This window comes from Benincasa hispida, chromosome 3 (assembly GCF_009727055.1).
Source record: "Benincasa hispida cultivar B227 chromosome 3, ASM972705v1, whole genome shotgun sequence".
Classification (NCBI taxonomy): Eukaryota; Viridiplantae; Streptophyta; class Magnoliopsida; order Cucurbitales; family Cucurbitaceae; genus Benincasa; species Benincasa hispida.
This window is the reverse complement of record NC_052351.1, coordinates 31,706,704-31,767,200: the sequence shown is the minus strand read 5'-3', so window position 1 is coordinate 31,767,200 and position 60,497 is coordinate 31,706,704. Positions and strand designations below refer to the sequence as shown.

The following is a 60,497-nucleotide window of genomic DNA, read 5'->3' as shown; positions in this document are numbered from 1 at the left end:
TTCAACTCCACGAAACAAGTTTCTCCGGAAGCCTTGTGCGAGCACTAATCATCCTAGAAGATCAACAAGCCCAAAGACCGATCGTCCAACAAGATCATCAAGCCCGAAAGTCGATCATCTAAGAAGATCAACAAGTCCAAAGGCCGACCATCCAATAAGATCATCAAGCCCAAAGGCCGATCATCCAAGAAGATCAACAAGCCTAAAAGGTGGTCATTCAAGAAGCTCAACTAGCTTAAAAATTATAGTTTATTTGGAAAGCATCAAAATATTATGCATTAGAGATTGTACTCACTTTCCACAAAATTAATACAAATACAAAGTTCAAGTTCCACAAAACAAATTTCTCTTGACATCTCGTGCGAACAGTAGGGTATAAGTTGTTTTTTTGTTCTAAAATATTATAAAGGAGATATGAAACTAGGAAAATTGGGGGAAATGGCCTTTTGGAAGTTTTTCTTTGGAGAAAAGGACCCCTTTTTAAAAAGAATGTATTTTTTATCCCTTATAGGTAAGAAAAGACCATTATACCATTTTTTTAGGAAAAAGATTCAAAACCCCAATCCCTCCCTCTATGAACGTTTTCTTGCAACCCTTCAAATTCCTTTCAAAACTCCTCACATTCCTTTAATTTTTCTTCGATATTTCGGTTCATCATCTTCAAACTTCGATGTAATTAAATGGAATCATATGTAACCCTTCAGTCTATATGAACGACTAGCTTCTTCAAACTTCGATGAAATTAAATGTCCGAGAACCCAACTAGAAGCTTGTCTATGATCGTTAGTCAATATTTCATTTCTACATGTATGGACATTGTCATACTTGGAGATCTTAAATATTTCACAATTTTTCAATTTAACGGCTCGAAGTCTCCATTTGCATTCTTCAATTAAGCATATAACTTTGTATAATGTGTTGGGATTGGTGTCCTAATTCTCCTGGAGTCTCGTTGTTTGTAATGATACACATTGTTTTATGAATAAAACAATTATTATTTCATTCTAGCATTTACTCATTTCCAATAAACAAAGCTCCATGGTTATCTTATGTAAACTTAAGCATGTATATGTGATATACAAGTCGATCATGCCTTAAGTGATAACCTAAATAGGTCTGTAGTATAAAGATTAAGGGGGGGATACCTGATCCTGGTGATACTACGGATACGGCCTGCTTTGTAGAGGTTTGCAAGTATTGTAAACTACTACAGATGGTAGATCCTAACTATTCATGTGGAGACATGCGAGCGGAGGTGTCTTATACAAAGAGTTTGTATAAGAGTGGACAACAAGATGACTAGACTTTGTATATAACGTCATTGATACTGAAGACTTACATCCTATGAAGCACAGATTCTTCATGTGAGGCAAAGAATCCGTATCAGACACGTATCGGATACCGATACTTTCCAGATACATATCTAACACGCGATTTGATGTATCTATTTCTACGCGTACCTTTTTTTAAAAGAAAAAAAACAAGCAACTCATCTAATCTTTCCCAATCTAAAACTAGGCAACCTATTTAAAAAGCTCACTACTCGAGTCCAAAACTAAAAGGAAAAAAATAAATAAAAGATCAAATCTTAGAATCATCTAATCTTCATCTTGAAGGATCTCATACCGGGAGTTCTATGAGCGGGCTTAGATCGCTCCGATTTCACAGTGACCGAACAAAACGATATACATTCCATAAAACAGTTATGCATATTAAAATCAAATCGGCATGCTCAGAATACAATAAAATACAAGAAAGGGTTATACCAAATGAAGACACTCTGCGAACGACTGAACCAAAGCAGTGGAAAACCTCCCACCGATCTACCAGCACCCGGCGAGCTGTTGACTACAACAACATGATCCAAACGTACACGAATAATGCCCGGGGACGACACCACCACAAAGAGAAACCCGGGATCCTGCGGTGTCAAAATTCCCAAAGAGTGGGCTCGGGTGAATTTGGTAGAGGACGGGGGAAACGTCGTGGTAGACCGATAAGCAAGTGGGAGATGAACTCTGCTATCGTATAGCGGAAAATGCTTATCGTACAGTAGAGCAACACGATCGTTTGGGAAAACTGAACGATCATTTAGAAGATGTATACGATCGTTTAGAAAACGCGTGAACTAGACGATCGTTTAGACGAATGAGCTTCTATCGTATAGGCTCTCGCGATCGTTCTTTCACGGATTCTTTTTGGGCGCGGGTGATACGAATGCACGATTGAAATAATAAAATGAAAATGATTTTCATAATTTTAACCCGTCGGTTACTATACCTTCGCAGCCCCACTTCCCACGTCCGAACGTGGATTAATCGATTAATTATCAAATAATTAATCAATTAATTTAATTAATAAATATAATCATATTATATTTATATCCTATAATTTGATATCATATATCTACTATAGTATTTTCTCCTTTACTTGATATAAATCATATTTATATCTAATTTTCTCCAAAATAATGTATCTCATACATTTAGCCAATTATATCATATATAATTAATCAGTCTAATTATATCATATATAATTGAACTTCCTCTAGTCAATTTGAACATTTCAAATTAACCCAAATATTGGTTCTCGACTTTATCCAAGCTACCCAAGTGACCTAATGGACCTGTGGCTCGAAGCTCCAACGGTACGTGAATCGCTGACTAAACTTTTTAGCCACGAGATTCACCATCCGTTAACTATCAGGGATTCCAATAAAGACCAACAACTAAACTTTTCTTACTACAGATATATTTCTGTGTCTATCGGATATAACCAATCATGAGTATGATGACCCTTCACAGATGCTCGTAAGTATACTTGGGCCAATTTACCGTTTTGCCCCTATAGTTACATCTCACTTCTTAAGTATCACTGATTCCTCTAGTGAACAATACAAAATAGTCCAACTATGTGTGAACACCTCTCGGGCAAAGAGAAGGTGTGTGGCACCACATCGTTTAAGCCCTGGAATCAACCCTTAAGGGAGCCATCTATCTACTTACCCCTGCCTCGGGGAAGGAGTAAATTTCATCTTGTGTAACTGAGTTCCCAGCTCCCAAATCAGACAAATCCCCAAAATTATAGGTTTGAATTGGCGACTTGGCCACTTGCACCCATACAAATCAAAGGATCACCATCAATGGCAGGAGTTCCCAACTCACTCAAGATTGAGGTCATGTTACCTATGGTCATCTTAGTGAAGTGAAGTCTCTGTTATGAACGGTGTTATATAACGAGGCATTAACACTTCGTGGTCAAGTCTTATACAAACTCTTTGTATAGGACGCCCCCGCTCGCATATCCCCAACATGAATGATTAGGATCAGACCATCTGTGGCAAGTCACAACACTTGTGACCGTTCCACAAAACGGGTCGTATTCGTAGCATTACCAGGATAAGCTTTCCCTCCTATATCCATATACTACAAACCATTTTAGTTATCACTCAAGACATGATCCACTTGTATGTCACCACATACATGCTTGGATCACATACAGATAACCAAGGATTTTATGTTTATTGATTTGTGGTAAAGCAAATAAAACAAATAACCGAGCAAAACAACAAGATGTGAAGTTAATATCATATATTAACAATCACTGGTGTTCGTATATACTGTTTACAAACTACAGGACACGAGACTTTAGGGCATCAACCCCAACAATCTCCCACTTGTCCTAAAGCGAAGTGGGGTGTACAAAAAACTTAGTACAAAACAATAAACTAGGGCATAAAAGCCCAATACAATAAAATCTCCCACTTGCCCTAGTTCAGCCACAGGCGATCCTGTAGACTCATGCTCCATAGGTGACCCTCAAACACTGTAGCCGTGAGAGCCTTTGTAAACAGGTCAGTAACATTGTGCTCCGAAGCGATCTGCGTGACGATCACGTCCTCTCGATGCACTATCTCGCGGATCAGATGATACTTCCGCTCTATGTGTTTACCCTGCCGGTGACTCCTTGGCTCCTTGGAGTTCGCTACTACCCCACTATTATTACAATAAAGGGTAATGGGCCTAGACATATCTGGAACAACTTCCAGGTCTGTCAATAACTTCCTAAGCCAGACGACCTCCTTAGCAGCTTCGCAAGCCGCTACGTACTCCGCCTCCATAGTGGGGTCGACGATGCATCCCTACTTAGTGCTTCGCCACACTACAGCTCTTCCGTTAAGAGTAAAGACTGATCCTGATGTGGACTTGCGAGAGTCCTTATCAGTCTGAAAGTCAGAATCCGTGTATCCTGTAAGGATCAAATCCTTCGAACCATACACAAGCATGTAGTCCCTCGTTCTCCAAAGATACTAGAGGATATTCTTCACTGTGGTCCAGTGACCCTGGCCTGGGTTAGACTGATACCTACTGACTATGCCCACAGCGTAGCAGATGTCTGGACGAGTACAGAGCATCGCGTACATCAAATTGCCAACGACAGACGCATATGGGACCCTTCTTATCTCCTCAACCTTTTGAGGTGTCTTAGGACACATTTCCTTAGACAAAGTGACTCCATGCTTGAACGGCAGTAGGCCCCTCTTGAAGTCCTGCATCGAGTACTTGAGCAACAATCTTGTCAATATACGATGCCTGAGACAATGTTAGCACTTTATTCTTACGATCCCGAAAGATCTGGATACATATAAAAAAAACTGAGCCTCTCCCAAATCTTTCAATTGGAATTAGGTCGCTAGCCAGTTCTTAATTGTTGTCATTAGACCTACATAATTCCCAATGAGTAGGATATCGTCTACATACAACACTAAGAAAACTACTGAAGCATTGATGATCTTCTTGTAGACACAAGATCCATTAACGTTTTGGTCAAAGCCATACGACTTGATCGCAGCATCAAATCGTATGTTCCAAGATCGGGACGCCTGTTTTAATCCATAAAATAAATAAAATAAAAAGAAAAAAAATAAATAAAAATAAAATAAATAAAATAAAAAGAAAAAAATTGGCCCGTTCGTCCACCCGGCCGAGTACAACATAGGGCCAAAAAAAAATCCTTACTTTTTGTGCGCCCGATCGAGCTAAGGTTAACTCTACCGGGCCCTGGACCAGTCCCAGCCCGACTCCTATCCCGTACCCAGAAGGACTGAGTCACTCAATTTATTTCATACCCGGTGAAGCCCGACCGAGAATCAAACTTATTCCAACAATTATTTTTGTACTTGATGAAGCCCAACCGAGTAATTTCAACTCATTTACTTTCTACCCGGTGAAGTCCAGTCAGGTATCCAACTTATTTCATCAATTATTTTCATTTTTTAAAAAAATAAATGTATAAATATCAAATGCAGGACATTATTAAAAAAAAAAAGAAAAAAAACAATCAACAAAGCAAGCATAAATAAAACTCCAAAAATGTCATTTATTTTTGTCAATTTTTCCAGAAATTATCAAACTATTGAATACATACAAAATGAAATACATACCTTTTAAGAAGTGTACAAAATTACAATTTCGTGAATACAAGTTAATTTGGTTCTGGAAATAACAACTTTTTGTGGAGTTGTAAACAAATCAATTTTGGTGGAGAATTTTTTGTGTGAATATTTTTTTGTTAATGGTTTTTGGATAAATTAACTTTTTGTGAATTAATTTGGTAGGTTGGTTGTTGAAATTGAAAGTGAGAATTTAATAAAGGGCATAAGAGTAATGGAATTTTTTTGTGTGAATAATTTTTTGTTAATGGTTTTAGATAAATTAATTTTTTGTGAATATATTTAGGTAGAGAATGTGAATTAATTTGGTAGGTTGGTAGTTGAAATTGAGAGTGAGAATTTAATAAGGGGCATAAGTGTAATTGTACAACCAATATTTACTATGCTTACATCATTTTCATCATCAAGGGTAAAAAAACTTGTTTTTCAAAAATAGGTTAAAAATATAAAATCAAACTTCCAATGAGCCATTTTTATCAATTTTCCAAACAACTAAGTTAGGATAGAAGGATAGATTACTATGAGAATAGCATGATTGAGGAAATTCAAATAATTTTTTTTTTTTTTCCCTTTTGAGGGTTTGGATTCAAAGTTTTGAATATTGATGATGGTTTATGAATTTTGTGAGTGTATTTATAGGGATGGATGATAGGGGTGAACCCTAAATCTTAAATCAAATGGAATTTAGAAAATGTTAATTATAAACGAATTAAAATTGGGTTTTGTTTTAGTTTTAGGAATAATATAATATTGTATTATATATTAATTGAAATCCTAATGGGACTTAGAAAATGTTCGACTAAAAATAGATAACTGAAAAGGAATTACTTGGGTAGCGGAGTTAGGAATTAATTGGGCTGTCTTTAGGAATATATATATATATATAGTTGAAAACCTATATGTTCTTGAACCTTTCTTCCATTTTGTAAATTTGTTGGTATGTGGTAGGATAATGCGACAGATTCAAAAATGTTTTTCAAACATTCATTTTTAATAAAAACTCCTTAAAATAATATACACGTGTTTGACAACATCTTCTTAATAATATTTTTTATATACAAGTTTGTTTAGGTTGTTATAAGCTAAAAATGTTTCTATTAATGTCTTTTAAGGTTGGTTGGTAGCAGTTGGAGATTGACCGGTGACGATTGTCGGAGTTAGTGGTCAAAAGTTTGATGGTGGGGTTGACAGCCGTCACTAAAAGTGATGTCCGGAAGTTGGCCGATGAACTTCCTAGATTAAACTAGTGAAAAAAGAAGTAACCCATAGTTTTGAATACCGTTTACTATTCAAACTCATGATAAAAGGGATGGGCTAACAAAAGGAATGACAATTTTTAAAGTTTAATTTGAAGATATGGCAAAATAAATACTCTCATATTCCATAGATTAGGTTCTCTGATAATGCGAACAAAAAAAGATTAATTCCTCTAAATTAGGTTGCAACTAACTAACCAAATCTTAATTAAAGGGTAAAAAATAGACAACACACCACAAATCAAAAGCTGGAAGAAAGAAACCCATTAAAAGATAAATAAAAACTTAATATAGAAAATGGATCAAATCCCTCCCGTTTATTTTCACATAGTATACTGATTGGAACAAGTATTGTGACCATTAAACAATACTAGCTACTATACTACAATAACATATGTGAACATAAATACTGTGTATTTATAATTTAGAACTGAAGCTCTATATAAATACTTGCAAAAAAAATTGTGGAGAGACGATATTTAGTTCAAAATCGTAAATAACACAAATTCTCAATTAAATATAACAAATTCTCAACGAGTTCTACGATATGCAGAAAAATATAAAAATAAAAATAAAAATAAATAGGAAAAACAAAAGATTTAGGTAAAGTTATATTTGAAAAAAATAACATTGAAGAAGAAGAAAGGATAAATGGAAAATTGGAGTAGAGCGAAATTTCGGAAGAAAAGGGAAAAAGAAAAGAAAGAAGCAAATAACGATATTACACCTTATACAAATGGTATGATGCTATACAACCCAATTTTCCTCTTCCAGAATAAAGGTTTATTAAAATAGTATTATACCTTGTAAAAGAAAAAAAATATAAGCAGAGCCAATAATGAAAATTATAAAGTTATTATTCATTAGTTATTTACATTGTAATTTTAATAATGTCGTTGAAGAAAAATCGGTGAACAATAAAGGAAAGAAGTAAATAATGATTACTTACAAGAGAGTTGATAGTTTTGTGAAATAAGGGACTGAAATTATTGAGAATAAAAAAATAATTATCTATTAATTATTTCACTTCCCTTTCATCCTCTGATTTCGAATTCACGTCTGTAATTTCGCCAAGCCTCCATCGCACTTTGTCTTGCCAATAAGTTCGTTTAGAAAGGTTTGTTCCTCTATTTAACTCTCTCAAAGTCAAGACGATGAGTTCAAATTGTGATACGATATCTATACGTCGAAGAATCACAACAACAACAACAATCCTAATTTGTAGAAATCGATTAAGATAAAACAAATACTTTTCACTATCAAGATTTTCGTTGATGTTTAGAAAAAAAATTGGTGAAGATTTATCTGGAGCATGAAAATGTATCATGACTGCAATCCAAGAAAATCAACTCTCGCTTTCTCATTGTTTTCGCGCATTAAGCTCAGGAATACGTTTATTTGCTAATATGATGGCCGGTCATAGTTCAGTAAAGATGTCGCCACGTGAAGCTCATCGGATGACAAATAAAGAGCCTAGCTATCTTCACATCGAACTTCCCGGCTTCAATGTTCTCAATTGCAAGCATCTCCGGGGCATAATCTTTCTGCTTTCCCAGCTATTCTATTAGCGGTAGACGAAGAAGAAGACGAAACTCCTCATGATTGGCAAATGTTCTTCGACGGTTCTAAAAAAGAAATAAGTAAGAAGGGACTTGAAGCTTACAGTCCTTACTTAACTACAAGTACATAGAGAGCTGCTGCCACCTATTCGACGATGCATTGACGCTTCTGATGTTATCTTGCAGTTGGCATTAGGATCTCGAGAGCAAAAGGAATGAATCTAGTGTACTTAGTAAAGGCAATCACAAACAAGAAAGCGGTTAGTCCTTATGCAATTCAACTAAGAACACAGGAAGGAAATCTACATCTACAAAGAAAGAGATGTAGTCAATCAAGATTCGCCATCAAGAGAGGGGAGAGCCGTCGACTTTAGGTTAAGCCGGTCAGAAGGGACCGATGGAAAGGACTCCCACGGGGAGTTGTATTCCCTCGGCCTAGGATTAGAAGGGCGCTCCAATTCGATTCGAAGTTTTTCCTTATTGAAAAAGAAAACCAGTAAGCTTTGCAGTTAGAACCCAGTAGGTAGCTAGAGCGGGGCAAGCTTTCTTCAACCAACAAGCAAGAAAGATGAGAAAAGAAACTAATTGACTGATTGAATGGTATTACTTGCAGCGTATGGGCATCCCCTGTCTTCTTGAGCCAAAAAAGGATCTTTTGTGTATAATCCTGTATAATCTCGAATATTATCCGTTCTGGTACGTAGACCAAATGATACAATGCGAGCAAAAGTTCCGTCATTCATGGAGATATAGAACAGCATATAAGTTATCATGCTTGCATATCCACCATTTACTTACTTTAGAATTTCCTTTTTATTGAAAAGTTATTTAGGGGTTATTGTGAATCGAATCTAATTGCTTGAAACTCAGCTTCTTGCAGGTCCCAATAAGCGAGTAACTAAGGTCTAAAGCCTCACTTTTTCAGCGAAGACCAGAACCGATTCAATCAATTGAAATCAATGCGACTTCGTCCCACCAGGAAGGAATATTCTGAAGACGAGTAGGAAAGTGGTTTTTTTATTGGTTCGACGGGACGAGTAGGACCTTCCCTTGAACCTAATTCAACTGTTGGGAGTAGGGGCTTTCTTGTACCGCCATACGCACCCAGACATTACACCAATTGTGGCTGGCCCAACAGTTTCCAGAATGCCTTGTCATGATGTTGATTCGACTTCTGCGACTACGACATCCAATGCAATTAGAAGTCAGTCGATCTTCATTCTTCTCCGTCTTCAGTCCAAACCTTTTTTGTCGAGTGAAACTTCGCTTCTTAAGAGCTTCTTTGGACAAACTCACTCCGGGTTGGAAAAAGATTGAAAGATCAGTCTATTGCAACTCGAAGACTGACTTCCCTTGAAGGTGGGAATCCATTGGATGCTAAAAGGGAGGCTAGGGCACAAGAAGAGGACGCCCGCATCTATGCCGCGATTGAGGATATCACGAACGCCTGCGAGAATGAGGAGCCACTGAACTTGCTTATGCTCCCGAGTGCTCTTTCTATAAAAAAAGATTGAGTAGAAAAACGAACCAAACGTCGAATTGGCTTCAAATCGAGATTTCCGGTTCCCACGAAGATCTCTACGTACTTGTCCAGTCCAGGACAAACAGAGATCTTCCGGTCTGCGTGCGTGGGAGCAGCTCAAACAAAGAAGAGTCTGGTCTGAATTCTGGCCCGGCCTGCCCGTCTGCTGCTAGGTCCGGTAATGGCGCCAGTTACATGAAATTTGACCTAACTTCATAGGTTGTAATAGATGTATAGCATGAAATACATATGAACGTAGGAATAAAAGAGACTTTGATACTCAAATTGGAATTTGCAACAATCGAGATCATTCAAATTTCACAACTGAACTACTAGATATACGTCCCATTACTAATTCAAGGAAAGAGGATATATAATAAGATCAAACAAGGATCTCATCTCTCTTAGCGAGGGAATTAATCATTTTTTTAAGTTTAAGGGCAGAGGATTTTTCCGGAATTCAAGTATCTTCGTGCCTCTTTTTCTTGGTCTCGCTTCTTCTTCTGAAGTCTCTCTTATCGGCCATGCATCGAACGATGAGACCCATTCCGACTCCGACAAGGCAGATTTTCTAGCGGTCGCCCTCACTGAACCGACTTGAATCTGAACTACGATTCAGATCAAGTTCCAAACCAGCGCACCCCTAAACAAAAAGCTTTGAAGCCCCAGATTTTTTTTTTTAACTTAAGGAGGGCTTTCTAAGAAGGGCTTGGGACCTTCCGAGGGATTGACCCAACCTATAGCCTTTATTTATTATTAGAAACTAGATGAATTTGCCTCCTACCAGCAGCTTATCCTATTCTCTGCTCCTGTAGAGCACGATATCTATCTGTAAATAAATCGAGATCTTTTTCGTTATGAATTGTATTGTTTATCATAAAGGAACTAAAAGACTATATCTGGGCTAGCTCGACTCCACCCCTACCAAGGCTTACATTATTTCAAATATTTTTATATTTATATTTATTATGTTCTTTAGTTGAATATTGATAAAAATTTAATTATAAGAATTATTTTTAAAAAATCATGAGGAGGAAGACATGGAAGGACAGACTTGAAATTAGATGACATGAGCACAATTTTTTACACAAATCAATAAATGATCATTCAATGATTAAAGATACTCTCACAATAGCTTTGTACAAACGGTACCCTAAACAAGACCTCAAGTGTTTGTTTTTTTCCCTTAAAAATTAAACACGTACAAAGTCAATCCAACATTAAATATCTCATATTTGATTTCCCTGAAGTCATTTTGAATTCATCACCCTATGTCAACATAACTTCCCTAAAGGAAAATGAAATTGAAAGACTTTGTTTCATCACAAAGGAATAGATAAAAAAAAAAACATTATGATACAAAACATAGGAACATGTAAATCAAAACTACAAAAAAAAAAAATGTATAAGAAGTCTATGGAGTTTGGTTTATTAAAATCACTGTCAAACCAATAGATCTCATGATTATTATGCAGGGTGTATGATTAAAAAAAATGGCAATCACAGATCCTCATGTATAGGTCTCTAATTCGACGATAAATAGAAATGAAACAAACCAAAAATCATGACTTGGCCATTGGTTGAATTTAACTCGAATAAATTAAGATTTGCCATGAACACCATGGCTTCTAAATTTGGGAAAGTGAATAATGTTTTATGAGTCATTTTACATTTTCTCACTTATCAGATCTCCTCAATCTCCAAAACCATGTATATAATTCAATTATACCTCATGGTGGCGACAGCACCAGGAAAACGGTCACTTCAAAATTAGCGGAAAAAATTATCTGGAAAGGCTATTTCAGTCTTCAAGCTCAATAATCTTGACCACAGATGCATCCCCAACCTTCTGACAAACAACAACTCGGTCATGTGACTTAATCACTCCAGATGCTTTGCCATGATCCAAAGCAACCTTTAAAACTGACTCATTTGTTGCGCTAGTAGATTCCGCCTACAAAGCCATGAATACAATCGAAAAGCATAAGTCATATGGTTTAATAGTTGAGACTTTACTCTTTTTTTTAAAAAAATAATAATATATATATAAATTGAAGAACATAATGACAATTGTCTTTTTGCTTTCAATACAGCTAGCAGTGCCATTATTAATATATATGTACACGTGGGAAAATTTCCGCAATACAAATGGACATTCTCGGTTCTATATGATTGTTTTTATACAAATGGACATTCTCGGTTCTAAATGGAGCTGGCTCATTCATTCTCAACCAAAGGGCCTTTTTCTTGGTAATGTCAAGCTTTTTCTGGAGGTTTTGCTCCATTGTACATTGTACATCGTACATAGTACTTGTACATCCTCCTTTTCTGCTGACAAGTGAACAACCCAGGTAACCCATAGAAGCCACGTAACTAAATTCAGAGAACCAAATACAAGGTTTGTGTAGAACAAATAATCTTCTTCCCAAGCAAAAGAGGTATAGACCCAAAACCAAACCCTTAATAAATATTTTGAGGCTAAAGCATCTGGCGATCTTCGTCGCCAACGAGTTATGAAATCTAAAGAGTTGTGAACTCCCGAGGCCCATAGTGTAAAGGGTTGATAAGATATAAAATGAAGTTTTCTAGTAGTGGACCCACGATTGGGCCAAATAAGGAGTGGAATTCCCAACTCCTACTTCCCAAACTCCTTTGGACCAAACACACCCTAAAGAATCACTGAGACAGCGGATTCAGATATAAAACAAAAGCATAATTCACTTCATTAACCATATAGAATAAAATGGAAAATAGAACGTACAGGATGTCGTGGATCAGCAAGCATAGGGAAGAGGCCTCTTACTATCAATGACTGCCTAGCCTGAAATAGCCCAAGACCAAAGAACACATTACCAAAAATAGAAACTATCAATACAAGTGGATTAAAAAAAATCCAAAAAAAGATGCGGTTATGGAAAGAAAAAAGTTTTGACATCAGTGGCACAAACTGCATAGACTAAAGGATGATAGTTAATCTAGATCTATATGAATACACAACTTATTGCACTGTAATTCTTACCTTAAGAAAAAGAAAGAAAATTATATAATCCCTCATACACATGCCTAAAGTGTATCCAACAACTACATAGAACAATTGATCCACTAGCTAAAATCTAAGAAACGAGAGCAAAAGCTATATGCCCGTACAGTATATTAATTATTTTTAATTGGGTTTGAACATAAACTTTGCTGGGACAAATTTGAGACAGTACCAAGTATAATACATACTCAACAAGTTTTAAATTGTGTCTACTGATTCCTCTTTAGCAATAATATAATCATTTTTGAAAAAGCACAAGAAAAAGAGGGCACACTAACAAGACAGCATAGCATATTTCACTGACTCAGACTCGTAGCTAGAACTGAGGTAAAATGCATAAAAGGATCCCTTTAATAAATCACCCACCCCATGAGCAGGAAATTTTGATTTGTTAAAATATTTGTGTATGAAGCACTTAACGGGCAGAAGAAGAGAAAATTGCTCAAAATGAGTCCAGATGTACCTCAAATGCTCCAGTAAAGCTCCACCTTAACTGATTTGTCTTCAGCCTAGGAATGACGACAGATATAACTGGCATTGTGGGCCTATATTTAGCAATTAATCTGCATATTTGTACAACAAATTTAGAACTCTGAAAAAAATGGCTGCAAAAGTTTTAAGAAAACTTCAGCTTGTTTGGAGATCAAAAATAGAATTGTAAACTCTGATACCTTGCAGCTCTTCCAGATGAAGTGAAGCAAATAATAACTGAAGCCTTCACCTTGATGGCAGCCCTAACCTAAAAACAGAAAAAACCTATGAAAACCACAGTAGAACAATAACAATATAAAAAAGATTATTACTAAAGTCTAAACCCATTGAAAATAATATGTACAATAATAACCACAACCAGAATATGAAGTCAGTACCGCTGAGGAAGCAATGGATTCCAAGTGTGTCATAGGTTCCCCAACAAATTTGACAGTCTTCTTGAAATATAAATCTTGATTGAACACCTTCTCAGACTGCATTTATTGGAAACAAGAGCACCCAAGGGGAAAAGTATAAACACTTCAGCAGAAAAAAGTAGAAAAAGGAATCAAAATTATAGACTGATAAATCCATAAATCCTTCAAATTCATAACAATGGCCCTATTGTGCTCATTTACATTAACCATTAGGCCTAGCAGAAAGCGGTCAAATATGGCATGCATCTCTCTTCTAAAAATCTTAAATAATGACCAAATCATAAGGAATAAAAGATGTGAAGAGAACAAATACCATAAGTGTCGAGATCTCCAATGATGATGAAGTTTATAATAAAAAAATTATGATGATAAAAGATGATAGATTCAAATCTCATGATTGACAAAAAAAGTTATTTTAATTATAAAATAAAAGACTGAGACAATGAAAAATGTTCGGTTAAGTTGCAAATTTGGTCCCTGTGATTTAATAAAACTTTCATAAATCTTTACAAAGATTTTATCAAACCAAAAGGACTAAATTCTAACTTCCAAAAAATAATGATAAAAGAGGACAGTTTCAAATCTTATGATTGACAAAAAAAAAAAAGAAGCATTAATTATAAAATGAAAGACTGAGGCACAATGAACAAATTTGTAATCAAATTAGTCTTAGGAGCATAGGATATATTCGGAGTAATTTGAGTAAAGAACACAAAACCTTAACAGAAACAGATCTCAACACAAGGCCAACATGTAACTACAAATAATAATTGAATTATTACAAGGGTCAATTTTATCAAATAGGCCAAAACCAGCAAGATTGTGTCAGAAAATCCCTAAAAAGAACAGAGAATTTAAATATTGAAGAACGAATCTATTCCATCAAACGTACTAATCAAAGTTAGAATAAGTGTCACCAAATGATTCTAACTTAGTTAACACAAACAGCATTGGCAGTGAAAAAAATAACTGGTCACTAGAACCATAAAAGCAGTGTCTTAAAGATATAGGTTGTAGTAAATAAATGGATAAAGAAAAGCAAAAGGAAATGGGTGAGGAAACCACATCAAGACTAAAATGGCTCGATACCGAAGTTTGCAAAGACCTAAAATTTGGGTGCAAGATTGAGTTCACAAAATCAATTCCTCATTACACGCCAGCTATATTTGTGTGTGTGTGTGTGTGTGTGTATGCATGGATCAACAGAGGGCATTTACCTCGGCACAAATCCTACCAACAGTAGAAATAGTCTCAACTGGATACAGTCCACGCAAAGTCTCGGCCCCCAGAAGAATTGCATCACTTCCTGAATACGTGAGAATAGTTTTTATATCATGGAACTTAGATGAAATCGTTGATGTTAACAGATATTTCAAAAGAATCACAAAGATCACAAAAACTCTTTGAAGCAGTTTGAATTCATAAATAAAATTGGCGTCCCTTAAATAGGTTACAAATAAGCTATATTAGTATTTACATTCCTAGTCTAACATACTGTCCACATTTCTAATATGTATTGACATTTCATCTACATTTCCACATTATTCTGGAAAATAAAATTTGTCTTTCATATTGATATCAAAACCTTTGTTCTAAGAAAATGTTGACAAGCGAATAGAAATTTCACGTCAATGGAAATTGATATATCAAACAATAAAACAGAACAAGAAAAAAAAAAGGAATGAAAGAAAGGAAGAAAGAGAGTAATTGAGGACCAAACTTCCAAGAGTACACCCATATCTTAGGCTGTTAAGCATGTCATTGCAGTAAACCAACAACTTCAGGAAAAGGAAAAATATCATCAAAAAAATTTACGCAACATACTTTTCACTATTATTGTATGCTTACCATCAAGGACCGCATTTGCAACATCAGTAGCTTCTGCACGGGTAGGTCTTAAATTGTTGGTCATACTGTCCACAACACGAGTAACCACAGCAGGCTTTCCAGCCATGTTACACTTGTAAACAGCAGCTTTCTGAAATAAAAACACCTGCAATATATGGAGAAGTGATCAGAAAGAAGCATATCCTAAGCCTTAGAACCTTGAGGTCCCGGTGAGAAGTAAATTAAATTTGGACCAAGATCATCAATAAGTGAAAATGATTTATGAGGAGAACGTTGTTGAGTGTTTTGAGATTGTACAGAAAGAAACTAACCTTCTCGGGTGGGAGATCTATACCCAAATTCCCACGGGACAGAATAATACCATCTGCTGCTTGTAGAATCTCATCAAAATGGGTTAATCCCTAAAAGTAGGATCACAGAAATATGCAAATGTCCAAATCAGCATTACTATAGCACACCCCACCCCCACCAACACAAAATAAAAGAGAGAGAGAGAGAGAGTAACCTCCACAGTTTCAATCTTGGCAAAGATTTGGGTTTGGCTAAGATCACCTAACTTAGAAAGGAATTCACGAGCCTGTACAAAAAAATAAGGTTCAACCATTTAACTCAAATTATCTAGACAGAGAGCGACAGATTCAGAGATAAAGAGTTCAATGTCAAGGAATATTATACTTGTCGAACATCTTCGGCATGTCTAGTATATGATAGTGAAAGGAAATCAATTTTGTTTTGCACTCCCCAACTGGATATAACCTGAAATTAATAGTACAATACGCCAAGTTAAAGTACAAATAATTAGAAGACAATAAAGTCCTCAGGGATAATGAGGATACGCAAACCAGAAAGCTCACCCACCTCCTTATCCTCATCAGAAAGTGTAGGAAGGTTAATATGAATTTGAGAGCCATGCAAAGTGAACAGTGATCCAGCCAATGTGGCAGAGTTCTTGATTACACAAACAACATCATCACCTTTGACTTCAGAAACCTGATCAAGTTTCCAGCAAAAAACACAGTCAAGAAAAAGAAAATCATTTTTTGACACGATATTCAAAAGTCTGCAATAAACATTCCTATGAGTTTATGTGGTAAACTATGTTTTCCTGATTAGAAAAATCAAAAAGTGCACATTCAAATCACACACACAAACACACTTTGAAATAAAGACACCATCTGGAAGAATTGGTAACAGCTTAGAAGTTTCCCTTACCTCCAGCCATGCAGAAGTTGATTCACTCCCAGTGAAAAGGTATTGACCCACGAAAATGGTGTCTCCTTTCTTCACAGCCTATAAAAGACGATGTATTACTTTTGTATGCAAATCACTAATATCAATTGAAGTTGGATGGTCAAATTGGAGTGCTAAATCGTTCATAATACTGACTCAATTTCAGATGTGCTAGAAGCAATCGGTAAAATTAGAGAGATAAGAAAATTAATGTTAGATGAGATACATTTGAATACAGTAGATTAATTTCTTTGACAAATAGATCAACATATGGCGGTTCACTACAGGCTTCAAAGGCTAGGATCTAGCTTTTTTTTAGAAGTCTATACAATTCTAACATTGCTGCAGTCTACAGGATTGCATCAAAACAAAAAGACTTGTTAGTGAAAGGCTGTTTCAGTAAAGCCTCACAATGACATCAAGAGAACAAGTGCTAACTTTCATCAGCCAGTCGAACTAACATGGCCAGACAAAAACAAAATCAAACTCATTAATACTTTGCCAATGAGAAGTGATCATGAAAATAACAACAGTATGAAGTTTAATACCTTTGAAAGCCCTGTAAAGTTAATAGGCAAGAGCTCTGAAGTCGCCTCAAGATCTTGATTGGGTGTAAGGACAACTATTGCATCTTCCTGAAGTGAAATGGATTTCTCAGTTTTGTTTAATACTTGCAACTCAGGGCCCACAGTGTCAAGCATAACCTGAAAAGAGCACAAGTACCAAAGCATCGCATTAGTTCTTTTCCTTTATCACATATGAAAGTAACAATTGAAAGGTACACAACTCTGCATTCAAACAGGATAGACAAGAATATTATTTCATCAGTAGAATTAATTCTTGGATCTGAGTGCACAAGTAAACCAAGTACCACCACTAAACAATCTAAAAGAAAACACATCCAGTTCCAATAACAGAGAAGGAGATATAAAATAGCAACTCCATCTGAATGACCGTAGACGGGAACAACGGGAAAAACATTCACATATTTTCTCCACTTAACCAAACAAATAATCAAACAATAGTAATACAACACAGAATACTTTTCCAAAATTTTTTTTTTTTAAAAAAAAAAGGGGCAACGGCATTTCAAGGGAGTGTTTGCCCTTCAACCAGAGTCTACATATATTAAGAACTTCAATCGACGATGAAAACGTCTATAACAATAACATACAGCGCAAAGCTTCTTGGTGCTCTTCACGGCGGCCTTCAAATTCTCCAAAGTCTCCTGATGATATTCAGGGTTACCCCATGAAAAATCGAAACGAGCAACTATAACGATAAAAAGAAAACAAAAGCGGTATTAGGAAAAGAAAGTATGAAAAGAGACAGATTGAAAAGGAGTAAATAGGCAGAAAAAGAGTATACCGGACATTCCAGCCTTGAGACAACCAGAGATAATCTCAACAGATCGAGACTTAGGACCAAGAGTCCCGACGATCTTAGTCATAGCAGGAAAGAAACTCTGAGAAAAAATGAAGAAGAAAGAAATCGTAAAATGAAAAGAGAAAACAAGGGATGAGGAAAAAGAAAGGAGGTAAGATCGAAGATGAAAAGGGTGAGGGAACTTACAGATTTGGATGGCTCGAGGATGGAGGCCATGCGAATGGGTTCCTCGAGAAGCAAGTGATTGGAATGCATGTTTTTGGGTGGATGGGTGTGATTGAGAGAAGAAGATGGAACTGAAATCGGAGGAGGAGGAGGAGGAGGAAGAAGAAGAAGAAGAAGAAGAAGAAGAAGAAGAAGAAGAAGACGAAGAAGAGAAGGGATTGAATGGAAAATCGGGGGGATTGTTGGAATATTATTATTATGCTTTTCGGGTTGAGAAAGTTTGTATCTCTGACTCCCACAGCGGAATGAGAGAAAACCTTGTTCTGCTTCTGCGTCCGCCTGCCCTCTCCTTCCACGATTATAATTAAAAGGAATGCAACCAATTCTTCCTTATTATATTTTTCGCCTTCTCTCCACCTTTAACTCTTCTCCTCTTCCCCATCTCCCGATATTTTCGCTTTTTTTTACATTTGTTCTTTTCACTTTTGCTTCTATGCCACTCCCCTCCTCCTTTTTTCTATTTTGGAAAAATACCTTTTTTCCCTTTTCTTTTTTTTTTTTTTTTATGTCGCAAGTCTAATTTTCATTTTATACCTAACTCTTAAAATCTTGAATTTATAGGCCCTTTCGCAACCATTTTATTCTTTAAAATTAAGTCTATCACACTATTCTCACCTCCAAATTTTTAAAATTAAAAAAAAAATTAGCTTTCAAAAAGTTATTTTTGTTTTTAAATTTTTACTGATAATTAAATATATAAATTATTGTAAGAAATATGGATGAGATAACTTAACTTTAAAAAATAAAAAAAACCAAATGATTAACAAACGGAGCCTAAATGTGTAACATTTCGAAACATGGGATCAAATACAAACTAAACTCAAAACTTAGTGACCAAATATATTTTTCTTTTTAACTTCTATTCATTTTGGTCTCTTTAATTTTTTAAAATAATCATTTTGATCTTTACCTTTTGTTTTTAAAGTCAATAACTAAAACAAACTAAAGTTGTTATTATAGGACTAGAGTAGTGTTTAAACCGTTCACTCTCTCTATAACACTTACTCTTTTACCTGACTTGTGGTTGGAATTAAGATATGGGGTGGATATTGATCATTGCTTAGGGTTAAAAGGGTAAAAATGTAAAATCACGTCTTTATAGAGAAAAATGTTAAAGGACTTTAGTATTGGATAATCAAGTCAGTAGTTTGAATCATTAGTTTACAAATCTGGTTTTAAGAGAGTTGTTGGATGGAACAAGGGTGTATATGGTATGAAAATAAAAATTAAATAATTAATGAAAAAATGAATATAGTTCCACTAATATAAAACTCGTATTATTCACCCCAAATTCATGGACATTTTATAAAATTGTAATGGCCCATAGTTTAAGTTAAATTTCATTTTTTATGTGGCATGGTGATTAACAAAAATAAATAAACTAACCAACCCAGCTGGTTGTGCATGAGAATTATATATTTACGAATTAAGGATGCCTGAGAATTATATATCTGTGAATAAATATGTTTGGTTGTGCATGAGAAAACAATGCTATACGATCGTCTACCGAATACTATACGATTACCTACCAAATGCTACATGATCACTAAGTAATACTAGACGATCACCCACGAAGACCCCGCGATCGCTTGTAACAAATATCAAAGTACAAATACTAAATGTAGATAAAATAAGCATTTATATTATGTCGATATTCGTAGTTACAAACAAGAGTATAGTGCAACATTCATTCAAAACGAAGAGAGACAGCAGCACCGAAGCAGAGAGATGGGCGGCACTTAAAGTAGAGAGATGGGTTTTCACGGCCGGAAGGAAGGAATATCGTGGTAGGAAGAGGAAGAATAAATGAAAACCCACACTTCTCAATGAGTAAATAATTCCTTCATTTTTGTGTGGGTAAAATATACCTAGGAATTGTATTTTTCAAGATAAATAAACAAAGCCCACCAACCAAACATGGGTTTTGTAAGCCCATTCCCATTCCCACCCTCTTTTCCCCTCCAACCAAACGGCCCCTTAGAGATTTGGCTTAGTTTTTTAAAACATAGTTAGAAAGTAGATTAAGCTTAAAACATAGTTAGAAAGTAGATTAAGCGTGAAATTTAGAGGCAGAAATTGTTTACAGGCGTTTACAAAAACTAAAAGCTAAATACAAGATGGTTATCGAACAGGCCTAAAAATGTAATTTTTTAAATTTATAATCAATTAACTATATAATAGATTACATAAATTAGAGGTGTTTGTGGGTTGGGTTAGGTCGAAACATTTTAATGACCCAATTCAATTGTCCGGGTTATAAATTTATTCAACCCAAATAATATTTATTAAAAAGAACCCAACCCAAATTGGGTTGGTTCGGATTATTTATTTAAATTTTTATTCTAAAAAGAATAATATATTAATACGTAAAAAAAAAATTGATTTAATTATTTTTATATATAGAATTAATAATAAAACTCAATTTCAATTTATATAATAAAAATTTTTATATTCAGAGCGTTAAAAAAAACTATTTTTAGAAGTTGTTGGATAATAAATTTTATAAAAAATAATGAAATAAAATAAAAATATGTATATATAATTATTTCATAGTACATTTTAAAGTTAATAATAAGTTCAGGTTAGTTTAGATTATTTTAGATGAACTCAAACTAAAGTTAATAATAAGTTCAGGTTGGTTTAGATTATTTTAGATAAACTCAACTAACCCAACATATAAAATTTTGAACTCAATCTAACTCAAATGAGTTGATAATTTAACCAAGACCGTACAAATTAGATTGCATTGATCTATTTTTTTTTAAATTGTCAGATTTTTTGAACAGAAAGTAAAAATGTTATTTACTTACTCAAATTTTATACTTGAAAACAGTCTAATATATAACTCAAAATAAAATAAATAAATGAAAGAAATACATGGGCTTTTAAGAAATAAAAATAGAATAACTATTATTTTTAATTTCGTTCATTAATTTCAATATTCACATTTCAAATTTCAATATTGGTATAAGTACCATTTGAAAGAAAAACATAGCTGAATTTTTCCATTGAGATAATGTTATGGTTGAAAACCAATATATACCGTTATAGACTAATTTAACAAGACACAATTATTTAATTTATTTTAAACCTATATATTTCTATGAAATATCGAATGAGACATAAAAATTCAAAACTAGTAGAACGAGAGCAAGAATCATAATGATTCTGATCGAAATAACTTATGCACGAAATTCAAAAGTAGGGAAAAAAATCAAAATATCGTATGAGAGCCAAAACCATGTTCACTCCTTCAAATTTCGAGGAAAGATGTCATATTGTACATCAACAACATTCCAAAGAGCATGATGATCACTAATTGAGTTATATATCAAATATGGATCATCGTGTGGAGTGTTTATCTTCTATATTGGTTTGAGCAGTTAAGATTTTTATAGATCAAGTAAATGGATTATGTGTTTGAATTTTCATAGCTTAGTTGATTAGGGTTCAGTTCATCTATCTATCGAAATGAATATTTGTATTACATTTTTTTTAATTACGATGAATCGAAACCGATTTTGTGTCAATCAATTAAAAATAGGGTTCTTTTCATAACATCCCCTACATTTTAGGGGCATATACCCAAGGAAAATGTTGTTTTATCATTTGAATTTGGACAAAATCTTCAATAAAAATTAAATAGTTGCTATAGATAAAAAACGAACAAAATCGAGAGGGAAGTTTTTAGGTTTGAAATGATGGAGAAAGTATGGAAAAACAAGAGAAATATATGAATAATAAAATAATATATATTTTTTAAGAATGTTAAACATGAGACAAATATCAAATATTGTAAAGCGGATAAAAAAAAAAGGTGTAAGTCATACTGTGACCCAGAATAAAGAATAAGAATGTGATTGATTACTATTTCGCGCATAGCCATAAATCAGAATAAGATTCTTAAATTTGAAGTGAGCCCTACATTTTATTTTTATTCGGGTTTTAGTAAACACTAATAATAAGAATAAAGTGGGTCTCACAATTTTTATTCTCATTCCTTGATTTTCATTCTCTATTAATAAACATGTCATGAAATTTATGTTGAATGAAATAATATAAAAACCAGAATAATGAATGAATCTAAATCTGTTAAAATATTCGAGAGTAAACTGTCGAGAATCTCATGTTAAAAAAATCGAGGAACTTCACCAGATAAATGAATTATTTTTTTTTATTATCAATTATTTTAAGATGGAATCTCTTACTATTAAATACAAACACGAACCTTTGTTGGGGGAAGAGTTTGAGAAAAGATGGTGTGCTGACTTATGAGTTTAAGGCTCTTCCATTCTATTCCAATTAACTCATTGAGCCCATGGTAAAGGGAACCTCTCACTATTTCACAAATTCCAATGCCATTTCAAAATTTTCAAACATTGCCCACGGTATATATGAAGACAGAGGCCCACAGATTTTTTCCTCTTCTTTCACTTTTATTATTATTGTTATTTATTTTCTTTATCCTTCAAGTTATGACGATGTTGATTCACTCCATTAACTTTGATATTAGATGTTCAATTCTTTTTAATATATCATTGAGATAATACTTTTGCTACATCTTTGAACGAAACATTGTCGTAGATGTCATTTCCATCGTACTTAAAAATGTAACATTCATATCTATACTTTTTTTCTTTTGATATTTATATATATTAACAATTGTAAGTTGAAATTAAATGGAAATTTTTGAAGTTGAAATTTTGTTGTCGAGAGGTTTTATATAATTTAGTAAAAATATAATGAATGAGGCTTGAACTTGGGTCTAAAAAGAATTAGAAAGTATGTTCACTATTAAGCTAACTAGTGATTTTGAAACTATGCTAATATCTTATATATATTATATAAAGAGCATAAGGGGAACTTGCACCCATACTAAATCCGCCTTTACAAACACGCCTACACACACATATATAGACATACATACATACATATACTTAACGTTGTTGGATCTCACACGCATTTGTTGTCATTGCATGCCGGTTTGATCTTTGCTCCATTTCTTTTGGTATGAAGTCTCTTTCTAAACTAATTTGCATAATAAATCTTTGCACCGTATGGTAGCAAACCTACCACATTTCGATGCCCAAATTAGTACATGTAGTGTATAGTTTAGTTAATCACATAAGAAGTAAGGCCACGTCACACACATATTTATATACACATACATACATACATACATACATATACTTAATGATGTTGGATCTCACACGCGTTTGTCGTTGTTGCAGGCCGGTTTGATCTTTGGTCCATTTCTTTTGGTATGAAGTCTCTTTATGAACTAATTTGCATAATAAATCTTTGCACCGTGTAGTATCAAACCTACACATTTCGATGCCCAAATTAGTACATGTAGTGTATAGTTTAATTAATCATATAAAAAGTAAGACCAGGTCTCATCTAGAGATTACCTACTCTTCTCTTTGGAGTCATCGAATGAGACTATTTATGCTGTCATACATTCGATAATCACTTATGGTCATATGTAACTTCCAATTGGTATATATCTACCGACTCGACTAATTGACAAAAAACTCGAGGCTCTAATTTTTCTTTTCTTTCTTTTTTTTTTTTTTTTTTTCTTATGCCTCCTCTCAGTTCTTTATGAACTTAGGGTCTTGTCTTGTTATTATAAGGTTTTAAAAAATTATGATACTTCCAAAATTTAAGGTGTAATTTGATAAAAATGAAACATGACGTGAAATTTGATTTTTTTTTTTTCTCAATTTAATGTTAAATGAGGAACACACAAAAGGCAAACACGTTTCTACATGGGGTTGGTTTTTTATTTTATTTTTTCTCTTTGTCCTTTTAAAACAACCGCGTGGGTTGTCATTAGTCAACAGGTCTATCATTTTCTATATCTTTTTATGTCACATCCACGCTATTTTATTCTTTTTCTCTTTCTCAAACTTAAAATAATTATAGCGAATGATATAACTCATTAGATTTTGACTTTAGATCGATAAATTTTAAAATGTTATATATTTAATTATTAAATTTTAAATTTTATTTCAATTTATTCCATAAATTTTAAAAGGTTACATTTTACCTTTGAGATTTGAATTTTATTTTAATTGTCCATGGATTTCAAGATTTTACATTTTAATCTTAATTTTTCATTAAATATTTAATTTCAATCATTGGCATCAATTTTTATTGATTGATTAAAAAATAAATGGAAGTAAAATTTTAAATTTAATTTTAAAAACGATCAAAACAGTAAAACTTAATTAATTATAATTATTTTAACAATTTTTAATTTATTAACACAAATTAACTCCAAAAGATGGAAAGTAAGTATTTAGTAAAAAATTAAGGTTAAAAGTATAAATCTCAAGATATAGGGACCAAGTTGAAGCAAAATTCAAATGTCAAAGCATTTTCTAAATTAAAACAAAACTCAAAACTTAAGAACCAACCATGTAACATTTTGAAATTTAAAGATTAAATAAAAACTAGATCTAAAACCTAGAGACCGAAAAACTATTTTTGTCATAATTCTTCTATCATTTTTTTATAACTGTATTGCGGTACTTTTTTTCTTTCAAATTAAAAGAAAAAAACAGTGTTGGTACTACTTGTTTATATCGTGTCACTGTTTGTTTATGCATACTTTGTTTATGGTAATGAATTCAAACACCCAAAGTTTAATCTCTACAAATTACAAATTGGTCCTTATATGAATTAAATCTAACATTGTTTTAATGTTTTTAACACAAGAAATATAGTTTTTGTTTAGAGAATAGACATGGATTTATAGAAACATACAAATTAAAATAAATTAACAAACCATAGAATTCAAAGATCAAGAGTGTTTTAATCTAAACTAGTGACACTGTTACTAAATTGCAATGTTAAAATACTTGCATCTTTCAAATTGTGTGATTGTTCGTCTCAAAAATAAAATAAAATAAAATAAAATAAAATGAACAAATTATCTCAAATTATCGCAAAAAGATGGAGATTAATTAGGCAAGTTGCCGACGAGAAATTGAGGTGTCATAAGAATGATCAAGAGATACAATGAGGAGAAATACCCATGCGACACAGAAGCATTGAAGTAGTTATGACATTCAAAATGCCACACAAACCAAAGATTAATTTTATCAAATCCAAATTTATGGGAAAAAAAAAAAACAATACTTTTTATGAAGTTAATTAAAATAGGAAAATCAGTATATTTTCCCCTAAATATAGAAAAATGTATCAATCTTGACCATAATCTCTCAAATTTCATCCAATTAGACCTTACAACTTTATTGCTTCCCCTACCTCATGCAATATATTCCCCAATACCAACACAATGCAGTAAAGATCTCAATATATATATATTCAAAATTTGAATATAAGCAACCATTTAAAGACTACTTTTTAAAACCACCCATTTTTGTTGAGTTCAACATGAAATAAGATGATTCAAACTCACGGTCAAATGTACACACTTTATATCCATTAGACCGCACAATTCTTTTTTACACAAATCAGCTATGAATTCTGTACATGTACAAAGAAAAAATGTTTATGACATTTTATAATATTCTGAATGCATTTGAAAATATTTGTTTGAAATAATTCTTCAAATTCATATTAACATAAGATAATCGTTCTTATCTCCTCTAAAATTATTCTTCAAAATAAATAAATAAATAAATAAAGCTTACCTCCTCTAAACTTGACAATACACTTTTTACTTTAAATTTTCAATTTTAGAGAATTCACCATAAACTTAGATAAATTTTACAATTGCTATCTTTAATTGGAAATTTTGCTTCAGTTTTTATCTTAAATAAAAATAATGATTTTTGTTTTATGATATTTTTTTTCCGAAAGAATAATTATAATCTTACGGTAATATCATTAAAATATTAAAAGCAAAAAGCAAAAATTATGATTATTAAAAAAGAAAAGTTTTTGTAAAAAATTTGTCTTTAGCGCACTTGCTCTATTGAGTTATGGGGCATGGCATCCATGATCCATCCATGTGCAAAGATGATAAGGTCAGAAATTTTCATGCGAGGACAAAGATCATTATAAAGAAAGGGAAATTTGGATTATTAAAAAAAAAAATGAAACTATTTGCATATAGCAATCTATTTCCCCCTAAAGCAAAAAATGATTCCTACAAAAAAGTAATATCTAAAACATTTAAATCCACGAATGTTCAAAGAATTTTCACCTGCATTTGTCATTGTGCATGTCATCTACCCAAACGCACTTCTCAGAACAATGGAATTTAGTGAGTTCCAAGTACCCACAATAATGCCACTCGCCAAAGCTTGCTGCGCATGTTTTGCGGCCATTCGATGCGCTTCCAAAAGTCTGTCATCTTTAAGGAGATTTCTGAGAGCCTCTTCAAGTTCCAGTTTTCCATGAACCTGAATTAGTTGGATACAAAGTGAAATTTCAGAAATGGTCAAGGACGAAAGTTCAGGTTTTTTAAGAATCATTTGTATTACTACTTTCTACGAGATGTCAAAGATGAGGCAAGTTCAATATTAAAATAACTTGGCCATATGTTTGATTATGAATTTTTTTTTTTGTATAATAGGGATAAAAGAATTCGAACCACAAACTATTGGTCATTGATACATACTATATACTAGTTGAGGTATTGAGCTATGTTCGTTTTTGGCATATGTTTGATTATGAGATTTGAAACGGATTATGGCCGGAGCATCATTGGTAGTTTTTATTTTTATTTTTAGAAAAATAAAAACATTTTCATTGAACCAATCAAATATACAAAAGAAGGTCCAGGCAGTTACATAGACCCTAAGAAACACGAATGCTATAGTTTGGTTAGCGTGTTCGTGTTTGACACGTGTCAGAAACTTGGACACTCCAACACTTGTTAGTACAACAATTGTGTTAGACATGCGTAGAATACTTGTTGAGTAGACTAAAAAGACACATATATGATAATAATAATAACTTTTAAGTGTGGAATACATCAAGTTAAGTTTTTCAAGGTTTAACTTTGAATTTTCTTTTGGTATAAAAATGAAATATATTTTTAAAAAATGTATATTTTAATAAACGTGTCCCTGCCATGTCGTGTCATATATTTTTAAAATATGGCATGTCGCCGTGTCCGTGTCGTGTCGTGTCATGTCTTTGTCTATACTTCTTATTAGCATATACCTTTCCAATTATCTCAAAATCATAAAGTATAATTAATTAAAGAATTGCTCATCTTGCGTGTAGAGGCAAATAAAAAGTACTATCTAGAATACATAGTTCCTTTTTACTTAGGATGTAACCTAAAGTCTAACATTGACTAAATAAGAGGAAGATCATGGATATGAGTGAAGGGCAACCTCACTCGTCCTAGAGATGTTAGAGATATGATCGAGGAGTTCTTCCTCAATCTGCCATTTGGGGAGACAGGCCGTTTTCTTTGGCTCGCTAATATTTGTGCTATTATTAGGTTCCCAAAGATATTAGAGATATGATCGAGGAGTGCTTCCTCAATCTGTCGTTTGGGGAGACAAGCCGTTTTCTTTGACTCGCTAATGTTTGTGCTATTATTTGGGTATTGTGGGTGAGAGAAATAGCAGGTTGTTTAGGAGAGTTGAGAGGGATGCTAGAGAAAACTAGTCTCTGGTTTGTTTTCATGTTTCTCATTCGACTTCGATTTCAAAGGTTTTTTGTAATTATTCTATAGACTTGATTTTGTATAGTTGGAGTTCCTTATTGTCGAGGGAATCCCCTTTTTTGTGGGTTTGGTTTTTGTATGCTCGTGTATTTTTTCATTTTTTATAATAAAAGATCTTAAAAAAAAAAAAAAAAAAAAAGTGAAGGGCAACCCCTCCATTGAGATCTTCAAAATGAAATCAAAAGCAAAGGCATAGAAGTTTATGCCTTTGACATTGAGGGTTAGTTGTCCTTGCAATTCTTCTTTATAGTGATCCAAAGAAGGTTCTTGCTAAATTCAAATACTTCTTTAGCCTTCTTTCTCGAAAGAGTGGTTAGTCACGAGATAAAGAAGAGTTGACTAAATAAGCTTGAGGAGTTGGTCCATCCGAAGAGAGAGAAGAGGAAGATTCAGAAAGAAGTGGCGAGGTGACAGCACATGAAAAATGTGATCTTGAGTCACCACAGCAACTCAAAAGGTGCCATGGCTTCGGAATAGAACAATGCCAAGAATTCTTTATTAAAGTTTGTTAGACATACTTGTATTTGTACTATGCATCCCTTGCTATCCTTTGTTTTTACCTCACCGTTACTCTTTTTATGCTCTTTTTACAGTTTTTTGTGTATCCTCATGTGCTTGACACGTGTCAAACCCTATGTATTTAATGTATTGTTTTAGCCACAGCAGCTTTTGGCTGAGTGCTTATTCCAAAATATCTCGTATTCTCACTACTCAAGAAAACCGTACAAAGTTAATCTTCATCGTTGATGCTTTCCAAATAAAAACTTTCTTTCTTTGGTTCAGATATTTAACTTTCCACACAGCTTTGCCCACGTCATGACCAAGGGTATTGTTGAAGTTTAATTACTGGAGCTGGAATTACAGCTTAAAAATTCGAGGGAACACAATTCCATTTTCAATAATCACGAGGTTCAATAAAAATTATTCCATCCATTCTTCCCTAAGATAACAACACTATTGAAACTCATCATCTCGACACAGACAAAAGAGTCCAAATCCGGCCAATGGTCCAAGCATAAATAAAAGGAAAGCGGTTGGAGAAAGAATTTGGCCTATCCAACAATATCCCAGAGCTAAAACTCTACCAAGTGAAAACTATCACCTTTATTTTTCTTTATAGGATATCGCCTAATCTTGTATGAGCAAGCATCCACATGGTTGCCCTAATAGAGACTGGAAAATTTCACATCAGGTATCCTGTGAACCCATCATCAAACCAGAAGAACTATCATCTAAAATCAATTAGCCGGCATGATTTGACCAATGCAAGATATGAAAGCAGTATCGAGATCTTAGAGTTAAAATCCCGACAGTTTATTATTGGACTAATATGAGATGTACTCAGGGCCAGAGAACCAAACTCGAAATATTCCCATGACTCAAAGAAAATGTCGAATATCTAAATCCAAACCAGAGCATTCCTTCCAGAGAAATAAAAGGGAAATGTAAAGTGGGCAAAGATTTTATGTTCACCTGCAAAACTGACATTGGATTAAACTGCTGCATTTTGACCACCATGCTTGAGAAATGGCCAATATACGGACCTGGCAGAGGGGGGGGGGGGGGGGGGGGGAGAAACCCTGAGATCAGTACATTTAAGGATGACAACATATCATAAAGAGTACGGCAGCAAATACACACCAGTCAAAACAGCACAACCAGCTGCAGCAGCTTCTGATATGTTGTGACCAGCAAAACCAGGCAAGAAGGATCCTCCAACCACAGCAATGGAGGTTATCCCATACAAATATCTTAATTCACCTAAGTTGCACGTGGAAACCACATTAGAAGATTTATCCAAAAGTAACCAAAACATCCCGCCCAAGCTTTCAAATTAACAGTATAAGATCCAAAAAAAATATCTATTCCTTGTGCCCATAAATTAAGATAATAAGATTTGACTGTGGCATGTCATTTATATCAAAGTTACTTTGAAATGCACCTTTTAAGAATTTGTTAAATGCACATTTTAAGAATTTTCAGTTTCAATTGGTGCCTCTTAAAAGGATGTTGCCAAGTTCCTATAAAAATGTTCTCTGGATTTGAGAATGGTGTTTTTCAAAAATCTTACTTTGGTATATGTGGTGACAAAGAAATGGTAGACTTTATCATTCGAGCATTTAATTTCCTCAAATACCTTTTTTACATTTCTACTTTTGATTGAAAATACCTTTCTTACCAAAAAAAAAAAAAAAAAAAAGAAAAAAAAGAAAAGAAAAATATTGTGATAAAATATTACGTGCCTCATTTATTATGAATCAATATTTTATCTCAAAGACTTGACCAGAGGCTTTCCCTCAGCTATGGACATAGCCCTCTAAGGAGCACACCAATTAAAAATAACTATAGACTATACCTTTGTATATCTTGTATCTTAGAAGCTCGCTTCCAAAGAGAAAGACAGAGAGAGAGAATGAATTCATGTAGAAATTTGAATGAAACACCATATGATATAGGTATTGCATACCTAATGTGTCTACAACATATACATTCGTTCCTGATGTAATGTTTTCACCCTGAGATCTCAAAGCTACATTCTGCCCTTCTTTCTTCATTTCCTGTGCTAATTAAAATGGCAATACATAAATCGAACATGGAGCTAATCGTTATAATAGAGCCCCGCATATGTCAAATATCATACTAACCAAGAAAATTAACAAGTTCATTTCCAGTCCTGTAGAGTGGGTTGACATAGAACGGTTATTTATAGATATTCCTAAAACTAAACGTTTCACTTGAAATACATATGTCGAACAAAGAGTTATTGTTATTATTATTTTCTTTTTTGGTTTTTGTCCCACATCAAGCATATTTCACATGACTCATGCATGATAGTTAACTATTGAGTACAATTGGGGATAGGAGGATTTGAACCATAGATCTCGTAGTTACTAGCACACTTGAATACCCATTGAGCTATGCTCAGTTTGACGCATGATAGTTAATTATAAAGAACTGGTCGAGGTTTATTTCAAAAAGGGAAAAAAATCGTTCAAGGGGATAACCATCTAGAAGAATCTGAATAAAAAGACCTAACAACGTGAGCTATCAAGACATAAACGTATCTTCCATAATAAAAGTTGTCTAGACTAATTATCACTATAAATACTGTTTACAAACTACAAAGCACAAAAATGAAGTACAAGAAACCTACTAGAGCGATCTCTTTTCCATGCTGTGGATATCGAGGTACAATCACAGTGACTAGATTTGGGTGTGCTTCTAAGAGCATTTTGTGAACTTCAAGTATAACTGCAGAATGAGAAACTTAGCGAATATTAATTTCATTAAAGAGCCTTAACCTTCAAAGAGTAATTGTGGAGGCATTTGCCACATTCCTATCAATAATGCAAAAGCTTTGGGGAAATAAATCATAACTGCATCGTTTAGCAAATTCGAACAAAAAAATCATAGAAATAACAGAACATCAAAACTGACATTGGAAATGTTTATGCATTAGATTTCTAGGAGAAAATACAATGTCATAGAAAAATAAAATACAATGTCATAGAAAAATAACCTTCTTCTTCGCCTCTATGTATGGACGAAGCCATCCAAACTTGTCTTTGGGCCAATTGTGCTCTTAGATCTTCAACCTTTTTGATCTCTTCCTCTGACATACCAACATCTTCAACGGCTGAATGGAAAGCAAAACTTCAAAATCCAACCTTAGTGTTAGCAAAGCACACTGATCAAATTCAGTGAAAGTTGGTGAAAACTATGTGGTTCGATGTTTTTATTATAAATGTGATTACACCAATCCCATTCTTGTCAAATAACAGTTGTCAAACCAACTGTGCATTGATTTCAATTTCATGTAACATAATTTTTGTTTCACCATATCAGAAGAAAAGGCTGATCGTGCATACCAAATTTCAGATCACCAGCAAAACTGATGGTTGGTGGCGAAGCCTGAAGAAGCTGGAACCGGATGGCCTGTAGGTTGCTCTGAAAGTAAAACACAACAAGATCAATGACACAGGAAAAAAAACAGTTATAATATGGAAAGTTAGACGGTTCATACCAAGGGGAGAATCAATGAGAACTTTGACAGCATAAAGGAAACCAGTGGAAGAAAAACTGGAGTTGACCAACGCTTAAAAGACATAGCTGACATCCGAGCATTCAACAATGCCATAGCAATCTGAAGAGAGTAAGGGCGAACCTAAGGTTAATCATCCATATCATAATTTGTCTTCTTGCAGTCAAATCATATTATTAAAATAGCAAGATGCAATTATCAAGACAATCGTGTCAATGAGAAGACACAACTTACACCACGCTTTGAAGCACCCAAGATAAGATTAGGCCAAAGTTCACTCTCCATTAAAATAATAACTTTAGGCTTCCAATGTTCAATGAAAGTGTCTACGGCAGCAGCTGTATCAAGTGGGGCAAACTGATTTGTACAAAAGAATGTGAATACCATACAAAGTAAATATAGATAGCCTAAGACATGCCAAAACCACAAAATACAAAAACGATTTAAGTCTTAAGAAAGGATACATCTATAACCTAGAAGAAAGCGAGACATAGAGACGAGTGAGAGAGAAGAATTCAATATTTTGATCGATTATACTTTCGAGTTATTTAAATACTTAACTTTAAACAAGTAGGAAGTCAATTGAAAACAAGAAGTTTTGATATTGGCAAGAAATATGCTCACCCATCTGGATCACATTTAGATATTACAAATATTTTAATTGTAAACTTAATCCTGTTCTGATAAATCGAACTTCTCAAAAACAGTCAATAAGTAAACATTGAAGTTGAGGTTTTACAGGTTCTGTGCTGCAATTTCACTACAGTCCTCCTGGTCCAACATCCCATAATTCTTTATGGAAAGAAAACAGACAAACTGAAACATTAAACATTTACCGAAAACATGTAGCATCACACAATTGTAAGAAATGTTTTACAAAAAGGCAGAGGAATACTTCAATAACATAAAGGAACCAGCATTACATACATAGTTCCAGATCATGGATGCAAATTTGATCCTACAACAACACTTTTGGTTAAGAGAGGAATGTGAAATTACCTGATATATGACACCGGTAGGAAGACAATTCTTCACTACCTGACTGCACAAGAAGAAAATATAATTAAGTACACGGACGGACTTTCACGTTCCCTTTTATGTATTAGCTATATAATTATGTCCATAAACAATACTTGTGCTTCTATTTTCAGCTAAGCTTATACTTCCACGACAAAAATCAGGTAGGATTTATCCGTTAGAAATGTCTAGAAAGAACTCCAAGAGCAACTAGATGAATTAATAATGTTAAAACTTAAAGAGAAAAACGACTAATACCGATTCTTACAAGGCAGAATAAGTGGTTGTTGTCATCAAAATGGTCAAATCAGGCCTCCTCTGAATACATTGCTTGATTATAGGAATAGTAGCCAAACCTTCTCCTGCATAAGAACAAGAAAGCACGTTACATTCTAAACACATACTACTGCAATCGACACTCTGTTCGACTAAAAACTTCTTCGATTTCGATAATACATTATGGTTTATATCCGAATTTCTCTGTAAGAAGAAGGAAGTGGAATGAACCTAAAGATACGGCATGGAACCAGAGAAGTGGACCAGGAGGACGAGCATGGGAAGGACGACCAAGACGCTCCGGCCATCGGAAAGGGTGCTCGAGGCCACGAAGCACCCGCCATCGGAGATGAAGGTAGAGCAATGGCGAGAGCCCGTAGCTCAGCGCTCTGTATACTTTGTAAAGTAGCTTCCCCTTCGTTGCCGCCATTCTTTCGGTTTACAAGAATTCGCGCTGCTAGATAGTGAGCGACATGTTGTGACAACGCAATATGGGCCCTTTACAAAGCATAACTCTGGGCCGTTAAGTTCGCCCATATCACCTCCTTGGCCCAAGACATATAGTCCTTGGGATATGATTGAACAATGAGGGAAAAAAAATCTAAAACTATAGTACTCTTTTAAAATATTTGTAAATATAAATGTGTTAGATTAGTCAATTTTTTAAATTTTTTCTAATTTTCAATTTTATCCATCCTTGTTTTATTTTGTTGCATGTCTTTTTATTTTAAATTTTCTTTCTTTCTCTCCCATTTTTTTCAATCCTTTCTTCCCTTTCTTTTTTTTTTCTTATTTATTTATTTATTTATTTTATTTTCTTTCCATTTTTCTCTCTCTCTTTTTTTCCTTCTCCAGTCTTTTATTATTTTAATTTTCTTTCCTTTTTTTTATTTTAATTTTTTTTCTTTCTCCGATTTTTAATTTTTTTTCTTTTCTCCGATTTATTATTATTTTTCTAATTTTCTTTTATTTCTCTAGTTTTTGCTTCCATCTCCCCATCTTTGGAAACATTCCTCTCTCCATCATCAACCCCAACAAGCCAATCATCAAGTTTCATTATTATAACGAACCGTTAATATAAATTAGCAAATGAAAATGAATTTCAAAGAAACTACTTTTTTTAGTCCTTAAGTTTGTACCATTTTTAGAAATATTTATTAAAAGTTTGAAATAAGAAACGATCATAGTTATTAAGCAAGTTTATTTTAAAAAAAATGAGAAATGAGAATGTTATCAAACATGCCAATAATTTTCTTTTTTTTTTTCTAGGACTTTAAGAGTATGAAATCTATTAGTAGTATCACCGATAACATGTTATCATGGATAGCATGTTATTAGTGATACTATGATGTCATGCTATCAATAGAAACTTTTATGCACAATCAAATAATCTCTATGAGTCATTTCATCTCAAACACTACATTACATAATACATAAATTGAACGAATTCTTATCAAAGAGAACCTATGAGCGGAAGCAAGATCGTTTCAAATTCATTGTGGTAGAATTACAACATTCACAAACATACAAGCCAATTATGCATCTTCTAATAAATCACAACATGCTTCTATAAATAAATATAATAGGACGAGAGACATACCTTTTGAAGAAATCTTCTTCTAACTTTCTCTCGCTCTCGTGGAGTCTTAGACCAGCACCTCTTACTGTCGCTGCGAACACCAACTCAATCATCTAATGTCTCGTCTAGTCAATCACGAACAACCTTCTCCACGAACAAGTAACAATTGAGACACCACCACTCACTGACCTTGGTATTCTCGAAGTGAGAATCTATAAGGTGTGGGCTCTGTTGGATTTGGTAAAGGGAAGAAGGAAATAACGATCGTACTCACCGACCAAGCAAGTGGGAGAAGGTTAGTATCAATTGTATAGACTTGTGCTTGATTGTTTAATAAAGGTACACGATCATTTAAGAAATCAGGTATGATCGTTTATACGATCGTTTAGTGAAGCTTGCTTAGGCACGTGATTGTTTAGTAAAACCACACGATCGTTTAGTCAACAACGTGTATACACGGTCGTTTAGACAAACATTTGAAGTTTTCATGTAATCTCTTGTGAGCTAAACAATAAGCAATGTACTCAAATGATGCGATACTTTGATTCCATTCCAAAATTAAAACATTTTTCATTTTATCCTTTAGTCATGAAAACTAAATACAACCTTCCATTTTCACGCACGGCTAGGGAGAAACCATCAACAATTATCTCATAATTGTTTTAATTATAAATAAATATAATAAATAACTTATCCCATTATATTTATAACTTATAGTTTTAATATCACATCATATGCAACATTTAAATCATAGTCCTTTTCTCCTTTACTTGATATAAATCATATTTACATAAAATTCCTCCAATTAATGTATCTCATACATCATGTCAATTATATCGTATATAATTGAATCAGTTTAATCATATCAAATATAATCAAGCTCCCTCTTGTCAATTTGAACACTTCAAGTTGACATAAAAATTGGTTCTCAATTTGAATCCATTGAGCTACCAAAGGGACCTTATGGACTTGTAGCTTGAAGCTCCGACAGTACGTGAATAGCAAACTGATAACGGGCAGAAATGCACGTTATCATAGTGTTAAGTTCTTAAATAATGCTGGCTTGTATTGATAAAATGTGTTAGATTGCGTCCAAAAAGCATTAAGTTTATTATATTGCGGCCACATGCATTCATCGCCTAGGAACAATTGATTTTTTGTGTTTTTATGCAGAATATGTGTTGACGCAAGGCGGAAATTGCGATCATAGGAAATCATTAGTCGAGTGCAACATTACCGCAAGGCTTTGCGGTGATTGTGTTCGCAAACATTTGCCTAAGAAGGATTGCCGCAACATGGTGGGCACATCTGGGTAAAAGACATAATTAATCACGATAGGATAGAAAGCTGATGACAATCGAATTCGAATTAAGTTGATAGCCGCTAACGAACAAGTACATTCAGCTTTTCGGTGACAAATATTCGACACATCAGTCAGGAATTAAAGCCGTCCCATCTGTACAATCATGAGAGAGAAGTCGCCTTTCACCCTGGAAGCTCTATAAATACAAAAGGCATCCTTCAAAAAAGGAGTTCAGTAGTATTTACGAGTTCACTGTTCTGTTCATAGTTTAGCCTTGTTCTTAGATTTTCTTTCATTTTACGGCGATGCGAGAGAAGAAGGTTGTACGATGGATCATTCCGGTAATCTTGAGAGCGCACTGGAAGCTGCTAGAACAGAGAGAGGGCCGACACCTGCGGAAGCAGGAATATCTTTGGAACCGAATAGAGATTGACAGTGTAAAAGCCTCGGTCAGCAAGAAATTGCTACCAGGCTCTCTACCTTTATCTTCCATTGTTATTTTGTACTCAAACTCATTTATTAAAAAATGGAATTTCCTTCTCTATATCTGTTCACTCTCTATTATTTATGCATGAGTAGCTAAATTTGTTGAATGGGTTGAGAAGCATTTAGCTTGCACAACTGGGAATCTTCATTCTATGCGATTATCTTGTATTATGTATGCTTCATTTGTCCATTAGAGATACTTGGGAGGGTAGTTTATGGACAGGATCTAGGCTTGGGAAAGTCAGGTTAGAATCTAGGCTCGAGAGAGTCAGATTAGAACGCATAATCAAGAGATAGGAGCTTAGAAATAAGCATTATTTGCTATTAACGCATCGCATGCATCCTAGAGATAGGATATGATTGTGTGCGGTCATCTTGCCTTTATGCATCTTGCATCATCGCATAGGACAATAGTAGAGATTTAGGCATAAGCTCTATGTATACTTTTACATTCAACACATGCGTCCTAGACTTAGGAGCATCGCATTTGCATTGGAAAATGACTTGCTGTGCATGGTTGTAGCATGATCGCATAGGTTGACGCATTCCCAGGTAACACCAGCTAAATACCTTCTCAACCTGTTCATCCGTATACTCAGTGCATCTATCACGCAATCCGAATTTTTTTCAAATCCGCCGTATTTATTTATTTTTCATCACCGCAAACAACAACCTCAACAACTATTGATTTATTTGGTTATTGCAAAGTTTTCATAAAAATTACCACCGCAACCTGTTTTCACGAGTCCCTGAGTTCGACCCTGGACTTACCAGGAAACTTAGTGGAATTTACACTTAGATTCCGCTGAGGAAACTTGAGTGCTCAATGCAATTTCACCATCGCATATCATCCATAATTTCACTTCATAAAATAACGCATCAAGTTTTTGGCGTCGTTGCCGGGGACTTTGGCAAAATAGTGTGCTAACGGTAATTTTTCTGAATTCTTTGTAGACTCTCAATCTCTGGCGAATTACGACCTGTAGATTGAGAGGACACTCAGACGGAGACTAAGAGACCGCCAACAACAACAGTCAGATAAATAAGAGATGGCGGAGAAGCCTGGAAACAGAGCACCAAGCAAAAACAATGTCATGACAAATCCAATCCTTCTGGCCAAAGATCGCAATAAACCCACTAGGGACTATGCATGGCCAAACCTCTATGATTTCTCTTTAGAAATCATGAGGCCTTCCCTCGATGGAAGCATATTCGAAATGAAATCGGTGATGCTGCAGATGATCCAGACTGCAAGACAATTCGGAGGTCGGCGTGGCGAGGACCCGCATGCCCACCTCCATAGCTTTATCGAAATCTACAATACTTTTGTATTCTCGAATATCTCTGCCGAGGAAGTTCGACTAACTTTGTTCCCATTTTCTCTTTGTGACCAGACAAAGAAATTGGCATATTCTCTTGAGCAGGGAGAGATCACTTCATGGGAACAGGTCGTAGAGAAATTTATGAAGAAATATTTTCCGCCTGCTGAGAATACTAGACGAAGGAAACTCATAACAAATTTTGAACAAGACATGGACGAATCGCTCAGTGATGCCTGGGCGAGGTTTAAAAGGTTGGTCTGGGACTGTCCACACAATGGTTTTTTAGATTGCCTTCAGATGGAAATTTTTATCATGGTTTGAATCCCGCTTCGCAGACCGCTACCAATGCGGCGGCCACTGGTGGTCTGCTTGACAAAACGTATGACGAGGCTAAAAATATCTTGGATCGCATCTCTAAGAACCACGAAGATTGGAGGGAGAGTGATCAGTGACTGAGAATAAAAGATAACGACGTAATTAATGGTGCTATTATTTCACTACAGAATCAGATGACCGCAATGATGAACTTAATTCAGGGAATTGCGATCAGTAGCCCAACATCGCAAAATGGGCAAATCAACGCAATTAGTCAAAACACCGCAAAGTGTGCGACTTGCGGTGATGGGCATGCAATGGAAGAATGCCCACATAATCCACAGTCTATTTACTTTGTGAAAAATAATTCCTTTTTGAATACCTACAACCCCGGGTGGAGAAACCACCCTAATTTTTCTTGGAAGAATCAACAGTAGAACTTCCAATCTGTGGTGCAAAAAGAAGGACCACTAGGATTATTTCCACGCAACAACAGTCAGACAAGCAATCAAGCAAGTAGCTCGTAACCACTGCAATCTTCCTTCCTAGAAAGCCTATTGAAGCAATATATAGAGCAAAACGAAATGGTGCTTCAAAGTCAGGCTATGTCCATTAGCAATCTAGAATTACAAATGGGTCATATTGCAAGTGAGCTAAAGAACATACCACTAGGGGCTCTGCCGAGTTTAACAGAACTCCCACGCAACCCGAGGGGATCAGGTAAAGAGCAATGTCAGGTTGTGACATTGCGAAGTAGGAAAACTATGGAGGGAGAAAAGAAGAAGCTTAGTCGAACAGCTCCCATTGCGGTAGAACCTGAAGTTGCGGTGACGCAAGAAGCAGAAGGAGAAAAAGAAGCAATAGAGTCAGAGGTTGCGTCGACCTCAAAGCTAACTGAGACGGGGACCGTGAGAGTGCAGTTCCCACCTTTCCCATAGAGACTAAGAAAGAAAAAGAATGAAGAGGTACAATACCAACGCTTTCTGTCTATGTTAAAACAATTACATATTAATATTCCATTCGGTGAAGCGATTTAGGAAATGCCTGCCTACGCAAAGTTTCTGAAGGATATGGTAACTAAGAAGAGGGGAGCTAGTAAGTTTGCCATGGTGGCTTTAATGCAAAGTTCGAAATCAATCATTCCACCGAAGATGAGCGATCCTGGGAGCTTTACTATACCTTGCTTCATAGGAGGACTGTACATCGGGCAAGCCTTGTGTGACCTTGGAGCCAGTATCAATTTGATGCCTCTGTCGATCTTTAAGCAGCTGATTGTGGGGAAATTGGTGTCCACCACCGTGACTCTCCAACTGGTCGATAGATCTCTGATGCATCTAGAGGGAAAGATGAAGGACGTGCTGATCACCATTGATAAATTTATCGTACCAGCCAACTTCATCATCTTGGATCATGAGGTCGACAAAGATGTGCCCATCATCTTGGGGCGACCATTTTTATCAACAGGTCGTGCCCAGATTGATGTGCATAAAGGGGAGATCACTTTGAGCATCAATGGACAGAAGCTCAAGTTTAACATAATTCGTGTTATGAAGTTTTTGGACGAAGAAGACTTGCATGACTCAAACGATGACTAGAGTTTGATTGAAGAAGAAAAGTTTGACGAAGAAAATGAAAAAGAGGATGTCAACGCATTGGTTGTGCTTGTAATGCGATCATAAAAAAAATAAGTAAGGAAGAAGAGATGATCGCAAACCTAGAAGAAGAACCAACAAAAAAAGAAGACAGAAAAACAACGCAACCATCCCTAGTAGAACCATCAACACTGGAATTAAAGACCTTACCGAATCATTTAAAGTACACATTTTTGGGGCAGGATGAGAAGCTGCCTATTATTATTTCCTCTGAGCTTAACGAATACCAGGAGAATACGTTGATGAGCATTCTAAGGAAGCATGTGCGAGCAATTGGCTGGACGCTTGCCGACATTAGAGAAATTAGCCCAGCGTATTGTATGCACGCATTCGTCTTGAAGAGGACCACAAGGCAACAATCGAACATCAACGCAGACTCAACCCTGCGATGAAAGAGGTCGTTAAAAAGGAAATCATTAAATGGTTAGATGCGGGTATTATTTATCCTATAGCAGATAACACGTGGGTCAGCCCTGTGCAGTGTGTGCCGAAAAAGGGAGGCATGACGGTAGTCCCGAACGAAAACAATGAACTAATACCGCAAAGGACCGTTGCTAGGTAGCGCGTTTGCATGGACTACTGCAAGCTGAATGTGGCTACAAAGAAAGATCATTTTCCCCTGTCGTTCATTGATCAAATGCTAGACCGTCTAGCTGGAAATGACTTTTACTGCTTTTTGGATAGTTATGCCGGGTACAACCAATTATGATAGCTCTAGAAGACTAAGACAATACCACATTCATCTGTCGAAATCTTTATGGACAACTTCTCTATTTATGGGAACATTTATGAAGTCTGTCTAGCCAACTTGGATAAGATACTGAAGAGATGCGAAGAGGCGAATCTGGTGCTTAACTGGGAAAAATGTCATTTTATGGTAAAGAAGAACATAGTGTTGGGGCACAAGATTTCCTGGGACGGGTTGAAGGTGGATAAAGCAAAAATCGAAGCAATTGAAAAACTTCCACCTCCAACAAGCGTGGCTGTACAAAGTTTCTTGGGGCACGCTGGATTCTACAAACGCTTTGTCAAAAATTTTTCGAAAATAGTACGACCACTGAGTGCGTTATTAGAGGCTGATAGAAAATTCGATTTTGATGACAATTGCCTCAATGCATTCAGAGTATTGAAGAATGCGCTGAGTACCGCACCCGTATTGATTGCACCGAACTAGATACTTCCTTTTGAAATAATGTTCGATGCAAGCGGTTATGCGATGAGAGCAGCTTTGGCACAGAAGAGAAAAACAATCTTGCATCTTATCGCATATGCGAGTAAAATATTAAATCCTACTCAAACAAATTATACCACCACAGAAAAATAGCTTCTGGCAGTAATTTTTCTGTTGGAAAAATTTCGAGCATATCTACTTGGGACAAAGGTACTCATCCATGCTGATCATTTGGCAATAAAGTACTTAATGACAAAGAAGAACGCAAAGACAAGGTTGATCAGATGGGTTCTCCTCCTTCAAGAATTTGATATAGAAATAATTGATCGAAAGGGGACAGAGAACCAAGTTGCGGATCACTTGTCCAGATTGGAAAATCTTGAGGTTGACCGTAATGAGTCTGAGGTAAGTGCGGTGTTCCCGGATGAGCAGCTGTTCCATATTGAAGAATTGCCTTGGTATGCTACCATAGTCAACTATTTGGTTTGCGGACAATTTTCGGAAGATTATACTTACCACCAACAAAGGAAGCTCAAACAGAATGCAGACATTATTACTGAGATGAGCCAAATCTGTACAAAAGGGGGGCAAAACAGATATTGCGACTATGCATACCAAATACTGCTCAATAACGCATATTATCGCAATGTCATGACTCACTATATGGTTGGCACTTTGGAGGACAGTGCACCACAACCAAGGTTTTACAGAGTGGATTCTTTTGGCCTACATTATTTAAGGATGCAACTGACTACGTAATGAAGTGTGATCGGTGCCAGCACACCGGTAACATTTCATGGAAACATGCAATGCCAATGAACACCATCTTGGAGCTGGAATTGTTCAACGTATGGAGGATTGATTTCATGGGACCATTCTCTCCCTCGAATGGTAAGCATTATATTTTATTAACCGTCGATTATGTATCTAAGTGGGTAGAGGCAGTGGCATGCGTCGCAAGCGATGCGGTGGTAGTCTCCCAATTCCTGAAAGAAAAACATATTCACTTGTTTTGGCACCCCATGTGCCATCATAAATGATGAAGGGTCACACTTCTTCAATCATACTGTTAAGGAGTTGCTGCGCAAATACAACATTCTCCACAAAGTGGCCACTGTATACCATCTGCAGACGAATGGTCAGGCCGAGGTGTCCAATTGAGAAATTAAGTTGATACTTGAGAAGGTAGTAAGGCTTTCACAAACAGATTGGGCAACAAAGCTTGACGATGCGTTATGGGCATATCAGACTGCATTTAAAATACCAATAGGTATGTCCCCATATGTGTTGGTATTTGGTAAGGCATGTCATTTGCCTCTGAAGCTGGAATATAAGGCACTATGGGCGGTAAAGAAGCTGAACTTTGATTTGAAGAAAGCAGGAGAAGTGCGAAAAATACAACTGTTCGAGTTAGAAGAATGGAGGATTAATGCATATGAAAAAGCAAAAATTTACAAGGAGCACACCAAGCACTGGCATGACAAACACATATGTGGCAAGAACCTCCAGGTCGGTCAGAGGGTCTTACTATTCAACTCACGACTCTGGCTTTTCCCTGGAAAATTAAAATCACGTTGGTCTGGACCTTTCATCATTAAAGAAATATTCTAACATGGTGCGGTAGAGCTGAGCACTGAGAATGGATGTCGTACATTTAAGGTTAATGGACAGCGAGTTAAGGCATATTGCAGGGGTAGTTTTCAACCAGAAAAGACCTCTGTGGATCTGAAAAACCCGGAACAGAGAAAAATGGAGTGGCCACTGCGCTGGCAAGCAATATCATTTAGGGCGCAAGTCTTCTAAAGTTTTCTTTGTTTGGTTCTTGAACTCTCATTTCTCCAACACCTTAATCATCATTTATCTATCTGCGCTTTACTTATTCCTACTTCATTTTGGAAAAAAACATTGCGGTAAAAGAATTTTGTTTTGTTTAAAAGCATTTGACCCTCTCACTATTTTTAGTGCAATGTTCGAAGCACAGGATTGCGGAGGTGTTTCACGAAGAAGTAATGTATCTCACTCCATCACCGCAATCCAAAGAAGAGAGATCGTCGCAAAGAATGATGCACCAATATACAATGTAGGCGACAACGCAAATTTGGGGGTGTATTCTTCCTTATCTCTATTTCAAATTTTGCACTATCGCATCGCATCTTAGTTTTAAAAGTTTTATCACCGCATCCTCTTTGATTACCAAAATCATTTGACATGGATAAATTTAGTAAGTTACCGCATTCTGTCTTTTTGCCAATTATGATTTCAATGATGAAAAATATGCTTCTATGTCTTTCATATATACTAGAGTCAACTTAACTTTAAGATAGTCACCTCATGAAATATTTCTAGAAGTTAGGGGTTTGCTAGCTTTCTTTCAAACTCTTTTTACGAAGCTTTCTAAGAATATCGCATGACTCATTTCAATCTTTTGGCAATGAGGACATTGCCACATTTTAAATTTGGGGGTGAGGTATTTATTTTCGACCTTGCTATTTTGAAAAAAAAATATTTTGAGAAGAACAACTCCACTATCAACGCAATGAGAAACCCATGTTGATAAGAGTTAAGTTGTGAAAGGCACTTACCCGTAGTTGGATGTCCGCATGACACACGTGGGGGCAAGCCAAAATGAAAGTAAGTCACCAGGATCAACGCATAAATAAATGACCGCAACTCCGCTACCAAGTAAGTATGAGTTTAGTCTAAGGAAGAGTGCATTGCTCGTAGTTGGATGTCCGCATGACTGATGACATGCAGAAATGCATGTCATCTTAGACCTTTTACTTAGAAGTATGAAGGTTGTTAGGCATAATATGCGACAATTGTGCTAAAAAATCACGAGAAAGTGAGCTTGTGTCGATCAACATGTTGAATCTCAGCTAACCCATTATTTTGCGTTATTATGCGTTCAATGTTTTATTTTTGTAGCTAAAATAGGAAATGGATGCAAATGCGAAAACCAGACCACCGCATGCGGAGAAACACTCCATCGCAAAGTCGAACACGTCGATCAACGCATGGATGTCGCGGTAATCAGCCGTATGCATCCATCGCATGGGAGTTGCGCTTGTCAAGCGGTTGCGGTCATCGTGTAGAGTTATGGTATTAAGCGAATGCGGTCATTAAATGATTGTGGCTATGCGACAATACATACTAATGGGATCAATGCAAGGTTGGTGGAATGAACGCATCAACGCATCTACCTCGAGAAAAACCAAAAGATGATGCTGGCATTTCACCTACAACGCCTTTAGTGGCAGAGGTTCAGAAAGAACTAACGCACCGAATGTTAGACTCAGAGCAGTCCAATTAATGCTGTCAGTGACCCAAGCTCTATAAATAGAATCCGATGAGCAGGAATTCAAGCTATTCGGGGATGATCCTTGTGATCCGGGGATTTTTCCCGTGATCCAGAGAAACTATGTGAAAAGATGGCTAAGAGTTCTTCACCTCCTTCATCCATTCCGAGTGACGACCGGAGCTAGATCTCGAGAGAGTCAGTTCCTCCACCCATCCATGACACCACCGGCAGCCTTGATGCACATCCGCTGAAAGTAAGCCTTTGCTTCCAGCCGGTCATTTCATTTCTCTTTCTTTTCTCATATTGTATTGTATGACATTTTGTGATTAAGGAATTAATACAATTTTTTTTCAATGCATTTCTCGATTTCCTTCGACTCCATCTCCATCTTCCTTACTTAGCATCTTTACTTTCATTGCAATACTTAGTGGGATTGCTTGGGTATCGCATACTTAGTCATGTGGATTAAGGATATGAAGCATGTAGCAACCCATCAAGAGGTGTGCATTGCGCGAGTGTGTGAGTAATCTTATTTGCTTAATGTGAAGCTGCTGTAACGCTTATCTATAGGCTAACGCATTGCTTGTCTATGAGTAAAGTCAACAACAATCAATTGCCTGGGAGGGTAAGTGGTTGGTCACATTAAGCAATGTATACATTGTTCACTAGGGATAGTAACAATCTTAGGTCAATAAAGTTCATGCGGTTACCTTGTCCTATGAGCACATCATTCATCATTTAGGCATACTTGGGAAAGTATTCTAAAACAAAAATATAAGACTCGAAAGAGCGGATTGGAACACATAGGCAATAATGGGAACTTAGGGATAAGCTCCGTTTGTTATCACACAACGTATGCACCCTATAGATTGGATATTGCATGCGTCCAGGAAGTAGGATAAAGGGTTATGCGGCAGCCATGCTCATGCGGCGGGAGCTAGTGAGCTGGTTATGGAGGTCTAGGCAGGCATAGGCTTCTCGGCAATATCGCAGATACATCGCATACGTCCTAGAGTTAGGTTAATGTGTGTGTAGCATGGTTGCATGATTTACGTTGACTAAGGTTGCCATTGCGGTCACTCTTAAGGGTTGCAATGAAATCATCTCCGCATTTTATCTATTTTCCCATACATTTATTTCATGTCAAGTGTTATCGTATCTCTACCTCTCTTGCATATTCTCATTGCGTTGTCTGTTAGATAGGAGTATGAGTAGGGTTAACTTAGCAACCTCCCTTCCATTCTTTTATTTAAACCGCCACATGCACATTATCATATACATATAGCTACAGGTCCTTGTGTTCGACCTCGGATTACCTGAGAAACTTGCATTCGCGTTATACTTGGCGTGAGCGCAAGAAAACTTGTGACAGGATGCATGGTCATCACATACAATTATTAACGCATATCCATTCCAACGCATGACCATCGATGCATGACTATCAACACATATCTTAGGAACAAGCATCACATACCGCGTCCAAAGGATTTTAGTTGTTGAATAATTTGACTTCTAATTTCCCGTCACCAATGACACATGTGAGGGCAAGCCAAAACGAAGGCAAGGCACTTGGATCAGCGCAAGGTCAGGAAAAAAATAACAATGTCAAGAAATATGCAAGGATAAAAACATTTGACACCCTGGTGAAATTTTTTTTCTCTTTGAAATAAATCATGCGATGTCCCGGAAGTTAGTAAAGTCTTTTTGAAGGTTAAGCCTGCGGTCCCTAGGTCTTAGAAATATTTTAAGAGGAGACTTGAATAAGACTTAAGAAAGCTTTGGTACATAGGATTTGAACGAAGTATCCTTGAGAAATCTAGGAAAAGAACATTGCGGTCGACTTGCTAAAGGAAGTCTTTAGCTTATGCTTGAGGAAAAACATTGTTTAAATTTGGGGGTGTGATAATGGGCAGTAATATCTTTGGAACCGAAAAGAGATTGACAGTGTAAAAGTCTCGGTCAGCAAGGAATTGCTACCATGCTCTCTACCTTTATCTTCCATTGTTATTTTGTACTCAAACTCATTTATAAAAAATGGAATTTTTTTCTCTATATCTATTCACTCTCTGTTATTTACGTATGAGTAACTAATCTGTTGAATGGGTTGAGAAGCATTTAGCTTGCACAACTGGGAATCTTCATTCTATGCGATTATCTTGTATTATGTATGTTTCATCATCCATTAGAGATACTCGGGAGGGTAGCCTATTAACAGGATCTAGGCTTGGGAAAGTCAGGTTAGAATCTAGGCTCGAGAGAGTCAGATTAGAACGCATAATCAAGAGATAGGAGCTTAGAAATAAGCACTATTTACTATTAACGCATCGCATGCATCCTAGAGATAGGATATGATTGTGTGCGATCATCTTGCCTTTATGCATCTTGCATCATCCCATAGGACAAGAGTAGAGACTTAAGAATAAGCTCTATGGATACTTTTACATTCAACACATGCGTCCTAGACTTAGGAGCATCGCATTTGCATTGGAAAATGACTTGCTGTGCATGGTTGTAGCATGATCGCATAGTTTGACGCATTCCCAGGTAACGCCAGCTAAAGACCTTTTCAACCCGTTTATCCGCATACTCAGTGTATCTATCACGCAATCTGACTTTTTTTCAAATCCGCCGTATTTATTTATTTTTCATCACCGCAAACAACAACCTCAACAACTATTGATTTATTAGGTTACCGCAAAGTTTTCATAAAAATTACCACCGCAACTTGTTTTCACAAGTCCCTGAGTTCAACCCTAGATTTATCAGGAAACTCAGTGGAAGTTCCCAGCTCCCAAATTAGACAAATCCCCAAAAAGGTAGATATGTTGAGTTGGCAATCTGGCCAGGCCACTCTCACCCATACTAATAAAAGGATCACCCTCAAAGGCAGGAGTTCCCAAAACACTTAGGATTGAGATCATGTCACCTATGGTCGTTTAAGTGAGATGTAAGTCTCAAGTATCAACGGCGTTATATATACAGAGACGAATCATCTCGTGGTCCGGTCTTATACAAACTCTTTGTATAGGACACCCCGACTCGCATGTCTCTACATGAATGGTCAAGATCTACCATATGTAGTTGTTCACAACACTTGCAAACCTCTACAAAACGGGTCGTATCTGTAGTGTCACAAGGATTAGATATCTCTCCTTAATCCTTGTACTACAAACCTATTTAGGTTATTACTTAAGACATGATCCACTTGTATATCACATATACATGCTTAAATTTACATACAATAACAATGGAGCTTTGTTTATTGGATATGAGTAAATACTAAATAAAATAACTCATATTTTATTTATAACAATGTGTATAATTTACAAACTACGAGACTCTGGGAGAATTAGGACACCAATCCCAACAAAGCTATCACTGATTGCAGCTATCAATGATATTCACCGATAGCAGTATCACTGATAGCAACTGATGACAGCTATTAATCATAGCAATTGATAATATATCTTTTAAATTGAAAGTTATCACTTATGGCAATATCATTGACTACCACTATCAACGATAAGGGTGTTCGTGGGTTGGGTTGAAGTACTTTTTAGACCCAACCGAATTGTTCTGGTTATATTTTTCTTCAACCCAAATAACCCTTATTAAAAAACGAACCCAACTATAAAATATTTGGGTTGAATTGGTTCAGGTTACTCAGGTCATTTATTTAAATTTATGTTCTAAAAATAAGTAAAATGTTAATACGTATAAATTTGATTGAATTGTTTTTATATATCGAATTAAGATTAACAACTCAATTCCAATTTATATAATGCAATTTTTCTTTCCAAAGTGCTAAAAAAACTTTTTTATAAGTTGTTGGAGAATAAATTATCTTAAAAATAATGAAATTAAATAAATCAAAAATAAATATATGTACATATAATTGAATCCCAAGTGAATATATATATCACATAGACACACTTTAAAGTAAATAATAAGTTTAGGTTGGTTCAAGTTGATTTGGGTTACTTTAGGTGAACCATTGAACCAACCCAGAAAAAAAAGACAAAAACGTTTTTTGAACTCAACCCAACCTAAATGAGTTGATAACCCACCACAAACCACATGAGTTGGATTGGGTTTTCGAGTCATCGAGTTTTTTGGACACCCTTAATCAGCGATAGCAACTAATAGTACACTTCTCAAATTGAAAGCTATCATTGATAACAGCTATAAGTGATAGCAACTGATAGAACACTTCTCAAATCGGAAAGCTAACACCGATAGCAACTAATAGCAACTACCGGTGATGGTCATTTATATCACACTTCTCAAATTGAAAGCTACTACTGATAGCAACTATTGGTAATAGCTTTCAATTTGAGAAAACGGGAAACAAGGCATAAAATGGTGGCTAGATGTGGATTTTTTGGTCTTTTATCATTTTTTGTTTTATATATGCAATTATTTTATTCTTGTACTACATATTTTATTATTTTGGGTTTGAATTCCATTTATGCAACTAACCCTAGTTCTTAATGTTCCATTTTCATGTATTAATTTTACCAATAATTACTTATTTGTCAAATACTTTTAAATATTCCATTTAATTTAGTTCTTTAAAGTTAATTTTTTTTATTAAAATTAGTTAAATCATAATAATAATTTTTGGGAATAAATGTACCACGTGAATATGTTTCAAAGTCATAGTGGGGAAGGTTCATATTTAACTTTTTTTCTTTTTAAAATAAACGATAGATTGATAGTAAGGGCTTAATTTATGATTTATTAAGAGGTAGAAAGTCTAAAACACATCTATACAATTACAAAGAGATAAGTTAAAAACAATGTAAAGTAGATTAGATGTCTTTCTTATTACTATTTATAAATATCGACAATTTCAGTTTTAGTTCATCCTCTAAAAATTGATTTAGTATTTTTTTTCTATTTATTTAAAGAGAATAATATCACGTTCTTTAACACATACACAAAATGAAATTTAATTGCACATATATGAATCAAATGAATGGTTTTGACCAAAAAATACTTGAATTAGTTAACTTAAGAGAAGGGTAGTACGGGTATTTACTAGAAACAAAACAGAACAGAAGCAAAAAAAACCTGTTTAATTTGATTGATGATTACTAATATGCAATATACATATATATTCTATAGTTCCCAATTTTCAGTTTCTCCCATTGACGAACAAAATCAAGATTGAAGATAACCAAAACAAGAACAGCAAGTTCCATTCCGTACACAATATCTTCCTTTTCTTCTGGCATTACCATTTTAGGTTTGAAAATGGAAGATGATCAAAATAAGATCAACGAGACTTCCCCTCAATTCAAGGCTCCACTGGAATCAATAATGGAAGACAGACCTTTAAGTTCCATGGCAGCAGATTTGACGTCCGCGATTCCAGCTATACCAATTTCCGTTGTACCGGCGGCAACAGCCAGACGCCGCCGCGGCAGGCCGGCTTCTCCAAGACGACCCCGAACAACCAATCCCATTCTTGCTTCTTTAGGTAATAAATTTTTGAAATCATCTAGTCCACGTTTGGAAGTGTTTTTGAAATTTATTTAATTAATTAAAGTTAATTTAATATTTAATTTTACACATTAAAATATATTTTGAATTAATAAAAATATGTTTATTTGAATTCTTTTATTATATATAAAAAAATCCCAATTTTCGTAAAATCATTATTTTGAAGGTGGAATTGCAATGTCTGGCCACAACTTGAGACCACATAGAATCACCATTTACCGCGCCCAGGTAAAAATTAATTAATTAATTATAATCACCATTTACCGAATTATCTTGAATAATTAAAATTGGATTTTACATAGAACATTGTGGACAAAATAGTGGCATTTTGTAAAGAAGGTCATCAGGGAGCTATAGTTTTGAGTGCCAGTGGTGGTGCCGTTATTTCAAGTGTAACCCTTCGTGGGACAAAATCTCAAGATGAAATCTCGTTAGAGGTAATTATTGAGTATTTACTGCAACGACCCTTTTATTTTCTTGAAAAACAAATGATGATTTTTTCTGATAAATTTGGTTTTTTTTTTTTTTTTTTGGGTGTAGGGTAGTTTTGAAATATTGTCATTAACAGGGAGGTTTATAGAGAGTGAAAGTGAAAGTGCAAGCGAAGTAAGAGGACGTCTTCATTTAACCACTTCGTTGGTTTTGCAAGATATGAGTGTGATAGGCGGCATTATCACTGGTCCATTAATAGCTGCTTCACGAATGAGTGTTTGTATTTTTTTTTTTTTTTTTTCGACATGTTTGAAAGTGATTTTGAAATGTTTTAAATCGTTTTTATTTTAGAACATAGGATTTAAAAACATGTTCAATATAAGTAATTACTATTTTCAAATTTACTCTCAAACACATTCTTAGACAATGTGCTGGAAATGATTTTGAAATAGTTAAAAATATTTTTGTTGTCATGTACTCTTTAGATATATGAATTATTTTGATCATTCGTCAAATTACCTCCAATTTTAATGGTACAAAACTAAATTTAAAATTGAAAAATCAAACATTAAGACCCTATTTAATACAAAACTTCGTTGGTTTTGGGTTCGTTTTTTCCTACTACTAATTTTTTAAAAGCTTAGCAAAGTTCTTGAAACTTAAAAAATGTAGTATAATTATTGTTTTCACTATTTGACTTAAAAATCAAATACTTCTTAAATAAAGATGAAAATCTTAATTTAAAAATTAGAACAAAATGAACATGATTAAAAAAGCATAACTAATTAACAACAAATTCATTATGAAATAAATTAATATGAAATGATGTAAACTCATTTGAAATTACTTTATAACATGACAAAATCGATTTTAACCCATATCAAAATCGCTTCCAACCATTTGTTTTTGTCTAAAAGCATCCATTTGTTGCTCATTTTTCATGCAGATTTTGATGGGAACAATCGATCCAATTACATCTAACAACCCACAAGCCGATATGATTCCATTGGCGACCAATTTAAACATAACAGAGCCATCTTCTCACTTTGATGCCTCAGCATCATGCAGCAAATTCAACATCAACAACTAGGGATAATTTTAGATGACATATTTTTTAATGTAGAACATACGTTCATTGAAACTTCTGAATATAAGCAAATTAGAAGATGAAGTTTGTGTACAAAAGTTGTTCTCGAGAGAAATTCCCAGCTTCACAAAGCTACTTTTTTTCTTAATAACTACCCCATCATAAGTTCGATTAAGATCATATTTAAGCACATTATATGAGAATAATCGAATTGGAATGGTAATTCTTACTCATATCTACGAATGATTTTGGAGTAAAAGTCCCAATTAGGATGTTGGGGAGAAATGGGGGGCTTTCCAAATGGATGGTGTTTGATGAATTCAGGAACATTTTTTGCCTCGGCCACTTTTTCAAGGTACAATCTCAGTTCACTTCCAACTCCTAAAGCTTTGTCATTTACATCATCTGCCTTGTACTCGTTTGTGAATATGGCAGTGCAAGGCTGCATAAATCAACAAACTATATGTAAAAGGAAAAAACGGAAATGAATGTGATAATCCTTCCTCATCGAAACTGCAAATTGCTTTGATAGATCATAGTAAATTTGAAGGTATAGAAGTGTTTTAGACCCAAAGAACGAAATTCAAATATAGTTTTGAACTATAATTTGATATTTGAAGTCGGAATCTTACAGGATTCAACATAGCTTTGTAAGGCTCATTGTCAATTAAGAGTGCGTTGGATGAAGAAAATTGTGTTGAAAGCCCCAATGTAACATCCCGCGTTATTTGCTTATTGAAAATGTATTTCTTTTCTTTTTTGGAATTTATCCTTAGTTGTTGGACACACTTGCTTTTCCTTTTTATTATTTAAAAGGGAGAAAATTTTGGGTGGTTTAGGCGGATTAAGGGAAAAGATTTATTTAAAATTTAACCTTTTCCTTTATTAGTATTATTTAAAATTTAACTTGTTCTCTTTTTTATTATTATTATTATTTATTTTTAAAAATAAAAAAGAGGGAAACCCTCACCTCTCCATCGCAAGTTTTGAATAAAACCCCCCTTCTTCCAGCCTCCACTTTCTTTTCTTTTACTGCCACTCCTCAGCCACCGCCTGCCTGAAAATCGTCCGGCCTCTCCTTCACGCGCGCCCTTCGCCGAACGGTCTAGTCAGCAGTCAAGCCTCCAGCCGGTCAGACCTGCGTCCTGCCGCTCCGTCCGCCAAGGGCCGAAGCCGAACGACAACCCAACCCAGCCATCGCGCCTTCGCCGCCGGTTCGCTCCTCCAACCGTCTGCCCGTGCCGTTCTTCGATTGGGCCAACGACCTTCTTCATCTAAGGCACTGCCCAGCCCCTGCTGCCTTCGATCGCTGCTGGTTCTGTGATTGGATAAGTTGTTTAACGTATCGGTTAATTGTAGGGTCATCTACTTGATTTTTGGTTGGATGCTAGGATTAGAGTTTGAAAGAAATTTCGTGCGCTGTCCAGCAATTGTTGAAGTTTCTTTTGCAGAGATTTTTGGTAAGTTTCAAGGCTTGGAGAGTCCCCCTCCTCCCTTGCTATTTGGTTTGATGTTGAACCTTTGTGTGTTAGTGAGGTTGTCGTTGGATTCAAATAACACATATTTGGTCCAAGATTATTGAACTATTTGAGATTGTTGGAATATAGACCCTAACTATTATCATTGAATTTGTTTAGATTGAAACTTTTGCTTGGGAGTGGTGGAACTACCTTTGGAACCAAGCCACATTTTTTTGGGTTGATTCAAGCCTTCCAAAGGCTGTGAGAAGATTAGTTGTGTGGATTAGAATTTGCGACCAATTTTTGAGGTAAACTTACCACTAGAACTGCCCACGAGCTAGGCTTTAGTTGTATGCTAGCACGATGAGTGTATGTTATGGTAAATTGCTAACATGTTGATTGATAGTATGACCTGAATCAAAGTATGTTCTGGCACGAGTTCTGAATTGTTTAAATACACAATCGTTAGTATGTGATGGTATGTGTTTTCATATGTCGACGTTTGATCCGTTGGTGTTGAAGCATACTGTATGTTGTAGAATTATGATGTAAGGTTTACATGAAAGTTGTATAATATGTTGTTGAAGATTATGTGTATGATACCAAGGATTTCATGTATGTTTTAGAATTATACGGTGTTGATTCGTAGAACGTTGAGACTGTGTGAATATCCTCATTGATTAGTTAGATGCTCACCAGTTTTGTATGTTTTGTGTTTCTTTCAGGATTCACCAGTTTTGTGGGCATACTTAACTACAATAGGATAGGACTCAGTCTCTTGTCTGTTCATGTGCATATGTGTCATAGGTGGGGTATCTAGAAGACATAGATGCCTAGTCTGATCCTAGTGGTAGGGTTACTTACTGATGCACCGGCGATGACGAATCGTGCCACTGGGACTAGTTTTTACACTTCCGTACCTTGAAATTTGAGGCCTTATTTTCCTCTTAATATTTAGTTTTACGGTTAAAAATTTATTTCTAAAGATTATTTCTTTTGTATACTTTTGTTGATCTTTAAAAATTTTAGGTACCCTATTATTTGTTTTAACAATTGCATTTAATAAATGTCTTTTGAACTTCTCTTGTTTTAACATTTATTTCAAATAACTGAACGTCGTTTTAAATTCTTTGCATGCATTTATTTTAGTAACAGCCTTACCTAAGTCCTAGGGGTAAAATCCCAGCTCCCATTCTTTCCCATACTTTCTTCAACTCCTTAGAAAAAATGGGTTTGCTCTTGTTCTCCAAGTCAAAGAAACAGGTTCTGGTGCACTCTGTTTGTTCCAGTAAAAACCAAAGCATAGTAAGGCCCAACAAATGTTGACTCAAAATATAATTATTGCAAGATTTGGCTACATAAATACATACCCATGCAAACTGAAGCTTCCCTCTCAATCCTAGCATTATAGAATCCAAAGCATTGCTTAAGTACCATCTGCACTCATTTGTATAGTACATAAAATACTTAAATAAATTAAATGATTACATTGTTTAATTAGTTATTGCTAATGGGTTTGATTTAGTTTGAGACTAACTCTTTTGCTGAAGACCGTATTCCAACTTCAAACCTCTCCAAGCAGAACCTCATAAACTCCTCACAGAATGGCCTCTTGTAAACTAGCATAGAGATATGGACAAGTAAATTAGAAAAAGAGATTTGTTGAGTATGGAAAATCTTTAGTAACCATTGTAAACACTACTTTTATCTATTAATTTCTATGCTAAGTCATCTACTTCCTTTTTATATAATTTTTTTCAAAAGATATAAAGTTTGAAAAAAGGAAATAAAACTAAAAACAAAATGGTTAAAAAAAAATGTCAAGGAGTTGCAGACCATGGAAACTGCCATAGGAAAAATCAGGGCGACGATATTTTGGGAGCTTGGAGCTGTCGTAACGATAGACTCTGTGACAAAGAAATCCACCAAGTCCCATAACCAGAAGCTTCTTTTTTGGGCCAAGATTAAGCTTTTCCAGTGACAATCCCAACTCAGTTCTATCTTCTTCTTCTTCTTCCTCGCTGTCGTATTTGTTTGCAGGAGCTTTGTTTTTGGATGATGTTTCTGCCATTTTCAGTAATGGCGTTTGGGTTTGATGATTTGATGTGATGAATTGGGAATGAGTATCTTTGTTTATATATATTGATTGAAATTTAATTCTCAGACTTTTGAACTTCTCTATACAATTGCAATCAAACTTGGGTTTTCCCGATGATCCTCATTTGGAGTTGGTCTGTTTAGCTTCTCTCTGCTTTTTTAATCAATGTTTTCACTAATACCGAGCAAATAAATTTTAAACTTTAATTACAATTTAGTTCATACATTTTTTAACTCAAAATTTTCAAGGGTTATCCCATCCTCGTATATCAATTTAAATTCAGACAATATATAATCTCTCTTAAATCACATAATCTTCTTGATATTACCCTAAATCATCATTTTTTTTTGAAAGACTTAAGTTAATGGTTGAATGTAAATTTAATTATATATCATCTAACATTATCTAACGATTCCATTCAAATTCGAAATATCTGAGATAAATGATTTGCAATAAGAACGATACTAAATTGAATTTATGGAAGAAAGATAACATGGATTTATAAGTATTCATCTAGTGTGGATTGTACCTCAAGTTTTGACTAGTCATGCAGTTCCACTAAAAGAAACTCCCATGGAAAAATGGATAGGACATCCACTAGACTTATCTAACTTGAGGATTTTTGGGTGTGTTGCATATGCACATTCTAAAGAGGGAAAGTTTGATAATCGTGCTAAGAAGTGTCTATTTCTTGGTTACTCTAAAGGTGTAAGAGGCTACAAACTATGGTGTGTTGAAGAAGGACAAGAGAAATGCATCATTAGTTGGGATGTAACATTTGATGACCAAGATGGCATTAACCAGCAAAAAGAATAAGACTGCACAAGAGCCAGAGGCAACATCTAAAACTTATATTGAGTTTGAAGTACCAGGCCATACTTCAAATGAATTTGAGAACCAAAAAAATGTAGAAGATAACTTCAGGTGGAGACAGTTCAAACATAAACTTCTCAAGGAGATGATCTTCAGTCATATACTATGGCAGGAGATAGATGGAGAAGGCCACCTTTCAGGTATGCAGATGCTGATATAGTTCATTATGCATTATGCACTGAACTGGAAGATGCTGATAATGAACCATTGACCTTTGAAGAAGCGGTGAATTTTAAAGAAAAAGTCAAATGGCAGCAAGCAATGCAAGAAGAAATGGACTTTTTGATTAAGAATAGAACTTGGGACTTAATGGACAAACCAGCTTGGATGTAAATGGATATACAAGCTCAAACATGATATTCAAAATAAAGATTTACCAAGGTTTAAAGCAAGGCTTGTTGCTAGAGGATTCAATCAGAAAGAAGGGGTATACTACAACGAAATATTCTCACTAGTAATGAGACACACCTCCATCAGAGTGTTATTATCATTAGTTACTGAGTACAACATGGAGCGGGACCAACTGGATGTCAAAACAAAATTCTTGCATGGAGACTTGTCAAAAACTATCTATATGCATCAACCACTTGGATCTATGAAAACAGGAACTGAAAATAAGGTATGCCTTCTTAAGAAATCCTTGTACGGTCTAAAGAAAGCACCTAGGCAATGATATTTTAAGTTTGATTCATTTATGTTGTCATGTAGTTTTAAAAGAAGTATGTTGGATCATTGTGTGTACTTTAGACATGAAGTAGGAAGACATTCTGTTTTCTTATTGTTATATGTTAATGATATACTAGTTGCAAGTATAGATAGATAATAAGTGAATAAGCTTAAAAATGACTTAAAAGGTGCTTTTGATATAAAAGATCTTGGACCTGTAGAGAAAATACTAGGGATAAGTATTGATAGAAATAGAGGTGTTGGTACTATGAAACTTTCTCAAGAAGCATACTGCCATAAGATGCTAATAAGTTTTAGAATGAATGAATCAAAATCAGTTACAACACCTCTTGCATCTCATTTTAAGTTATCACTTGAGCATGCCCCCAAATCTGAGGATGAAAGAGACCAAATGCAAGCTGTACCATATGCTACACTGTAGGAAGTCTCATGTATCTTATGGTCTGTACTAGACCAGATTTAGCTCATTGTTTAAGTGTTGTCAGTAGATATATAGCTGATCCAGGGAGGTATCATTGGCAAGTAGTCAAGTGGATCCTGAGATATGTTAAAGGAACCGTATCACATGGGCTGTTATATACTAAACACTTAAGTAATCAAAACGTTCTCACAGATTTTGTGGATGCAGATTATGAAATAGATAAAGACAAAAGAAGATCTTTTTTTGGTTTAGTTTTTTCAAGTTCTTTAGAATTACAGTGAGCTGGAAATCATCCTTACAATCAGTGGTTGCTTTATCAACCACAAAAGCTGAATACATGGCCCTAACTGAAGCATTTAAAGAAGCTATCTGGCTTAATGAGTTAGCAGAAGAATTTCATATTTGTTTAAAGGATGATTTGGTGATTTTTTATGACAACCAAAGTGTAGTTTTTTTTTTTTGGTCAAAGAATCAGACCTACCACGAAAGAACCAAGCATATAGATGTTAGGTTCCATTTCATAAGAGATGTCATTACAGAAGGAAGGGTAAGGATTGAGAAAATTTCATCCTCTGAAAATGCAGCTGATGCTTTGACAAAGTAAAATACCCGAAACACCTAAGTAAAATACCTAAACACGTAGAACACTTTAGTGGGAGATTATCAATATATTCCACATATATTTATTAGCTCTCACGTCCTCATGAGTTCACACCGTGAGATCCATGCTCCGCTTCGTGTCGCTTTTACCGCAATCGCTTCATTCAGAAAGTATTTGCATGGGTCAATAACAAGGTGAATGAGGGAGGTAGTTCATAGTAAGTGGGTGAAGGAAATGTGTCAAAATTGTCCTACGGTCTCCTCCATTAGTTTGAACCGTGAGATTCTTATGTTGCATATGCTGTCGTTTTTAGGCAGCACTAGCTAGTCGTTAACCGTGACAATCCCCTCGGAGGGTTGTAACATAGGATTCGAAACAACCCCGACTTCAATAAAATGAATAGGGTCTTATAGTTCCGTATTGGGTATTGTCTTCTATTTCGAAGGCATATTCATACCATCCTATAAGATCTGAAAATGGCGGGTCACACTTACAAGAATTACTAATTGTTAGTAAAAATCTTGACCAAAAGCGATAACCAAAAGAACTATCGGAATATGAGTTATTCTGGAGATAGTATTTGGTCAAGAACTATCTTGCTTCTGTGAAGGAATTCTTGACTGCCCTTTGGTAGCAATTATTCTAGATCACTAAAGTATCGTTGCAAATAAATAAAGATTTATTGGATACTTTATTGTTTTTGCTAAAAATGGATTTAGATGCATGTTTAATAGAGTTTGTTTAAAATGTTTTAGCAATGTCAAACTCAATCATACAATTGCTTGCTTTTGATAAATTTAATGGAGAGGGTTATGCAAACTGGAAATCAAACATCAATACGATATTAGTGGTAGACGATCTGAGGTTTGTGTTGACGGAGGAGTGTCCTCCAGTTCCCAGTTCAACAGCCACCCAAAATGTTTAGGACGTCTATGATAGGTGGGTGAGGGTGAATCCGGGCCTATATCTTAGCGAGTATATCTGATGTACTCAACAAGAAGCATGAGGTGATGCCCACCGCCCGTGAGATAATGGCATCATTACAAGAGATGTTCAGGCAATCCTGATCATTCATGTAGGGGACATGTGAGCGGGGGCGTCCTATACAAAGAGTTTGTATAAGACCTGACCTTGAAGTGTTAACGTCTCATTATATAACTCCGTTCATAACAGAGACTTCATTTCACAAGGATGACCATAGGTAACATGATCTCAATCCTAAGTGAGTTGGGAACTCCTGCCATTAAGGGCGGTCCTTTGATTTGCATGAGTGCGAGTGACCAGAGCACCGACTTAAATTTACCACTTTGGGGATTCATTTGATTTGGGAGCTGGGAACTTAGCTTCACAAGATGGAGTTCACTCATTCCCTGAAGCAGGGGTAAGTAGATAGATTGCTTCTTTAAGGGCTAATCCCGAGGCTTGAATGATGTAGCACCACACACCTTTTCATGGACCGAGAGGTGTTCACACATAGTAGGACTATGTTGTATTATTCATTAGAGGGATCAATGGTACTTAAGGAGTCAGATGTAACTACAGGGGAAAACGGTACATTGGCCCAGCTGTACTTACGAGCATCTGTGAATGGTCATCGTACTGATAATTGGTTATATCCAATGGACATAGAAATATATCTATGGTAAGAAGAGTTTAGCTATCGATCTTTAGTGGAATGCTTGGAAGTTAACGGATGGTGGATATCATGGTTAAAGAGTTTAGTCAGTTATTCAAGTACCGTTGGAGCTTCAAACCATAGGTTCATAAGGTCCCCTTGGTAGCTTGGATAAAAGTTGAGAATCAGTTTTTAGGTCAATTTGAAATGTTTAAATTGACGAGAGGGAGTTCGATTATATATGATATAATTGAACTAGTTAATTATATATTATATAATTAATTTTATGTATGAAATACATTAATTTGAAGGAAATTGGATATAAATATGATTTATATCTAGTGAAGGAAAAATAATATGGTTAATATATGATATTAATCCAGAGGTTATGAATATAATGTGATTATATTTATTGTCTATTAATTGGACGGTTAAGGGATAATTGGTCGTCGTCTCTTCTATTTTCATAATGAATGAGTAAGATGAAGAATTGCTTTGAGACGCTTAAATAGCTCACGATGTGTTAAGCATTGTGTGTGTGACATAGTGTTGAAGTGTGTCATTGCTTAGTAAAATCAGAGCTTATACGATAGTGCTGAACGATCGCTTACCTATATGATAGTGTCAAGCGATCATTTAACACTTACACTTGTGCACACTATTTACTAAACAATCGCTTACCTTTTTCTAAGTAATCGTTTAGTGCCCGATATTTACTAAATGATCGTATAGATGATCGCTTAGCTTTTCCTGCACAATCGTTTAGACGATTGCTTACCTTTTCCTACACGATCATATACTTCACCTAAACGATCAAGCATTTTGTCTATATGATAGATGAGTCTTTCTCCCACTTGCTTGATTGTTGTATACAATCTCTTTACCTCCTCCCCTCTACCAAATCCGAACAAAGCCCACTCTTTGGATTCTCACTCTGAAAATACTGAGGGCTCTGAGTGGTGGTGTCGTCCCCGTTTTCCTTCTGTTCGTGTGAAGATTATTCGAGGTAGACGATTGGGATTTGCTGAACGATAGCTTGCCGTTTCAGCGAAAGCAAGATTTGATGTGAAGAAAAAATCTTCAACTGGTATGATCTCTTGGTCTTTAGTTTATAGTTCCTTTAAGCATGCAAGTAATTTAGCGTTGTCAATGCATATCTGTATGTTTGAATGT

At 35.2% G+C, this 60,497-nt stretch overlaps 3 protein-coding genes and 1 long non-coding RNA gene across 8 annotated transcripts; 2 read left to right on the top strand and 2 right to left on the bottom strand.

Moving 5' to 3' along the window:
- Nucleotides 1-11,335: 11,335 nt before the first annotated feature.
- On the bottom strand, nt 11,336-18,804 carry LOC120073841 (pyruvate kinase 1, cytosolic). Of its 2 annotated transcripts, XM_039026716.1 has the most exons (17): nt 18,578-18,804; nt 18,388-18,541; nt 18,184-18,280; nt 17,990-18,087; nt 17,364-17,519; nt 16,798-16,875; nt 16,444-16,575; nt 16,261-16,341; nt 16,091-16,162; nt 15,897-15,986; nt 15,586-15,730; nt 14,955-15,043; nt 13,699-13,794; nt 13,501-13,568; nt 13,293-13,392; nt 12,551-12,610; nt 11,336-11,743 (listed from the first exon to the last, which is right to left on the bottom strand). In XM_039026716.1, exons 2-17 carry the CDS (start codon nt 18,454-18,456, stop codon nt 11,591-11,593), a joined length of 1,584 nt encoding a protein of 527 aa, XP_038882644.1. In that variant the 5' UTR covers nt 18,457-18,541; nt 18,578-18,804; the 3' UTR covers nt 11,336-11,590. The 2 variants fall into 2 exon arrangements, with proteins under 2 accessions (XP_038882644.1, XP_038882643.1); XM_039026715.1 differs by having other exon boundaries at nt 18,388-18,804.
- A 4,502-nt stretch (nt 18,805-23,306) lies between these two features.
- Nucleotides 23,307-33,883, bottom strand: LOC120072612 (probable 3-deoxy-D-manno-octulosonic acid transferase, mitochondrial). 4 transcript variants are annotated; one of them, XM_039025009.1, is made up of 13 exons: nt 33,651-33,883; nt 33,412-33,505; nt 33,126-33,168; nt 32,361-32,483; nt 32,109-32,228; nt 31,954-32,032; nt 31,605-31,721; nt 31,239-31,336; nt 30,552-30,642; nt 29,726-29,845; nt 29,558-29,628; nt 26,606-26,804; nt 23,307-23,748 (listed from the first exon to the last, which is right to left on the bottom strand). In XM_039025009.1, the coding sequence occupies exons 1-12, from the start codon at nt 33,847-33,849 to the stop codon at nt 26,631-26,633; spliced, it is 1,329 nt and encodes a 442-aa protein (XP_038880937.1). In that variant the 5' UTR covers nt 33,850-33,883; the 3' UTR covers nt 23,307-23,748; nt 26,606-26,630. The 4 variants fall into 4 exon arrangements, 3 of the variants coding, with proteins under 3 accessions (XP_038880937.1, XP_038880936.1, XP_038880938.1); XR_005480551.1 differs by lacking the exon at nt 23,307-23,748 and adding an exon at nt 29,187-29,281 and having other exon boundaries at nt 26,674-26,804; XM_039025008.1 differs by lacking the exon at nt 23,307-23,748 and having other exon boundaries at nt 26,458-26,804.
- A 3,953-nt stretch (nt 33,884-37,836) lies between these two features.
- LOC120073529 (AT-hook motif nuclear-localized protein 1-like) lies at nt 37,837-51,572 on the top strand. Its single transcript, XM_039026368.1, has 6 exons — nt 37,837-38,053; nt 49,794-50,027; nt 50,217-50,278; nt 50,353-50,487; nt 50,591-50,758; nt 51,429-51,572. The coding sequence occupies exons 1-6, from the start codon at nt 37,837-37,839 to the stop codon at nt 51,570-51,572; spliced, it is 960 nt and encodes a 319-aa protein (XP_038882296.1).
- Nucleotides 51,573-52,540: 968 nt separating this feature from the next.
- Nucleotides 52,541-54,843, top strand: LOC120074202. The gene is made up of 3 exons (XR_005480919.1): nt 52,541-53,029; nt 53,207-53,337; nt 53,755-54,843. It is a non-coding gene; the product is annotated as an uncharacterized LOC120074202 (long non-coding RNA).
- The last annotated feature ends 5,654 nt before the right edge of the window (nt 54,844-60,497 follow it).

Bases quoted from the DNA above. Each gene is read 5' to 3' on its own strand.
- LOC120073529 (XM_039026368.1), top strand. From the start codon at position 37,837: ATGGCGGAGAAGCCTGGAAACAGAGCACCAAGCAAAAACAATGTCATG. The intron at 50,028-50,216 runs GTAATAAATTTT...ATTATTTTGAAG, and splicing joins TCCCATTCTTGCTTCTTTAG to GTGGAATTGCAATGTCTGGC. The intron at 50,488-50,590 runs GTAATTATTGAG...TTTTGGGTGTAG, and splicing joins AAGATGAAATCTCGTTAGAG to GGTAGTTTTGAAATATTGTC.
- LOC120072612 (XM_039025009.1), bottom strand. From the start codon at position 33,849: ATGGCGGCAACGAAGGGGAAGCTACTTTACAAAGTATACAGAGCGCTG. The intron at 33,169-33,411 runs GTAAGAATCGGT...CTTCTTGTGCAG, and splicing joins ACAACCACTTATTCTGCCTT to TCAGGTAGTGAAGAATTGTC. The intron at 32,229-32,360 runs GTAAGTTGTGTC...TACTCTCTTCAG, and splicing joins TGGGTGCTTCAAAGCGTGGT to ATTGCTATGGCATTGTTGAA.
- LOC120073841 (XM_039026715.1), bottom strand. From the start codon at position 18,456: ATGCATTCCAATCACTTGCTTCTCGAGGAACCCATTCGCATGGCCTCC. The intron at 17,520-17,989 runs GTATGTTATTGT...TGCTCTTTTCAG, and splicing joins GCACCAAGAAGCTTTGCGCT to GTTATGCTTGACACTGTGGG. The intron at 15,044-15,585 runs GTAAGCATACAA...TCACGTATTCAG, and splicing joins TGCAAATGCGGTCCTTGATG to GAAGTGATGCAATTCTTCTG.